The sequence below is a fragment of the Cryptomeria japonica genome, chromosome 1, assembly GCF_030272615.1.
Source record: "Cryptomeria japonica chromosome 1, Sugi_1.0, whole genome shotgun sequence".
In the NCBI taxonomy this organism is placed as follows: Eukaryota; Viridiplantae; Streptophyta; class Pinopsida; order Cupressales; family Cupressaceae; genus Cryptomeria; species Cryptomeria japonica.
In genome coordinates this window covers 165,416,560-165,488,648 of record NC_081405.1, presented here as the reverse complement: position 1 = coordinate 165,488,648, position 72,089 = coordinate 165,416,560, and positions in this window count along the sequence as shown.

Below are 72,089 nucleotides of genomic sequence, written 5' to 3'. Positions count from 1 at the left end.
TCCAACGTTGAAGAAACACCATGAAAGTTTCATTGTTTTTCTGTTTGGTATTGCAGACATATAGCATGGTGATTGCATGTTGAATATTGTAGGAGTATTGAGTGATAAATTTGTTGACTAACTCATCAAAGGATCTGATAGGAGGTGTGAGTTTGGATAACCACTCCATTGTTTTCTCTCCCAAGCTTTTTGGGAATATTTTCATCAAATAGGTGTCATCATGGGCAAATTCAAGGCTCATGGTACAAAACTCCCAAACATAATTGTGAGGATCGCTCTTACCATCATATTTGTCAAATTTGGAAATATCTAAATTCGGGGGAAAAGGTATCATGTTTAACCTTCTGTCAAAAGGGTAAGGAAATATTTCATTTAAGGAATACCATACTGTTGTCCCCTGTTGCATGTCCTGTATTTGTATTTACAACATTTGTATTTTTTGTGTGAGAGCAACCAAGGGTGCATTTGTTTGCCGAGGGAAGAGTTCTTCCCTTTCATTATCCCTAGTTTGGGCATGTGTGTGATTTGGTATGTTTGGCTCAGGTATGTTTTGTTCAGGGTCACATGCTTCCTCTTCTCTTTGTTGTTCTTGATAAGTATAATTTCGAGACCTTGTTCTAAAGATGTCAGTATCGAAGTCTTCAAGGATCCTAACTCCTTTGCTCGTTAGCATGAGCAAGTATTTTTCTTTGTCAACCTTTATGAGGTTTTCCACAAGTTTTTGAAATGAAGCACTTTCTTGACACTCTTGGAGGATCTCCCTAGAAATTTCCTTGTCTTCTAGATTTGGATACTCGAAAGGATTTGATAATCATCGACCCATACTGGACTCTGGTTGTGGTTCTCTTTGCTTGTTTCGTTGAGAGCAAGTGACGACGAGCATCTAGTAGAAACTTTCTATGACAAAGGGGATGAATTATTCTTATGCGTTTTGCTCAGGAGTTGGTGGTTCAAAGTGAGGTATGTTATAAGTGATGCAAACTTCTGGGAAGAAAGCTGGATTGATCTTTCCTCCATGATTTAATCATTGGCTAAATGTTGATTTTTGGAAAAAAGCCCTACTTCTCAATGCCTCTTCATCAAATTCGTTTGACTTGTCTTGAAGATATAAGCGCATATGATGGAGAAATGTGCAATGAGATTTGAAGAGTTGGCGATTGATGTAGAGAAATTTATTTCATTTAGCAAGTTTCTGGGAACTAGGTTGTCATTTCTTCAACTTAGTGTTGAGATGAAGAATTTTTCTTCTCAAAATATGAGTGGTCATACACAGGTGATCAATGGTTTCCTTTGATTTGTTTGGATTATGATACTTTGTTTGAAAACTTAAGCCTACTTTTATCAAATGAAGGTTTAGATGCCCCCTCATGACAAAGTGCGTCAAATGATATGGAATAAGAGCCTTCCCGATATGGAAACTTGATTTGACAACTTAAGTTTAAACTAGGTATGTTTTCATGATGGAATTTGTTTAATTGGCAGACCTTTTGATTAGTGTGATCATGTTACCTGATTTTGATAGGAGAAAGTGTTATCCTTAGCTAGTTTTGGATTTTTGACAACTTTTGTTCTAAGAATGACTTGTTTGATTGTTTGGAATAGTTCTGATGTTCTAACTCAAGTTTTGATTGATGAAGTCAACTGAAGATCAAAAAGGGTGTTTAAAACTAATGTTTAAACTTTTTCAAGAAGGTTCAGTTTTGCTCTCTGTTTTCATAGTTTTATTTCTATGCTAAGACATAGACTGGATGCGCTAAAGTTTGACTCAGATGCACTGTTTAAAACTGTGTATGGTGAAAATGGATAACAATAATAACAATATTGAAAGGCTAAATGAATCCAACCACAAAACCCTAGCCTAACAATCAACAAAGATCCACCATAACATATGAAGATTACCTAAGACAATGCAAATCACATGAAATCACAAAGATTATACCATCACATGTCCAATAGGGTTTTGATCTCCATTCTTCCTATCTCCATTGATCTTGCTTGATATATTTGCTCTCAGATTTTATATGCACAAGAGCTCAACAAAGAACGGAATGTGGTTGCAAGTAGGATCGTAGTGTAGTCAAGTCCTCCAAATTGTCGATTAGGGTTTGATAATGAAGAAGGCATCTCCTTAAATAGAAGACACAATATGAAATGGAGGGATAAGATTGAGAGGTGTAAAAGGAGGTCGGCTATGATTAGAGGGTAGGTAAAAGAAATAATAAAATAATGAGAGGGGTAGGTAGTATATGAATTAAGAGATGAATGACATGTGTCATGTGTAGAAAAGGCTAATGAATTAATTAAATAAATAAAGATTTATTTAATTAATAGAAGAAGTAGGATAATTAAATAAATAAGAATATTTATTTAATTTAGGAAAATGATAATTTAAATAAATAAATGTATTTATTTAAATGAGAAATATGGCTAGAAGAGGATAAATGAATTAATTAAATAAATAAAGATTTATTTAATTAATAGAAGAATTAGACTTAGATAATTAAATAAATAAAATATTTATTTAATTAGACATGACAATTTTAGGTGTCTACATTTTGCCCCTCTTTGAGACAATGCGGCTTGTTGCGTTGTTTCAAAGAAGATAATATGAACTGATACAGAGTTGCCCCAAGATGGGAATGATATGCCCCCTCGAGAGATTGGATGAAAATGTCTGAAAAGATTGCAGACAATCTCTCGATAAGAAAGACGGGATAGAATGGATTGACCGGATTAAGTGACAAAGTCACGGGATAATGAAGACTAACTCGGAAAATGAAGGCAAGGCTAGGGTAGGCTATAAGATAGACCATGGGCAAAAAACATCCTCATTGTCATCTACACCATCACGAGATCAAAGTGCAGAGCAAGAAAAGAACAGGAGCAGTCAGCAGCGATGGCTTTGGTTCACAGATTCGACCGCGTTCGCCGATTCCAGAGGCCAGCAGAGGCAGGAGAGCCGGTAAGTACCACCAAACCTCCTCGTACTTTGACGCATTTAATTTTGTCATTAATGCATGCTAGTTAGAGCAATAAATGCGCTTAGGAATAGGGTACAAAAAAGTCTAAAATCGTGCAACCGCGTCTACGTCGGTGCCAGGCGTGTCTGTGTCCGACAGGCGCATCTGTGTCGGTGCCAGGCGCGTCTGTGTCTGGAACTGCGTCTATGTCAAATGCGGGCACGTTTATGTCATGCAGAGGCGTTTGTGTTTCAAAGTTGCGTTTATGAAAAATATAGGCACGTTTATGTCATACAGGCGCGTCTGTGTTGTTCAGGCGCGTCTGTGTAGTCTGTAGGCACATTTGTGAGTTAAAAGCGCGTTTATGTCCGAAAATGCAAGGTTGCATCTTCTAGGTCAAATCGGCAGTTCTGTGATGAACATACGCTGTCGATTGGATAAGCTGCTAAGAGGATACACTCAAGCAGGTCCTCTAGGAAGACTAGGATAGATCAAGGCACTTTGTGATGAACAGTGAGTACCAAGATAGAGTACTCTGTGATGAACAGGGAGTACCCAAAGTATGAACAACACTTTGTGATGAACAGGGAGTGCAAATGTGAGTAACACTTTGTGATGAACAGTGAGTGTCACACACATAGTACTTTGTGATGAATAGGGAGTACTACTAGGATAGAAGCAACACTTTGTGATGAACAGTGAGTGTCACTAGGATAGATAACCATATGCATTTAGATAAAAAAGTAGCATTTTGTGATGAACAGTGAATGCCACTATAACTGACATGATTGATTTGCTTGACTGCAGGAGTACTTGCCTATGCTGGAGTCACGGGAGAGATTCTCGTCAACGTAGAGATTGCGACCTGAGCTGACCTTCGAGGACAAAGCTGCTATTGAGGCTATGGGTCTGAGACATATTCTGTATGTGCCTGAGTTTCGGGCAAACATGGGACTGTTGACTGCACTTGCCGAGAGATGGCATTCTGAGACATGCACTTTCCATTTGCCGATGGGTGAGATGAAAGTCACCCTTGAGGATGTCTACAGGATTCTGCATATACCGATTGATGGAGATTTGATTCCATATGATCGAGATGGTGACAGAGAGGCATTGAGATGGGTGTTTCAGGATCCCGGCCTAGAGATGAGGGCTGGTCATGTGGCATGGGACACCATGACAGCCACAGGGTTAGTATTGCCAGCTGTGATCGGAGGAGCTATCAGTGGGTTCTTGTGTCTGGATAGGGCGACACGGGGATTGGCAGTGGGCTGGGGCGGAGCATTGGAGACACTGGTGACGCAGCACACCAGATATGCTTGGGGACCATGTGTGTTGGCCCACTTATATTATGAGCTTCACCAGTTTATATACCATGGGTCAGTTGGATTGGGCTGCGGGGTGACACTACTGCAGGTTTGGGCTTACGAGCATCTGCTGATTACCCGACCAATACACTTCAAGGGTAGAGGTCATGGACGCAGCTTTGTTCATTTATATGACATGATCACCTCGCAGCCGCAGATTGGCAGGTTAGAGCATTGGCGGCGAGTGATAGATGACATTGATGTAGTCATTTGGAGACCGTATCTAGGATGCGAGGAGTGGGAGGATGATGTAGTGGAGCTGCCCTACACCTTCCGGAGCAGGTACCTGATTGGGCGGATGCCCTATATACTGGAGAGGTAGCTGGTGGACAGGTTGGCCAATAGTTTGGCCGGATTCAGAGGATGCCCCAGGGATCAGGCACAGTTTGGGCCGCTACTGTCGTATGATCAGGCAGTGACTCAGCTGGTGGAGATGATACCTCTTCCTTGGGACATGTGGCCTGAGATTGAGGATGCCGGGATGGATGCAGAGTATACAGCGTATTGGGCAGAGCATCCATTCCCACGATTGACAGATCCAGGGGAGCTATTGGATGGAGATGGAGGTGGGGATGATGATGATGATGGTGGAGGTGATGGGGGTAGAGGCCGACGGAGGCGGAGGGGAGTAGTGGGAGAGAGGCGAGTTGCACCTCGGAGGGAGGGTGGGGAGGAGAGGCAGGCTCGGGTGGTGAGGGGTCATGGAGGATTGCCCCTACAGGTACCAGCAGCACAGGGTCCCAGGCAGGTACAGAGACAGGGACAGGTACAGGGACAGGTACAGGGATAGGTGCCAGTACGGGTACAGGTACAGGGACAGGCACCCGCAGAGGAGGAGCCACAGGCAGAGGTAGAGGGTGGGGATCCAGAGGAGGATGAGCTGATTGAGCTCAGGGAGATCTGCCAGGGCTAGGAAGATGAGATACAGGAGTTGGAGAGGGAGAGAGACCGACTCAGGAGGAGGCTCAGGGATACTGAGCGGGAGAGAGATTAGGCGATTCAGCGCTACACAGAGGTTGAGACATCGTTGAGGGTAGGGAGGCAGGTGGCGTAGGACACAAGGGTAGGCTATGCATATGTCTTGCGGGTCAGAGAGGAGATAGGGTACTGGAGGGACCTCTACTATGGTGCAGTGCCAGCAGATCAGCGGGCGAGGAGCTTCCATAGACTGTCGCGTACAGCGACAGCTACGGGAGGGAGTCGGAGGAGGCAGGCATCTAGCAGTGGGGTCATGGGTCCTCCACCACCACCAGATAGAGGGGGCAGGCGGGATGATCCTAGGGAAGGTCCTTCAAGGGCTCAAATTCCATCAAGGCCAAGCGGCTCCGAGGGAGGGACTTCATCATAGCCTTAGAGGGCTCCCATTGTATCAGTGTTGTACCATTCTTTTGTATTGTAGACACCTGCGGGTGATTGTAGCCATATGATTTTGACATCATTGTATCATGACACTTTATATATATATGAGATGATTCATCTTTGCGGCAGCTATATGCATGTGTACCTATGTGATGAGATGTTCTTATGTGATGCTTATGATATGGATGCAAATATGTATGTAATGCAATATTTTTGTTCTTTTATGTTTTAAAATGTTATGCCAATGCAAATGTAAATGTATGTAATGCATATGAATATGATAATGCAAATGTAAGTTGTGCTAACAGGTATTATGTGCAGTATGTGATGCAGTTGTGATATCTATATGTATGTATGAAATGCTTATATGTGGTAATGCAGGTGCAACTACATGAAATGCAAATGTTTTTGGCATGTCATTATACTCAGTCATGTGATAGCAGGCTACGCGGACTCGAGAAGGATGATGGAAGTCAATCAAGAAAGGGGGGATGAAAGACAGAAGATATGAAAGTGAAAGAGCTTCTTGTGCATTATCATCATTGAGCTTTATTATGGCAAGTAGGTTATGACAATCGAGGCATATGTTCGACCTAGAAAGTCATTGTACCTGTTTGCATGGATATAAGACAGTCACAAACAAGGAATGCCTCAGTTCACACTAGACTCACAATGTCCTCATATCCTTGGACAAGTCATAGCATTACTAAGAGACAATCCACAGACAACAAATACAAATAGGTGACGATACCCCATCCTCGCCTTTCTAGTCAAAGACATCCTGGAGATAGAATCTCTAGTCAAAGACATCCCGGAAAAGCTAAAAGACATGTCACCAAAAAGGATGAAATCAAAAGAAAACCAAGACTCGACACCAACATCCACTGTAGTCCTCAAGTTTAGTGTCTCTTGTCACTTGTATAAGTCTTATTTGATTGTGGTCACAATGTTCACTTTCACAGAAAGTATAGATAGCATTGAACCATAATGTTGTCTGAGTCTATTGAAATATTTGATTTGTTGAAGCCCATTGTTGCTCCTATGTCTCATCTGAAACTGACTGAATCCATGAAGCTGATACTTTATTGCGGAGAAGATGAAACTTTATTGCGGATTTGTGATGCAAATGTTGCTTTATTGCGGATTGTGCATGAATAGACTGAAGAAAGCTGGAAGAAACTTTACTCCTCGAAACATGTGATGTTCTCAGTTCCACACCCATTACAAGACGTAGGATTTGCCTTAGCCACAGATAGGATCTGATTTATTATGGATGGAAAGGGGTGAAAAGGGATGTTTATTATGAATGGCTAACCAATCTTGGGTAGATCAATTGACAAGCCATGATGGGAATGGGTAAGTTTGTTATGAACGAATAGGTTGTGAGTGTGTGCAAAGTGAAATGATGAAAGAGAATCCTGAAGGAGGGAGGAACAATGTCTCTACGCATGGCGCTGGTGACCCAGTTTTCACCATGGTACTTGCCCAGGGCGCCACCGAAGTGGTTTTCACCGTTGGACGAAATTATTTGTCTTCACTTTTTTCGATTTTTCAATGTTTTTTGTGTCACAAGGCACCTGTTTGCCAGGTTTTCACCAAGTAACGATTTTTTTTGTTTTATAATTTTTTTTGTATTTTTGAATTTTTTGATTTTTTTTTGTATTTTTGAATTAGGATATTCCGACGAGCTATGTGTAGAACCTGCGAAGGTGCATGCTGTTGATAGGATCCTCCAAAGGTTCACCTTCTGTAGTTGAGAGCTGATATGCCCCAGAGCCATATACTGCTGTGATGATGTAAGGACCAAGCCAGTTTGGTTTGAACTTGCCCTTCTTCTCTCTGTCTTGCTGATTCTTGGGGTTTTCTCTGAGAACCAAGTCACCTACCTCAAATGTGTGAGGCTTGACCTTGTGATTGTAGCTACGACTCATTCGTTGTTGGTAAGCCTTGAGATGATTAAAAGCAGTTTGTCTCCATTCATCTAGCAGTTCTAGTTCTTGTAAGCGAGAGACCCTGTAGTCTTCATCAGTGATGATGTTTTGCAAAGAGACCCGTAAAGAGGGTAACTCGACCTCAATAGGCAAGATGGCTTCAGAACCATAAACAAGTGAATAGGGTGTAGCTCCTGTAGGTGTACGGACGCTTGTGCGGTAGGCCCAAAGTGCAGGATTGAGTTGAATATGCCAATTACGACCAGCATCGTCGACTGTCTTCTTGAGGATTTTAAGGATTGTTTTATTAGATGCCTCAGCTTGGCCATTACCTTGGGGGTAATATGGTGTGGAGAAACGATGAGAAATATGGAAGCGATCACAGAGTTCACGAACATCCTGATTTTTGAAGGGACGCCCGTTATCAGTGATAATGGAAACCGGAATACCGTATCGGCAAATGATATAGTTAAGGATGAATGTAGCAATTTGTTTTCCAGTAACTTGTGTGAGAGGCATGGCTTCAATCCATTTTGTAAAATACTCTGTGGCAGTGATAATGAATTTATGACCATTAGAGGAAGGAGGGTGAATCTTGCCTGTGAGATCGAGTCCCCACTGACAAAAGGGCCAAGGAGACGCAAGTGGTTGTAGTTCTTGTGCTGGCGCATGTATGAGGTCTCCATGAATTTGACATTGCTTACATTTCCTGACAAACTGATATGAGTCTTTTTCCATATTGGGCTAGTAATATCCAGTCCTAATGAGTTTCTTGGCCAAGGTAGGACCACTAGCATGTGGACCACATATCCCTTCATGCACTTCCCGTAACGCAATCTGAGCTTCGTCGCTTTCTAAACATCTAAGAAGAGTGCCATCTAGACCTCGCCGGTATAGGATATCATCTAAAATGACATATCGAGAGGATTGGCGAATGAAAGTACGACGTTGGTTATTTGATAGATCAGGAGGTAAAGTATTGTCTCGTAGGTATGTAAAAATGGAACCATATAACTGGGATTTGGGACCGACAACACATATCATCTCAGTAGGAGTGATCTCATATGAAGGGACCAAAAGGTTATCCACCAAGAACTCATAGCGGGTCTCGTTTGGAGGTAAATCAATCAATGAAGCAATTGTAGCCATGGCATCTGCGACGCGATTCTGCTCTCTTGGTATCTGCTCAAAGTCTATCCTTGTAAAGTGTTGTTTTAGATCATCCACCATTTGTTTATAAGGCATTAACTTTTCATCTTTTGTTTGATAATCACCAGTTGCTTGACGGATAACAAGTTGGGAATCTCCAAAAACACGAAGTTCCTGGATCTTCCATTGAACTGCAATTCGTAATCCTGTTGTTAATGCCTCATATTCCGCTATATTGTTAGTGCAAGGAAATGATAAGCGGTATGATTTGGGTATAGAATCCCCTTGAGGAGTTATAAAGAAGATGCCAGCTCCTGCCCCATGCTGTGTGTATGAGCCGTCAAAATATAGTTGCCATGGCCCTGTATGTGATATTGTTAAAATGGATTCATCTGGAAATTCTAAATTTAGAGTAACATCATCAATCATGGGGGCATCTGCTAATTGATCCATGATGGCTTGTCCTTTTATTGCTTTTCTGTCCACATATTCGATGTCGAATTCACCAAGGATCATTACCCATTTGGCTAGTCGCCTAGTAAGTGTTGCTTTATTGAGAAGGTATTTCAACGGATCGATCCTTGCAACTAACTTAGTCTTATGAGTGAGCATGTAATGTCGTAATTTCTGTGAAGCAAAGACCACGGCGAGACATGCGCGCTCAATTGGTGTGTAGTTTAGCTCGTATCCCACCAATGTGCGACTGATATAGTATACTGCTTTTTCCTTGCCCCCAGCAATTTGTTGTGCTAAGAGTGCCCCCAGTGTCGTTGGAGTAGCTAATATGTATAGTAGCAGTGGTTGATCTGGAACTGGTGGCATCAGAACTGGTGGATTTAGGAGATAGTCTTTGAGCGTCTGGAAAGCCTGTTGACAGTTGTCATCCCATTTGAATTTGATGTTTTTATGTAGCAGGTGCTGAAAAGGATTACACTTACATGCCAGTTGTGCTATGAATCTTCGTATGGACTGGAGTCTACCTTGTAAGGATCGAAGTTGACTGATATTTCTTGGTGGTTGCATTTCCAAGATAGCTTTGACTTTTGCTGGATCCGCTTCAATTCCTCTTTTGGATACAATGAATCCTAGGAGCTTCCCGGAGGTTACTCCAAAGACACATTTCTTAGGGTTTAATCTTACTTTGTATTTTTCCAACCGATCAAAGGCAATTGAAAGTATGTCCAAATGTGTATTTCTGTCTATTGATTTGACCAAGAGGTCGTCAACATAATCTTCCACAATTACATGCATGAGATCATGAAAGATAGTAGTCATAGCTCTTTGATATGTAGCACCTGCATTCTTTAACCTGAAAGGCATGACATTCCAGCAGAGAAAGTTCCCCACGGACAAGTAAATGCTGTTTTATGTTGATCCTCGGGTGCAATTCTTATCTGATTATAGCCAGAGAATCCATCCATTAATGATAGCATTTCATGACCTGCTGTGAGATCAACAATCAAGTCAATGTTTGATAATGGGAATTCATCCTTTGGACAAGCTTTGTTGATGTCTCTGAAATCTGTGCAAATTCTGATGCTGCGATCTAGTTTACTGATAGGTACCAAGTTAGAGATCCATTCAGGATAATCAATTGGATGTATGAATCTGACATCGAGTAATTTCTCAAGTTCTGCTTTGACTAGTAATGCCACTTGTGGATGCATTTTTCTCAATTTCTGTTTTACTGGTTTTGCCCCCAGTTTGACTGTGAGATGATGCATTACCAAATCTGGATCCAATCCAGGCATATCAGCGTATGACCAGGCGAAGTTGATTTGTCGCTCTTTGAAGAAACTTATAAATTTTGACCTTTCAGACTCTGTCAGTGATTGAGCTAGGAATACGTTGTGTGGAACCTCTTCTGTACCGATGTTTGTTTTGATAGTCTCCTCTACCAACATGGATGATTTTTCCTCATATGATGCTGGGAGAATGTCGAGCCTTCCATCTTCGGGTGCCTCAGAGAGGTTTTCACCCTCAGATACGTCCTTTCTTTTTACTTTTTTGGAATCAGATAGCGCCACAGTGTGGTTTTTGCCATAAGACCCTTGATTTGTTCTTATTTTCACATTTTTGCGACTGGAAGGTTCGACACCCTCACCAAAATATGCCAAGCTATTGAGTTCTATGGTGTATCCCGCTTTGTGGTCTCTAGGGGGAAGATCATTTTGTATGCCTAGATAATCAATAAAAGCTTCATCGTTTTGGAATGTATCCAGTTGTGGAGGTCCTTCATTATCCCAGTCAATGAGTTGGTGATGAACAAGGGGAAGGTCGTTAATGTCTTCGAAGTTAGCGGGGCTAAGAGTGAAGATGTGGTTATATTCGGGTATGTCAAGATAATTATCGAGGTCATCGATGGCACTCTCCTCATCAGTCTCGATTGCGAGCGAATCGAAATTATCATCACTAGTAGCGCATTCTGGAACAGGTGTTCTCATCCTATGTGATTTCAACCTAGAACCTTGAGGCAAGGATTGTGTAGACTCCTCATGGGTTGTTTCTTGACCAACTCTGAATTTGTTATAAAACTCCTCCTCTTCTGTGGGTTCACCTGGCTCTCTGAATGTCTCGGTGAGCTCATAGTCACTGGAGGATTTGTTTGAACCCCATTCCCATTCGTTGGAGTCTGTGGAATAGCGATCCTCTTGTTGAATTTTGGCAATTTTGATTTGTGATGCCTCTTCTATCCCTTTAGTGTGGATCTTGGAAGTTAGAAAACCAAGTCCCTTCGAGCGTTCCCTTTTTACAGTCAATTCAGGTTGTAAGGGCTCCATAACGCCTTATTTTCGTAACCCAAGAGGGCTTTTTCCATCATACCCAAATTTTTGTAGAATCTTGAAGCCTTTGCCATATTTCTCACAGGGTATATTGATCTGATCTTGTGTGTCATCTTCAATGTCTTTGTAGAGCATTTTGTATAAACCTTCCTCTTCTAGTTCGCCCCATCTTTGAAAGGTAGTAGGGTCCCATTTGAGTGTCATGATTAATGTTTGCTTGTTAGGATGTGGCCTTCCATATTCTTTTGGAGAGCTCATGACTTGTCGTAAATACATGGTCTGATTTAAAGTGTATTCTCCCATGCCTTTGTCCTGAAATCTGCCTTTAAGTTCACCCTGTTTTGATGTCGAAGGTTTTAATGACTCAGGATCAATGTATGCCGAAGAAGAAACAGCTTCACGATTACTGGGAATGATGGTCTTAGTATGCGATCTCAAGTTATTGCAATATATGAACGGATTAGGATCGCCGTTAACTGTTACCTCGACTCCATTATGAGGAAACTTAATGCATTGGTGATATGTGGATGGGACTGCCCTCATTTCATGGATCCAAGGACGTCCTAGCAATATATTATAAGTGAGATCTAAATCCAGGACTTGACAAACCACATCCTTTGTAATTGGCCCAATTCTTAGAGGTAAGGTGATCGTGCCCTTGGATGAGCGTTCTTCATCATCATATGCCTTGATGGTGATTTGATTTTTTGAATTCACAGCTTTATCGGAATATCCCAATTGTTTAATGGTGCTCAATCTGCAAATATTTAGACCAGCTCCTCCATCTATCAGGACTCGTTTTATTCGATGTTTGTGTATGAAGGCTTCAATATGTAATGGTGCATTATGTGGCTGACTTACGGAGGCGTCATCAGCTTCTGTGAATGTAAGGGAATGTGGAATGGAAAGGTATCCCACCATGGCTTGAAACTGGTCCACGTTCAGATCAGTAGGAACGGCGGTGTCTCTCAAGATTTTGTCAAGAATAGCTTTATGAGCGGGGGATATGCGTAAGAGCTCAAGGATGGAGATGAGCGCGGGTGTCTTCCCTAACTGTTCTACAAGGTCATACTCAGGTTTGGTAGATGAAGAAGTGGTGTTTTTAGTTGATGCACCTGGCAAAGTAATTTTACCTCGACGAGTTGTAACATGACATTCAGAGGTAGGTTCAGAAGAAGATCCAACACCTCTTAGGACAATCTTGGGTCGTTGCGGAGGATTCTCAGGGTTTTTGTTCTTGATGGTAATAGTAGAGATATGATTGTCCATCGAGATATGATTGATAGTTGAATCATAGTTGTAAGGTGCTCTAGTATAGTTGGCTTGATCATCTGTGACTTTAGCTTTTCCATTGTCGTGCTTTGGGAATGGTTCCTTAAACATCTCATGTTCTTGATTGGATGAGTGTCCCTCAATCTCAATATCACCTCTATCAATGAGATCTTGCACAATATTCTTCAGTCGATGACAATTACCTATTTTATGACCCTTGCTTTTATGAAATTCACAATACTCATCATCATTCCACCAATTTGGTTTGACCTTTGGTTCATATGGCGGGAAATCTGGAATTGTGATCACCTTGTTTGCCACCAGCTTTTTGAAGACTGACTCAAGTGGTTCTCCCAAAGGAGTGTACTTCCTTCATGACCTGGAAGTTGTTTGAGTATTCACTTGATTGTTTGTAGAACTTGATCCTGAAAAGATGACTTTGGGTCGCACTGTGTTGGCATCAACAACACCATCATTGACTGTGTTCTTGTTTTTATTCCAAAATCTTGGCTTGTCTTTTCCTTCAAAGTCATCTTTGTTTTCCTTGAATATTTTAATGACTCCTTGTTCAATTAGGACCTTTTCTGTTGCTAAGCCTTTTTCGATAACGTCCTTGAAGGTAGACAAACAAGCTTTCCTTAGATCATAGCCAATGTCTTTATTAACATTCTGGGTGAACATCTCTACCATTTGTTTTTGTGGAATTTCACAAGAGCATCTACTAGCTAAATTTCTCCATCTTTGTAAGAACGATGCAAAAGATTCTCCCTCTTTTTGCTTAGTGTTGCACAAAGTAGTGACTGATATGTCTGTCTCATGTTATAGGAGAAATGTTGAATAAATGCCTCTGCTAAGTCACCCCATGACTTAATTCCAGGTGGAAGTTGGGAGAACCATTCCATAGCTTGATCGCCTAAGCTTTGTGGGAATAATCTCATCAAATATGTCTCTTCTGAAGCTACTTCAATGCAAGCTATGAAAAATTGTCTTATGTGTGCCTTAGGATCCCCTTTTCCTCTATACTTGTCAAATTTAGGCGTCACAAAGTGTGTAGGAAATGGAGGCATTGGAATGCTCTTGTCAAATGGATAAGGACATATGTCTCTCATTGTGTATGTTGGCTTTGGTGCATTTATGTCCTCCATTTTCTTTTGTAAGTCCTTGATTTGTTGTTCCAAACTGCTCTTAGGTGGAGATCGACTTCTTGGACCATATCCTATGTTTGAGGTACCCATTGGAGGAGGTAAATGTTGCATATATGGATGATATTGATCATACACATGTTCATATGGAGGAGGTCTATAGTGATGCTGTGTATATGGACCACTTGGTATAGATTCATGTTGAGGAACACCATATCTATTTTGTGCATGTATACCATACTCTACATGCATGTCATGTTCTATTGTATTGCCCCCAAATTTGACATGAGGTTTCCTTGTGTCCAAATTTTGAGCATGCCTTGGAATATCCCATTGCTTTGGTGGTTGATCCTTAGCATTAATATGTGATTGAGCATATTTTTCTCCATAAGACTTCCATAATGGTCTGCGAAGGTGAGTATCATATGTTTGACCATGTGTATGTGGGACCTCTAGTTTTTGAAGCAAAGCTGATGGTGATTTAGGTACCATGTGTGGTCCTCTATTTCCTCCACTATTAGGTCTCCTTTGATCCATGTTGGAGTGAGGTTGTTGCAAAGGTCTATGTTCCATTATTTGAGACATGTCAAAATCGTGAGGTATCTTGGCTCCACTTTGTGCCATCATGTGTAAGAAGTATTGTCTATCTCTCCTCATTATTTCCTCAACCAATCGATTGAAATGGGGATTCATAATGGATTCTTCCACATCTGCTGAATGTATTGAAAAATTGTCCATATTGTCATTGTGTGTAGCATTGTTGTTTGTAGTGTCTGCGTTCTCCACATTTGGAATGTTTCTATAGACATCCATGTCAGGTAATGTAGTGTGATCAGTATTGAAAAATAAATCATTGTCATACTCATAAGAACTCATGTTTGCGGACTCTTGAGCCTCTTTAGTTTCTCTCCTAGATTTTTGAAGTCGGGTTTCAACCATGAACTAGGTATTAACCAAGATGTGTGAGACTAGATGAAAATGGAAAAAGTATGGAAGACCAAGAGTTGGATGAAATGTAAATGAATCTGAGGTGTACTTGCAATGTCCAAAGTGTAAGACCAAGTATGTATGTAGTAGAATAGGCGTGACTTCCAAAGAGAGGATAGTTTCTCTTGATGAGGTAAGCTGACCTTGACCCTAAGTAAGACCAAATGAGACCCAAAGGTAAGAAACCTTGATGAGGGACCACTTAGCAAAGTGTTGTTGTATGCAGTGTGTTGACAAAGTATGATGAGGACAAGCAAGTGACCTTTTGACTCAAGTTTAGACAAGTATGAATGTAAAATGAGATGTGAAGCAATGATGGACTATGTGAGACCCAAGGACAAGTTGAATGCTAGATGAAACCTGAAGAAACAACCTAGGAAGCTCAAGTATTCCGAAACTGATTTCTTTTGTTTGCTGGACTGTGAAATTTTTCTTGCAATTTTGAACACAGACGCGACTGTATACTTCACAGACGCGGTTTCCGGACACAGACGGTACTCTGTTTAACCCAGACGCGCTTCTGCGATTTTCTTGTTTATGTTTGCTGGACTGTAAAGATTTTTGCAATTCTGGACACAGACGCGACTGCATACTGCACAGACGCTGTTATCCGACATAGACGGGTTTATATTCAACACAGACACTGTTATAAACATAGACGCTATTTTTCCCTTCACAGACGCGCTTATATGACCCAGACGCGGTTAAAACAGACACAGACGCGTTTCTATAAAATTTGTGCAATTTTTTCCAATCTGTGAAGTCGTTTTGTTGTGACCAAATCTGACTGTTTGACTATTTTTCGTGACAAGAGGACACAATGTTGATGAGGACCCAATGTTTGCAAGTGTTTAGACTGACAATGACTCCAAGAAAAGTGTGTTGTTTGATGTAAAATGTTTTGCATACACTTGAAGACACAAAAGACACAATGTTTTGCTGTTTGGTCTTGAATGTTTTGAATGTTTAACATAAGTCAAGCACAATTCTTATGGCTGGCCAAGACAATAGTTGTTGATCCCACATGGGGTTTTACCCCCGAGGCTACGCTATTCAGAGCGGATACTTAGATGCTTGACCTCACTGGCTCCACCCTCGGCACTCACTTCTCGGGTGAGCCAAGCATCAGTCCCCATGAAAACTCCCCATGGCGAACTTTGTATCTCTACTAAGAACCGTATGTGTGTGGGCTGCTACCAGAGGTCTGACCTCCTGCCCCAACAACTAGAAGGATTTGGGCCTCTAAAACAAAATGGTGCTAGTAACGGCATCCGCTCGTGTGGCCATACATGCGGCACTTTCAGCTCTGTAAATACAGAAGGCTCCCAGCCGATAGGGGTTATGCCCTACAAATGATCAAATAAATTTGATCAAACGGGTTTATGGGGAGACATAGTGTCGGTATGAACTAATCAGCACACGTTATCCATAGTTTTCACCATGAATACATTTGATTATAGTGGTTCGAATGAGGTGGGTTTTCCTCGCTACCACTTGGGTCGTCCTCTTCTCACTAGTAGTCCTAATGACCACACGGGAAGACAGGCCCTCTAAAGATTAAACAAAAAGAGCCTATTGCTCAAGACACAAAAGACAATGATTCAATTTTAGTGCACCAATGGAAGTGTTTGCTAGTCTATGAAAACAAGGCACACAATAAAAATTCAAAACCCTAGCCAAGAACCTGCAACAAAAGTTGTTAGTAGTTTGGGTTGTTTGACATAATCACCCCTTCCTGCAAACATACAAGTTAGGTACATTTTAAAAACCCAAAAGACTTTGTGACATAGGGGCCTTCAACAAAATGTTTTTCTTCCAAGACAAGCTGCACCAATTTAGTTAGCTAGATCTGAAAGTGTTAGTCTGAAAATAAACCAGATCTGAAACCCTAAGTACAAAATCCGAAAATTGAATCAATGAAAACTTCAAAATTTTGAAATAGTAAATAAACAAACGCTGTTACCCTCAACACAGATGCGTCTGGATAACACAGATGCGGTTCTGTGATGCACAGATGCACCTAAAAATCACAGACGCTCCTTTCTGACACAGATGTGGGTAGAAATAACATAGACGCATTTCTGAAACACAGACGCCCCTTTCTGAAACCTGCAAAATAAAATTTGTTGAAAACACAGACGCGATTCCAGATACCATAAACGCGCCAGAAAATCAAAGACGTGATCCGAAAGTTCACCGACGCGGAAAAAAAAAATTAAAATGCTGTCGAGAAATGTCCGATCTGCAACTTAAAAAAAACGCAAAATCTGCAACAAGGAGGTTAGATGCAAAGGGACAAGAGTCCCACCGGGCATGCCAAAATGTGTATGGTGAAAATGGATAACAATAATAACAATATTGAAAGGCTAAATGAATCCAACCACAAAACCCTAGCCTAACAATCAACAAAGATCCACCATAACATATTAAGATTACCTAAGACAATGCAAATCACATGAAATCACAAAGATTATACCATCACATGTCCAATAGGGTTTTGATCTCCATTCTTCCTATCTCCATTGATCTTGCTTGATATATTTGCTCTCAGATTTTATATGCACAAGAGCTCAACAAAGAACGGAATGTGGTTGCAAGTAGGATCGTAGTGTAGTCAAGTCCTCCAAATTGTCGATTAGGGTTTGATAATGAAGAAGGCATCTCCTTAAATAGAAGACACAATATGAAATGGAGGGATAAGATTGAGAGGTGTAAAAGGAGGTCGGCTATGATTAGAGGGTAGGTAAAAGAAATAATAAAATAATGAGAGGGGTAGGTAGTATATGAATTAAGAGATGAATGACATGTGTCATGTGTAGAAAAGGCTAATGAATTAATTAAATAAATAAAGATTTATTTAATTAATAGAAGAAGTAGGATAATTAAATAAATAAGAATATTTATTTAATTTAGGAAAATGATAATTTAAGTAAATAAATGTATTTATTTAAATGAGAAATAAGGCTAGAAGAGGATAAATGAATTAATTAAATAAATAAAGATTTATTTAATTAATAGAAGAATTAGGCTTAGATAATTAAATAAATAAAATATTTATTTAATTAGACATGACAATTTTAGGTGTCTACAAAAACCACCAATGCGCTAAGCTACCTGCGTCACGTGCTAAACCAATGTTTTGACTTCTATTTTTTTTTAGGAATAGTTATGCACTAATCTATCCTGAGTATGCACTAAAGTTTAGACTCAAAGCGCTACAGTTTGCCCCCAATGCGCTAGGCTGATGTTTCAATGCGCTAATATATCCTTCAGAAGCGCTAATGTTTAGTTGCCAAATTTTCAGACTGTTATGCATTGTTTTTTAGAATGAATACATTAAGTGTCAGCTTCTATGCATTAAAGTTTGCTCTAGATGCACTAGGATGTTGTTCCTATGTGCTAAGCTACCCTGTTTTGTTTTGCTTGTGGGTTTTTCTAGAAATTTTAACACTTTCTTAACTTTGATAGATGATTTTCTGAAGTATAAAATGCAAACACAACACAAAAAAGACAACCATTTTTTTTAATTCTAAACAAAGAGTTTATGTTCTGCGAGGATGTGTTCGAATCCCCAATGTTTTCACAGGTTTGGATACAAATAATACAATTCAGGAAGACTCTTTATTCAAGGGTCATCAACAATATCATAGCCCACTAGTTTCGATACTCTGTAAGCTCAAACAATCGTGTCAACCCTTAGGGGGCGCTCGTTTTTTTTCTTTTTGCTAGAAATTAACCCAAAGTGAATTGCTTCACAATTGAGTAGCTATCTTAGGAGATATATGGTGAGTAATCTTGGGGGCAGATTCTTCCCCACCCTTGTACTATGATATTGAAGATGTCTGGATACTGACTCAGCCTAAGGTTTCTATTTCTAAGGTTCGTAATCAAGCTTCCTGTTCAGCCGTCAGTGATAAACTCCCTCGGGAGGCTTCCCAACCTTTAGAACAAAGGCTTTACATATCGTAAAGATACCGGGGAAAGGCTAATCGCTGCGCAAAACCATTGAAAGGGACTTTCGTCGCCCTCCACTTTTGATTATAGTGGGTTGGAACACTTGGTGATAAAGTCATTTCCCACTTAGGTCATTCCCCTCCCACCGACCATTTAAATGGAGCTCTAAGAGCAACTCGGGAGGACGGGCCTACTAAAGGTTGTAAATGCTTGAAATACTGAAAGCATAAGAGTGGTTTGGCTTTTTGGTCACCTAGTTAAGGGGAGAGCATATACCTTCCACTTTCGAGACAAGGCACAAAATGATTTGTTTTAATCCCACAATTCAGTTATTTGCTAATTCTGGTGGGAGATTTTGCTCCAAAAAGGCATGGTGTTTTTTTAAACTCCCAAATCAATGACTCTTTAAGCTAAGTAATAAAATCCAGGTCAACAAAGCAAATTTTTGAGAAGGTCAACAAAATGAATTTGATAGGGGAAAGATTTCCCTCTTTTGCTTTATCTAGAACTTGAAAATGAGGTTCTTTGACTTTATGCAAGAAATGAAATGGATCCTTTTAAACACCAAAGGATGGTGAGGTTCATTTTTAAACTTTGCACAAATAAAAGTTGTTTTGTTCTTTTTAAAACCCAAAAATGAAGTGTTTTCTCTTCCTATTCAAGTAAAGTAAGGTTTTGTTTGTTGTTCTTTTTAAGTACTACAAAAGAGAATGAGTTCAATTTTACTAATGAGGAAATGAAGAAAACTTTTAAATAACTAACTTAACCAAGTTAGAAATAGAAATATTAGATCACAAACCTAGCTTAGTTAAAGGAAAATCTCTCGATCCTGCAAACAAACGTTAGTCACCTGCAAATAAAAACCAGTTAGAAAACAAAAATTTTAAGGTGGACTTCTACAAGTCTAATTTTTTTGTCTGTGTTACAATTCTGTTTTTCTTTCTGTATCTGTCATGCGCTAATCTACAGACCAGATGTACTACAGAATGGAACTTATGCATTAGCAAAGAGTCCATATGCACTATGTTGTTGTCTAAATGCGCTACATTGGTGTTTTAAAGCAACGAGACCTACAAGAAATAGAAAAAAATGATATGCGCTAAAGTTAAGTCTGAATGCGCTACATAATAGTATCAACGCGCTAAACAGTCATCCAGATGCGCCAAAGTAAAGACCAGATGCGCTATGAAATGGTATCCACGTGCTAATTCAAGTTCTCAGCATACCTACAAAGTTATTCCCGCATCCAAAATGATTTGATAAATGGGGTTATGCCCCATAGTGGGCGCCAGAAATGTATGCGGGAAAAGTGGTTCGATGAAACGAATATTATGAATTCAGGACTAGTCCACACACCAATGGGACTCTTGGTGCAAGTTATGGAGCTGTATGGAATAGCTCAACTTCCCAAGAGATGTTCCATTGTTCTCTATATCACAAGACCCCTTAAGCCAATTCCTTTGCTCTCAGATCATTGAGCAAAGTGACTTAGGGATGACAATCATGAGAGTGAGGGATGTTTTGATCAATCTAACATGAATGCAATCCTAGTGTGCATGATTTTAACAAAATATGAACTAAACTAGCATGCATATGATGATAAGATGGAAGGATTAGTAACAAAACTATCCTAGCATGCTATACTAGTTTGAGATGATTACTATGTGATAATACAAATGCCTATTTTAAGATGCTATGAAGATTATCAAAGAGAGGCTAAATGCTTGATTAAAATGATTTAGATTAGATGCTTAGTAAAATGTCTATAAGTTTGATGCTAAAGACTTGGATGATAAATGGAGGAAAGAGAGCTCTATTTATAGAAAAAATAGGGCAATGAAGGGTCAAGATTGGATGATCCTATCAAGGTCAGGATTGAAAGTTATCAATCCATGTTTACAATTCTTACCAATGAAATGGTGACAATTGTCAACATAAGACTTCTTGAGAGGAGATGCAAGAAGCATTAAATGCTTGAGAAGACCTCATGTTTACCTTAGAAGGTAAGTGATGCTCTGCAAAAAGGATTAGAAAATCTGTTTGATGACAACACACACAAGAGCACAAGAAACAAACGTTAGTGTTAGCAACAAAAGATTATCCTAAACAGGCACATCAAGAGAGATATTAAGCATGAAATAGAAATCATATAAACATAGAATAAAATAGCTAATCAAGATGCTCATAGTTGCTCCTCTCTTGTTCCTCTCCTCTCCAAGCCCCAAATGAGTGTAGCTCTCAGCTTTTAGAACTAGCCATGGATGCCATATGGAGATTCAAGATAGTTGAATATGATAAGCAAATGCTATGTAAGTGTAGATAGTGATGCTATGAGAAAGCTCTATGCTAATGCCAGTATAACAACAATACTCTAATGCTTCCTTTTTGCTTGAGGAGAAGGGTTCTATTTATAGAAGAAATGGGGAAATGAAGGGTTAAGATTGAGTAATCTTAACAAGGGTTAGGATTGAAAGATATTCAATCCATGTGAGACTTTCAACCCAATCCTATGTTGACAAGTGTCACCATGAGGAGGCTTGAGAGGAGTGATAAGGAGAATTAAGTGCTTGAGGGGACATGATGGTTACCCTAGTCAAAGAAATAAATGCTTTGAAGAGACACATGGGTTACATGAGGGTTAAGTTAGGGGTCAAAGTCCTTAACCATGGGTGCAAGTGGAATTAACCATTAATGGTCATGTAAGAGCCATAAGTGGTTTGGAAGACTTTAGAGGTTAATTTGTTGAACACACAAAGCATTAATTGCTTTTCAAAGACTTTGGAGTCTTTGAGAAGTGACTCCAATTTGCTTAGGAATGTGACAATATTTAGGGGATGGATTAGGTTAATTAGGAAGGGTTTAAAAGAATCTAGAAGGGGTCTAGGCATGCAAGTGGGAGAAATTTTGGTATTTTCAATTAAAATAAAATCATTTATTTCAATTAAATGGTGTAATTTGCATTTGGATAAATATTCAAATAACTATTAATTTATTTAAATGAGAAAAAGGAAGATAAAGCATTAAAATGCTTGAAGACTTTGAGGGAAACCATTAAAGGCTTAAAGACTTTAAGGAAAACCATTAATGTCTTAAGAAGACTTTAAGGGAAGCCATTAAGTTTGAAGACTTTAAAGCCATCAAGTTTGAAGACTTTAAGGGAAACCATTAAAAGGCTTAAGAAGACTATAGAAGGAAGCCATCAAGTTTGAAGACTTTAAAGCCATCAAGTTTGAAGACTTTAAGGGAAACCATTAAAGGTTTCAAGTGGGTGAGGATAAATAGGATTTTAAATAAATAATTTTTTTAAAATAGTTGTGCAACTTGCTTTTGTAGGAAAATACAAGTGGGTGGAGGATAAAGGTGATTTAAATAAATTATTTATTTAAAATAATTGTGCAACTTGCATTTGTAGGAAAATGCAAGTGGGTAGAGGATAAAGGTGATTTAAATAAATGTTAATTTATTTAAATGTGAGAGGTGGGATTTTGGGGGATTTAAATAAATATTAATTTATTTAAATGTGAGAGAATATTTAATTAAATAAATATGCTTTATTTATTTAATTAATGGTCTGAATTTGGTTAAGTGAATTAAATCAAATAAATTGAATAATTTATTTAATTAATAAGAGAAGAGGGTTAAGATGAATTAATTAAATATTAATTTAATTAATTATTAATTGATGGTTAAATAATCAAATAAATACTAAGTATTCATTTAATTAAGTGGACAGATTTATGTGACTACATTTGCCCCTCTTTGAGACGGTGCAGTTTATCGCGTTGTTTCAAAGAAAGAAAAATAGGTGTGAAGAAATGCCCCATAAAATGTAAATTTAATGGGTGGTATGCCCCATCGAGAGATGGGCCGAATTTTTTTTTTTTGAAAAATGGGGCGGTCTCTCGAAAAAGAATGAAAAGTGGAGGGGATGTAGAATAGAAGAAATTAGAACTAATGATGAAAGAATGGGAGAAAATGGAGTGAATATGAAGAAACAACAAGCCAACGAGTACCCTGAGGTCATGCAAGAGATACATAGCAGATGTAGTGTGGGGTTTGGATTGATGCTATACAATTGATCAAAATTGGTTGGACAATCTGGTGCAATCGGTTTAATTGCTCTGGTCAAGTCAAAGCGTGACAGTTGATGTCAGTTGGTCGCTTGGACATGATAAAGTCTGAGTAAGTGAATCAAAGTGACCTGATGTGACTTAGACAATTGATATAATTGCCTGATGAAGTCAAGGTATATGAAGCAAAATACTCGTTGAGATGTAGACAATTGATGTAATTGTCCATTGGATTGTGTTTGATTGGTTGATCAATTGATAGTGTGTGCGTGTGATGGATGGTTGCGGAGAATCATGGCAACCCCGTTGAGACTAGGTCATTGTGATAAATGCCTGATGTAGTCTAGGATTACCATAATTGATTACTTGTTGAGACCCGAAGATACTTGATCAGAGTATCTGTTGATAGTCTAGGTGTGTGGGAGTCGATGTATCTGTGTAGACAGAGTAACTGACTTAATTTTGTGGATGAGTGAGGATGGGAAGCGATGAAGGGATTAGGATGATGTTGATGATCAAGATAGGGAGGGTGAGGGGGGATTTGATGTTAGATAGAAGATATGGAGGACTAGGACCGAGTCCTATGGAAGAAGATGAGTAAAATAGAGTATGCATTATTATGACTATGAATGCATGATATGCAGCTATTATGAATGTATGGATGGGTGGAATGCAACGAAATGCAATATATACAGATGAGATGGAATGACGATCCATGGTGCTTTATTTTTCATCATTGAGCTTTAAAATGTTGTAAGAAAATACAAGCAACTTGACATAAAGATTCAAGATGACCAGAGTATTTCTTACATGGATTTTATATAGCAAGTTAATACAAGCAACTTGATATAATGGATCAAGTTGACCTGAGTCTTGCTTGCGGAATAGACAAGGATTATCTCCTTTCATGCATGACTTGGATCGTCCTCCTTGATCTTAGGCTGATCATATCCTGAGACAAGTGCATACTGTAATAAGAGATAAAACCTTTATCCAGTTTGGATGAGGTAGGAGGAACCAAAGAAAGAGAATTGTACCTACAAACAAACAATATATACATAAAGAATAAAGAATATGGATCCTTGGTAATGGTTCATGCTCATATGGTCAAGGTATACGCTGTAGTCAGCAAGTCATAGTGATCTATGACTGTATTTTTGCCTATGATCACATAGCTTAGTGAACTTCCCATGTAGACACCATTAGTACATGCCCTAGAACTTCATCGAATAATGTGTCGAAGATACACAAACAATGCCGTAGGAACCTGATATAAATTACTAGACCATAAATCAACCAAGTATTTGATAGCGTAAACAGAATTTTCTTGTCAAAGAAAATGTCATCTTGTCTTTGTTTTGGTAAGGAAGGATGCATCCTTGTTGAAGACAGTTTTGAGTGTTGATGTTGATTGTGTGGTCGATTGATAAGTGGTCATTTTGTGGAGTATATCACAATGTTTGTTTGGTATCTGTGCGGATGAGTATGTACAATGTGTTGCCATGTTTTTGTTTTATTTTTGATGTTTTTTGATGTTTTTGGATTTTGTGAGACGTTTTTTGAATATTTTTGGATTTTGTGAGACCTTTTTGAATGTTTTTGTCAATGAATTACCAGTAATGTAGAATCCACTTCCATCATCTAGATTTTTTAAGGGTATTGCCCCCAAGTGTAGACATGACTATGAAAAAGTGGGATGCAAGATGCATGAAGTACTATCTTTGATTACAGATCAAATAACAAGCCATGGTTTGGATGGATGGATGTGTGTATGTATGAATGTGATCGCAACGAGCCTGAAAGATACTGGAGCCATTGTCTTTACGAGTGGTGCCTGTTTGCTAGGTTTTCACCATCGCACTTACCCAAGGTGCCACCGGAGTGGTTGTTCACCATTTGGATGTATGATTTTTCTTTACTTTTTGAATGTTTTTGTATTTCTTTAGGACATTTTTTGAATGTTTTTGGTATTTTCTGATATGCAGGGGAGCCTGATGCTCTGTACAGCTTAGGTATAAAATTGTTTGAGGTGCATGCTGTTAATTGGATCTACGAGTGGTTCTCCTTCTGAAGTAGCCAACTAATATGCCCCGGACCCGAATACAACAATGACAACATATGGGCCCAGCCAGTTTGATTCAAACTTGCCCTGATGTTCTCTGTTTGGTTGGTTGCGAGGATTCTCTCGAAGAACAAGATCACCTACCTCAAATGTACGAGGTCTAACTCGGTGATTGTAGCTTCTACTCATGCGCTACTGATAGGCTTTGAGATGATTGTATGTAGCTTGTCGCTTCTCATCAAGTAATTCTAAGTCTTGGAGGCATGAGACTTTGTACGCTTCATCATCTATTAGATTATGCAAGGAAACCCGTAATGATGGTATCCCGACCTCAATAGGCAAGATAGCTTCTGCACCATAGACCAACGAATAAGGAGTTGCACCTGTAGGGGTTCTAATGCTAGTTCGATATGCCCATAGCGCTGGATTTAGTTGAACATGCCAATCACGACCGACATCATTGGCTGTCTTCTTGAGGATTCTTAATATGTTTTTATTTGATGCTTCGGCCTGACCATTGCCTTGTGGGTAATAGGGGGTGGAAAAACGATGTTGGATGTGAAATTTCTCACAAAGTTCACGGACATCCTGATTTTTGAAAGGAAGACCATTATCTATGATGATGGACATGGGCACACCATACCGACAGATGATGTAGTTGAGGATGAATGAGGCGATCTGCTTGCCAGTGACTTGGGTAAGTGGAACAACTTCGATCCACTTTGTGAAATATTCGGTGGCGGTAATAATGAATTTATGGCCATTGGATGAAGATGGATGGATTTTACCCACAAGGTCAAGACCCCATTGACAAAAAGGCCATGGTGTTGTGATTGGTTGCAGTTCCTGGGCTAGTGCATGTATCAGGTCACCATGAACTTGACATTTCTTGCATTTTCTGACAAAGTAGTAGGAATCCTTTTCCATAGATGGCCAATAGTATCCATTGCGTAGGAGTTTCTTGGCTAGTGATGGACCACTTGCATGGGTTCCACAAATTCCTTCATGTACCTCTTCCAAAGCCTTTGTTATCTCACCTTGTTCTAGACATCGAAGGAGAGTACCATCAAGACTGTGACGGTATAGGGTTTCAGCAATAATGGTATATTGAGCAGTTTGGCGAATGAAGGTTTTACGTTGGTTATTCGAATGGTTGGGAGGAAGGGTGTGATCGCGGAGGTAGGTGTAGAATTCATCGTACCATGGGGATTCAAAACTGACAAGGCAACATATCATTTCAAATTCGGGGATATCATAAGCGGGAATCCAAAGTTGTTCTACCAAGAACTCATAGCGTGTTGAATTCTGTGGAAGATCTAGGAGAGATGCGATGGTAGCCATAGCGTCAGCAACTCGATTCTGATCTCTTGGTATCTGCTCAAAAGTGATAGTAGTAAATGATGCTTTTAGTTTGTCCACCATTTGCTTATATGGCATGAGTTTATCATCCTTGGTCTGATATTCATCTATTGCTTGTCGAATGACCAGTTGGGAGTCGCCATATACTTGTAGTTCTTGTAATTTCCATTGTACGGCTAGCCTGAGTCCTGTGATCAAGGCCTCATATTTTGCTATGTTGTTTGTGCATGGAAATGTGAGCCTGTAAGACTTCGGGATGCTGTCACCTTGAGGTGTGATAAACAAAATGCCTACCCCCGTGCCATGCTTAGTGTATGAACCATCAAAGTATAGTTTCCATGGTTGTGCTGTTGTGATCATGAATATCTCTTCATCTGGAAAATTGGAAATGAGAGGATGATCACCTATGAGAGGTGCATCGGCCAACTGATCTGCAATAACTTGACCTTTGATAGCTTTACGGTCCACATACTCGATGTCAAATTCACTTAGAATCATTACCCATTTGGCCAAGCGACCTATCAATGCTGCTTTGCTGAGTAAATACTTGAGTGGATCAATCTTTGCAATGAGTTGTACTTTGTGTGTTAACAGATAGTGCCTCAGTTTAGTGGCTGCCAGGATTACTGCTAGGCAAGCTCGCTCAATAGGTGTGTAATTGAGTTCATAGCCCACCAGTGTTCGAGAGATGTAGTAAACAACATACTCTTTTCCTTCTACATTATGTTGTGCCAGTAGGACACCCAATGCTATACTTGTTGCTGAGATATAGAGTAACAACGGTCTACTTAGATCTGGTGGGATCATCAATGGTGGATTCATGAGATAGTCTTTAAGTGTCTGAAATGCTTGTTGGCATCGGGCATCCCATTGAAAGCGGATGTTCTTGTGTAGCAGGTGTGTGAATGGGTGACACTTATTAGCCAGTTGTACGATGAATCTGTGGATAGATTGGAGCCGTCCTTGTAGTGTCCTTAGCTGGCTGATATTCTTTGGAGGTGGCATGTCCATGATTGCCTTAATCTTTGCTGGATCGACTTCAATGCCTTTGCTTGAGACAATGTATCCTAGAAGTTTCCCAGAGGTTACTCCAAAGACACATTTCTTTGGGTTGAGTCGAACATGATATTGTTCCAGTCTATCAAAGATTCTCTCTAATATGTCCAAATGACCTTCTCTAGTGAGTGATTTTGCTAGTAAGTCATCCACATAATCTTCCATCATAGTATGCATCATATCATGAAAGATAGTAGTCATTGCTTGTTGATAGGTCGCTCCTGCATTCTTTAGACCAAAAGGCATTACATTCCAGCAATATGTGCCCCATGGACATGTGAAGGCTGTCTTATGTTGGTCCTCTAGTGCGATCTTTATTTGATTGTATCCTGAAAAGCCATCCATGAGTGAAAGCATGGCATGTCCTGCTGTCAAATCCACTATGATGTCGATATTTGGTAGGGGGAAGTCATCCTTAGGACATGCCTTATTCAGATCTCTAAAGTCAGTACAAATGTGGATGCCCCCTTTTGGTTTGCTGACAGGCACAATGTTGGAGATCCATTCTACATAATCAATTGGCCTAATGAAACCAACATCTAGGAGTTTCTTGAGTTTTGTTTTGACTAGCACTGCAATCTGGGGATGCATCTTACGAAGCTTCTGCTTGACAGGTTTGGTTCCTTCTGCTACGGTGAGGTGATGCATGACTAAATCAGGATCAAGCCCAGGCATGTCTGCATATGACCATGCAAAGTTGATCTGACGCTTCTAGAAGAACTCTATAAATTTAGGCTGTTCCTCTAGAGTGAGAAGAGATGCCAGATGTATGAGATGAGGATTTTCAGGAGTCCCCACATTGTATTCTTTGGTTTCCTCGATGAGAATTGTTGATTGTTCCTGTTGTACATTAGCAGGGAGAATGTCAAACCCTTCATCCTCAGGTGCCTCAGAGAGGTTTTCACCGTTGGATACACTCTTTCTTTTTACTTTTGTTGGATCAAACAGTGCCATAGTGTGGTTTTCACTAGAAGATCCATGTTTTATTGTTATATTTTTGCAGCTGAAAGGTTTGGCATCCGCCCCGAAGTATGTCGTGCTATTAAGTTCAATGGCGAATCCAACTTTGTGATCCCTGCTTGGTAGTTTATCCCTTAATTCCAAAAGTCAATGATGGCCTCATCGTTTTGGAAGAAGTCAAGACATGGAGGATTTGGTTGGTTCCATTCAATGAGTTTAGGGTGGATAATGGGCATTACTTCATCGATTAGGTTAAGTGTGTTAGATGTATCAGTGAGGGTCAAGACATTATGGTGAAGGTCGTTAATGGTACTCTCCCTATCAGAATTAGGCGTAGGATGAGACATAGGGTTTGTGGAAGATGTTTCCAGTTCAGGAACCCAAGTGGTCTTTATCTGTGCTTCTCCGTAAACAGGGATTTCTTTGCGTGGTGGAGGTGGTGATGTGTCTTCCTCATCTGAAGTATTAAGTTGTACCGAATCAAATTCCCATTCATGTGAGTCGGTCTTTGAATCACTTTCCAGCATCTGATTGCTATACCATACTGGGACGTCTTTTGAGTTAAACACTGCAGGGGTGATTGGTTGATGTACCTTTGTAGTGATTAGTGCTACAGGAAGTTTGATGGGGATAAAAGAATCTGGCATAGGAAGTATCGGCAGTGTTGACTCAGTGGCTTCTGTGGGAACTGTTGGTACCATAGATGCTGCTGCGGGTTCTGATATAGTTGCTGCTGCGGGTGGTACTATGGATGTAATGGTTGTTGCGAATGGGATTACTGGTTTGATTGGTGGGATGATTGGTATTGTAGATGGTTGTGTTGGGGTTTTGAGCCTCGGTGGGGCAGTTGTGATGGTGCTCGAGGCTGCTTTGATAATGAAAGGTGTCCTCTTTGCAATAGGCTGACATAATGGTTTGCTGGGTTTTCCTTTGAATTTGAGTTTAGGAAAGATCTCTTTTTCAAAGCCTAGGCTTGTATTACCTTTGGGCTTTAATTCCAGCAGCAGAGGTTCATGTCGTCCTTGTTTGCAACATCCCAAAGCACTCTGACCATCATACCCCATTCTTTGCATAATGAGGAGACCTTTGCCATACTGATTTGTAGGAAGTTTAACTTGCGGTATATCAATGGTGATGGGATCTTTATAGATCCAGTCTGCTAAGTCCTCATCTTGGGTTTCTTCTTCTTGACTCTTTCCAAGGATGAAAGGCGTCAAAGCACATGCTGGCATGATTAGTGATTGCTGGAGTAACTGCTGTGGTTTACCATGTGTTCTAGGAGAAGTGGGCATTTGTTCCACACAAAAGAGTTGACTCAAGTTGTATTCCCCAGGGCCTTCCTCTGCTACTTTCATCTTAAGCTTTTCTTGCTTTGGTATAGTGGTGTTCGAACTAGCAAGAGAGGCGGGACTTATATATGATGTGGAGAGAATGGCTTCTCTATTATTAGGAACGGTAATCTCTGGTTGATGGCTGATATTATGGCAATACGAAAAGGGATTTGCATCGCCCAGGATTGTGATCTCTACACCGTTATGTGGGAACTTGATACATTGATGGTAGGTAGATGGAACGGTTTGCATGGCATGTATCCAAGGTCTCCCTAATAATAGATTGTATGGCAGAGGAAGGTCCAGAACCTGATAGATGATGTGCTTTACCACAGGGCCCACGCGGATTGGTAGTACCATAGCTCCTTTGGATGAACGCTCCGCATCATCATAGGCTTTGATTGTGATCTTCTTACGAGGATCCACTGATTCTACCACATAGCCCAATGCTGTGACCAACTATAGTGTACAAATGTTCAGGCCTGCTCCATTATCGATCAAAACTCGCTTGATCCTGTGTTGGTTGATAAAGCCTTCAATGTGTAGCGAAGCGTTATGAGGTTGTTGGAAGGAAGAGTTGTCACTTTCGGAAAAAGTGAGACAAGGTGATGACTTTAGACTTCCAACCATTGCTTGAAATTGGTCTATATTCAGGTTTGCAGGGACTGACGCCTCTTGGAGTGCTTGATCCAAGATAGTTTTATGAGATGGCGATAGACGCAAGAGCTCTAAAATGGATATAAGCGCAAGGGTTTTGTCTAATTGTTCCACAAGATTGTACTGCTTTGGGATGGAGGTGGTGCCTTGTGGAGCTGCCTTTATGGTAACTTTGCCGCGACGCGTAACAACATTGCAATTTGAGTTGGGATTTTTGAAGGTTATAGTTGCAACTTGTTCATTGGCATCATACAGATGATTTACAGTGTAATTATACGCAGCCTGTGTATAATCAGTGGTATCAGTGCCTCGCCTAGAAGTGGAAGGACCCCTTTGATCTTGTGATGGAAGTGGATTTTTGAACATCAGATGATCATTATTTGTTGTTTTTGGGTCATGTCCTTCAATTTCAATTTCTCCTCGATCAATAAGATCCTGAATGAGATCTTTCAATCGGTGACAATTACTTGTCTTGTGCCCTCTTCCTTGATGGAATTCACAGTGTTCAATATCTCTCCACCATGCTGGTTTGACTTGAGGCTCATAGTTTGATAGTTTAGGTAGAGTGACCAAATTTTGGGAAATGAGTTGTCGCAAGACTGTTTCAATGGGTTCCCCTAAGGGAGTGTATGTGCGTTTCTATTTTTGCTGACGAGGTCTAGGTTCATCGTGAGATGTGATGCTACCTTGATTAGAAGGAACATTTGTGTTGTTTCGAGGTGGAGGATTTTGTCCTGCAAATCGAACCACAGGTTGTGCGTTTTGGATAGTCCGGGCATCCACAACCCCATCGTTGACGATATTCTTGTTTTTATTCCAGAAGCTTGGTTTATCACTATTGAAGCGTGGGTGAGGACCATCTTTTGGTTCATTAAAGATTTTGATGAGTCCTTTCTTGATGAGTGCCCGTTCACATTTTAAACCCTTGGTGATCATATCATTAAAAGAGTCTATGTCTTTGACATCCAGGTGAAATCCCATTTATTCATTTAAGTTGGAAATGAATATTTCCACTAGTTCTCGTTCAGGTAACTGAAGAGAACATCTACTAGACATTTGGCACCATCATTGCAGGAATACTGAGAATAGTTCACCTAGTTTTTGTTTGGTGTTGCACAGATCAGCCATGGTGATATCATGTTCAATGTTATGAGAGTAATGTGCTAGGAACTTCTGGATGAGTTCCTCAAATGTTCTAATGCCACCTGGTAGTCAAGAAAACCATGATGTGGTTGTTCCTCCCAAGCTTTGGGGAAAAAGGTGCATTAGGTATGTGTCTTCATATGCTACTTTGAGACAAGCGGAATGAAATTCTCTGACATGATCACGGGGATCTCCCTTTCCTCTATATTTTTCAAATTTGGGTGTTTCGAATCCTCGTGGAAATGGTGGCATGTAAAGATTCCTATCAAAAGGATAGGGACAGATGTCATTGAGTGAGAATTGGTTAGTCTTGACACCACTATGAAGCTGTTGGGCGAGATTCTTGACTTGTTGCCGCAACATCTCCATTTCATTTGGAGGAAGAGGTGGTGGGTTACCTCGAGGAATGTTATATCTGATGGGATCTCTACCTCTTTCCTCTTCATGGCGACTTTGTCTTTCTGATGCTTGTCTTAATTGGGAAAGATCAAAGTTAGAGGGGAGTTTTGCTCCTTCTTGAGTGAGTCTTAAGAAGTGAGCATCCACATTGCTCCTGAGTATTTCGTCAAAAAGTCTGTTAAAGAGAGGGTTATGCTGAGCCCTTTCTATTGTTGCAAGAGTGGGAGTACTTGGGTTTTCATCATCTACATTTCCTCCAAGTGCTTCTTGAAATTCATTGAGATTTTCCTCTTCTTCTTCCCTTTCTATTTCTCGTTGCCTGGACTGTGATCGGGTTTGGGCCATTTTGTTTATAAGCTTTGTGTTGAAGTTGTGTGAAAATGATGATGAGTTTTTGTTGAAATGAGAGATTGATGGTTGGTGAATTGTGTTGCACATGGATCTCTAGTACCTTTAAGGTGGATGTAACCAAAATTCCTTCTTTGAATTGCTTGTTTGTTTGATAAGTTTTGATGTGATAAGGTGTAGAGAAATCTGAGATGTGTTACAGATTTATCTACCTAGTAATGAGAGGATTCACTCATGAACTAGTTTTAACCTGCGTAGATGTGTCTCTTAGGATGAGCTTATCCTAGATGTAGAAACAATCTAAAAAGTGATGTGATGTGTTTGATTTCAAACAATATCTAAAAGAGAACTTGGGACAAGAACCTCTTAATGTTTTGAGAGTTGGGACGGATTGATGATGAAGTGATGATGTATGAGTGAGATGATGGATGAAAATGTTTTCAACTTCAATAAAAACTTTGTGTTACAAATGGGACAAACTCTATCTCTTCCCTTTCGGGTGTTGGTGGTATTTCTCGAGTTGTGTTGTATGTGATACAGACGTTTGGGAAGAAGTTGGGATTAATCTTTCCTCCTTGGTTTTTGCGATAACTCAGAGCTCTATATTGCATAAAAGCTCTGCGGTTCAATGATTCAGAATCAAATTCATTTGTTTTTCCTTGAAGGTAGAGATGCATGTGACGTAGAAAGACTCTATGTGAGACAAAGATTTGTCTATTTATATAGAAGAATTTCCTCCTTTTGATCAAAGCCTTTGAGTTCAATGGTCTTCTTTTCAAGTTGATATTCTGATGACGCTTCTTCTTTCGCAAGATGTGAAGAATGGTCATAAAATTTGACTCTTTGTTGTTTGTAGCTTGTTTTTGATGTTTTTGGTTGTTTTGACAGATGTTTGGTTGGATGAATACTTTGTTTTTGGGAAGTGATTTTCTAATTTTTCTTTGACAAGAAAACAAAGCAAGCACACAAACACAAGAATGTTGCCCCAAAGGCACAAATGAGTATGGGTCTAGATCAACCCAATCCTTGGACTTTTATATAAACCTTCCTTTAGATGTATTTTAAGGTGTATTTCCAAAGCCTGAAGTCGGCTCAATTTGCACTTGGTCTTGACTAAAACGAACACACTTCAAACACTTTTTATCCCTAAGGTCAAATGGCCAGTTGTGATAAATTTAGCCCACGTCTTGATATTTCTTCGACTTTGGTACTACATACCTTATGAATCCCGCCTTGGCAGGTAAGGATGTGATATACTAAGTCTTGCACGAGCATAACAAATAGATGATCCCTATGATGGGGGAGTCACCACTTTTATCAAGCCACAAGTGACTTTTCAAAAAGCTATGTTTCTACTCAAGGAAATATGTATGGTGAGTATCTTGGGAGCAAAACCATCTATGCTCTTGCACTAAATTATATCGCAAATATCCTCAATCAATAGAACGGGTGGGCTACTACTTAAAGGTGTTTAGTCATGTTCGATGTTTTTGGACATAAGTTCATTCTGCAGTGACTCACTTAAGAGCCTTGTAACCAGTGGTGGGGCCCATTTGTCCTTTCGGCCAGTTACACTGTAGGAACAACTATACCCAAGGCTACAGCTTTCGCTCACACCTGATTTCTATAGCGGCTCGAAGGATTTACCGCTCGAGGTCGTTCCCAAGAGTATCGATCCCTTGGCAGGCCTCTTTTAAAAAGATAAAATTTGAGTGTTACTAACACTTTTCTCTTGCACCTAGGACCACGAGAGCCAAGGGAGAGGATAGTGTGTGTTAGAAGTAGGACTACTCGACCAACTCTTTTGCACAAGTGTACCAAACACAAAATTCACTCGTTCCTTTTAACTTGTCATCGCAATGATTTTCTATCTATTTGGAGATGTTGCTCCAACAATCATGGTGTTCTTTTTAATTTTCAAAGGCAATTGTTTGAGTAAACTAGAATTTGAAAATCCTAGTTAACTTAATGAAAAACACGTTTGTATGAAGTAAAATTGCTGTAAAAATGAGACAAGTTGATTGTGAATTTTATTTGCACCAAAAATGGAAGTGTGGATTGTGAGTTTTAGCTTGATGCAAGAAATAAAATTTGCCTTGTTGATTTTAAGCACCAAAAGAATTTGTTCCTAACTTTGCAAAAAAATAAATTTGCATGTTTGTTTTTGTGATTCTTTTTAACTTTGAACAAATGTGATTCTTTTTAGAGCTCTAAACGAAAGATGTGGTTCTTTTTAAAACTCCAAATGAATGTGTAGTTGATTTTAACCCAAAAGGAAAATGAATTTATTTTATCCTAACTTGAAAGATGAAGTTAGAAATATGAACAAATTTATTTCCTAAGCTAAAATTGCTAAAAAATCCTATTGTAGGGGTTAGTTAAAATTTGCACAAAAGATAATTAGTTAGAAAAATCCGCATGTTTTGGTGGGCTTCTACAAGCCTAAAATTTTTGGTTTTCGGTTACAAGGAATTTTCTTACAACTCTCTGTTACAATAGCTCTACTCTGTGTGAAAATAGAAGTGCTATTTAACACGAAAGAGCAATAATATAGACAATAGCGCTAAAGTATCAATTTGCGAAGGTGCTAAATTGAGAACAAAAATGCAAGAGAATGACCTGTGTGTCAATTAAAACATTCAAAAGTTAGTAGTCTTCAAAATGATTGCTCTTTGATTCACGTCGGGTTCACCAAATGATGCTCTGCAAAAAGGATTAGAAAATCTGTTTGATGGCAACACACACAAGAGCACAAGAAACAAACGTTAGTGTTAGCAACAAAAGATTATCCTAAACAGGCATATCAAGAGAGATATTAAGCATGAAATAGAAAGCATATAAACATAGAATAAAATAGCTAATCAAGATGCTCATAGTTGCTCCTCCCTTGTTCCTCTCCTCTCCAAGTCCCAAATGAGTGTAGCTCTCAGCTTTTAGCACTAGCCATGGATGCCATATGGAGATTCAAGATAGTTGAATATGATAAGCAAATGCTATGCAAGTGTAGATAGTGATGCTATGAGAAAGCTCTATGCTAATGCCAGTATAACAACAATACTCTAATGCTTCCTTTTTGCTTGAGGAGAAGGGTTCTATTTATAGAAGAAATGGGGAAATGAAGGGTTAAGATTGAGTAATCTTAACAAGGGTTAGGATTGAAAGATATTCAATCCATTTGAGACTTTCAACCCAATCCCATGTTGACAAGTGTCACCATGAGGAGGCTTGAGAGGAGTGATAAGGAGCATTAAATGCTTGAGGGGACATGATGGTTACCCTAGTCAAAGAAATAAATGCTTTGAAGAGACACATGGGTTACATGAGGGTTAAGTTAGGGGTCAAAGTCCTTAACCATGGGTGCAAGTGGAATTAACCATTAATGGTCATGTAAGAGCCATAAGTGGTTTGGAAGACTTTAGAGGTTAATTTGTTGAACACACAAAGCATTAATTGCTTTTCAAAGACTTTGGAGTCTTTGAGAAGTGACTCCAATTTGCTTAGGAATGTGACAATATTTAGGGGATGGATTAGGTTAATTAGGAAGGGTTTAGAAGAATCTAGAAGGGGTTTAGGCATGCAAGTGGGAGAAATTTTGGTATTTTCAATTAAAATAAAATCATTTATTTCAATTAAATGGTGTAATTTGCATTTGGATAAATATTCAAATAAATATTAATTTATTTAAATGAGAAAAAGGAAGATAAAGCATTAAAATGCTTGAAGACTTTGAGGGAAACCATTAAAGGCTTGAAGACTTTAAGGAAAACCATTAAAGTCTTAAGAAGACTTTAAGGGAAGCCATTAAGTTTGAAGGCTTTAAAGCCATCAAGTTTGAAGACTTTAAGGGAAACCATTAAAGGCTTAAGAAGACTATAGAAGGAAGCCATCAAGTTTGAAGACTTTAAGGGAAACCATTAAAGGTTTCAAGTGGGTGAGGATAAATAGGATTTTAATTAAATAATTTTTTTAAAATAGTTGTGCAACTTGCTTTTGTAGGAAAATACAAGTGGGTGGAGGATAAAGGTGATTTAAATAAATTATTTATTTAAAATAATTGTGCAACTTGCATTTGTAGGAAAATGCAAGTGGGTAGAGGATAAAGGTGATTTAAATAAATGTTAATTTATTTAAATGTGAGAGGTGGGATTTTGGGGGATTTAAATAAATATTAATTTATTTAAATGTGAGAGAATATTTAATTAAATAAATATGATTTATTTATTTAATTAATGGTCTGAATTTGGTTAAGTGAATTAAATCAAATAAATTGAATAATTTATTTAATTAATAGGAGAAGAGGGTTAAGATGAATTAATTAAATATTAATTTAATTAATTATTAATTGATGGTTAAATAATCAAATAAATACTAAGTATTCATTTAATTAAGTGGACAGATTTATGTTACTACAGTAAGGGTTAATGTTAGGTTAAGATTACCCATTGAATAAAGCTTTTACCCAAAGGATAAACTCTTGTGCAAGGGTTAAAGGAATAACCATGGTCAAAGCAATGAATGCTTGATGAGACCCTATGATTAGATGAGGGTTGAGTTAGGCAAAAAGTCTCCAACCATGTAAAAAGATTGAGTTAACCATTAATGGTTATGTAAGAGACTTAAATGGTTAAGTTGTTGAGGACATAAAGCCTTTAATGGTTATTGAAGACTTTAAGGGTTTGATAAGTGAATTCCCTTTGTTTAGGGATGTGACAATATTTAGTAGATGGGTTAGGTTAATTTAGAAGGGATTAGAAGAATTTAGAAGGGGTTTAGAGAGGCAAGTGGGAGATGTAGGAGAATGCAAGTGGATGGAGGGTAATTTTAATTAAAATAAATTGCTCTATATCAACAAAATAGATGCAAGTGGAGAATTTAAATAAATTAAATTTATTTATTAGAAGTGATCAATTTAATTAAATGTAAATTTAATTAAAAAGAGTAGAAGGGGGATTTAATTAAATAAAGTGATTTATTGAATTAAATGATTTGAAGGGCCTATGTGAATTTAATTAAATAAATTGAATTACTTATTTAATCAAATAGATGAATGTGAATAATTTAATTAAATAGAGGAATGAGAATAAAATGAACATTAAATATTCATTTAGGAAAGTGGTCATTTTTATACGTCTACAGTTTGATTTATATTCATCAATGCATTCTACGATGTATATGATATTGAAATTATGTTGATTAAACTAGCATAAAGATGATAATAAGATTAGCAAACTATCATAGCAATGATATACTAGTCTAACATGGATATCTTATGATATTAAAATGCTTCTAAATGCTATTATGATGATTTATCAAAGAGTGACTACAATGCTTAGTAAAATGACTATAAGTTTGATGCACAAAGACTTGGATATCTCAAAATGAGAGAATCAGAGCTCTATTTATAGGGAAAATAGGGCAATGGATTGTCATGATTGAATAATCTTAGCAAGGGCCAGGATTGAAAGTTAATCAATCCATGTTTACAATTCTCACCAATGAAATGGTGACAATTGTCAACAAGAGGTTGCTTGAGAGGAGATGAAAGAAGCATTAAATTATTGAGAAGACATGGAGGTTACCTTAGGAGGTAAGGGTTAAGGTTAGGTTAGGGTTATCCAATGGATAAAGCTTTTACCCAAGGGGTAAAATCTTTTGAAAGGGTTAGAGGGATAACCAAGGTTAAAGCTATGAATGCTTGATGAGACCCTTGGGTTAGATGAGGGTTGAGTTAGAGAAAAAGTCTCTAATCATGCAAGAAGGTTGAGTTAACCATTAGTGGCTATGTAAGAGCCTTAAATGGTTTGGAAGACTTTGGAGGCTTAACTTGTTGTGGACATAAAGCCTTTAATGGTTATTGAAGACTTTGGAGGTTTTGAGAAGTGACTTCTCTTTGCTTAGGATTGTGACAATAATTAGGAGATGAATTAGGCTAATTTGGAAGTGATTAGAAGAATCTAGAATGGGTTTAGGAGGCAAGTGGGAGATGTAGGAAAATGCAAGTGGAGGAAAAAGGATTTTAATTAAAATAAAATTACTTTATTTTAACCAAATAGATGCAACTTGCATAAATACAAGTGGGAGATTTAAATAAATAAATTATATTTATTTATTTGCAAGGATTAATTTAATTAAATGTAAATTTAATTAAAAAGGGAGAAAGGAGAATTAATTAAATAAAGTGATTTATTTAATAAAATGCTAGAAAAGGTTTAGGTGAACTTAATTAAACAAATTGAGTAATTCATTTAATCAAATAGATGAATGTGAAGAAATTAATTAAATAGAATTTCATTAATAAGGAGAATGGGGTTGAAATAAATATTAAATATTCATTTAGGAAAGTGGTCAGACTTATACGTCTACATTTTGCCCCTCTTTGAAGTAACGTGTGTGAACATGTTGATTCAAAGAAAATTTGTCGGTTATGTTGTCAAAATTGTCGATATGATGCCCCAGATTTGGTGAACGATATTGATGATGCCCCCTCGGGAGATGAATCAAGGATTTAGTGAAAAATTGTCAAGTTGATGAGTGTTTTTGGATTAATTGTAATTTGAGAATATTGACTGAGTTGAATGTATTTGTATTGATTCATCTCCCAAAAATGATGTTGATAAGATTTAAAAATGGAAAAGTGAGAAAAATACATGCCCCACTTATTAACCTTTTTTATTTTACCCTATAAAAGGGTAAAAAGTGATTTTGAAAAATTATTTGCACACTTGTCTCTTTGTGCTTGTAACATTTGGAGTTTTGACAATGATGTCGATTCCATACTCCTCACACCGATATGAGCGCGTCAGGCGATACTAGAGACCCGCCGCCTATGGCCCACCAGTAAGTGGTGGAAATCTCTCTGCATTTTTTATTGATTTTATCTATTTTGATCACGTTTTGCAATTTTGGGTTGGATTTTGCCAGGTTAGCACGTTAGGTAATTTTCTTAGCACATATGATAGGAGTGTTAGTGCATAGAAAAACCTTAGGTGTTTTAGCATCTGGGGACCTCATTGTAGTGCGGTTAGGGGGTAGGTTAGCGCATAGGATGTTTTAGCACATTAGATCTTCATAGAAGTGCAAAGGATAGGTTGGGTAGCGCATAGGGTTAACAGGGTAGCGTAATGGGAATTCTAGTTAGCGCGTAGGGTTGAAAGTTGATGAAAAAGTGATTACAAAGAATGTATCAGGAATTGAATAGAGTAGATAGATGGCGTAGACGTCGATATGTGTCTGTTGATTGTTCTATTATGGTTCTTGATCCAATGTGAGTCTTGTTTTGTGATGATGTCCGATTTTGATGTGCTAGTGTAGGATGATCTGAGTCTGCTACTGTCGATATGAATTGCTTTCGATATGGAGTGCCAAGCTGGTTGATTTTTGATGTGGATCCTGATTTTGAGTTTGATATGGATCTTGATGTTGCTTTTCGATATGAGTCTTTGATTTGATGCTTGCGATATTGATCATGATTGATTTATCGATATGGGTCTTTGATTCTTCTTTTGATATGGGTCTTGATTGATTTTTTGATATGGGTCTTTGATTCTGCTTTCGATATGGGTCTTGATTGATTTTTTGATATGGTTCATTGATTTTCGATATGGGTCTTTGATTCTGCTTTTGATATGGGTCTTGATTAATTTTTTGATATCTTTGATTGATTCTCGATATGGGTCTTTGATTCTGCTTTTGATATGGGTCTTGATTGATTTTTATATATGGTTCATTGATTCTCGATATGAGTCTTTGATTCTGCTTTCGATATGGGTCTTGATTGATTTTTCGATATGGTTCATTTATTCTCGATATGGGTCTTTGATTCTGCTTTCAATATGGATCTTGATTGATTCACAGATTGATGTGAATATGTTTATGATGTGTTCTTTGAGATGCTTCATTGTTTCAAGTTGATTGTGCTTTGCTTTGATATATCGAATGAATTTGGGAACTGATGATGGATACTTATTATTTTACAGGAAGATCTTGGTGTACTCCAGTCTTGAGAGAGATTTCCAAGGCCATGGACACTGATTCCACGTTTGTCACAGGCTGATAGAGATGTGATCGAGAGATGTGGGTTGTCCTCTTTATTAGACATGCCTTGGTATGTCATTAACCGAGGTTTATTGACAGCATTGGACGAGAGGTGGCACAGTGATACAAACACCTTTCACTTGGCTACGTGTGAGATGACAATCACACCAGAGGGTTGTTATTGGATTCTACGGATTCCTATAGTTGGGGCTCTGTTACCTTATGAGAAGACTAAGGAGGGTGGGACAGAGGCTCTCCATCGCATCTTCCAGGATGATCAGATTAGTGGGTATGAGATCCCATGGAAGGAGTTTTTGGATTTTGGTTACGCTCCGCTGCCATCTGTATTAGTAGGTTTCATTGGTGGGTTTCTATGTCTCGACCGTAGGTCAAAGGGACTAGCCGTGGGATGGGGATTGGTGCTAGAGGACATCGTGATGCAGGGATGTAGGTTTGCATGGGGGTCCTGTATGTTAGCCCATCTATACAAAGAGCTTCACCAGGTGGTATATCTAGGATATACTAGTTTATCTGTTGGGGTGACATTGTTATAGGTGTGATCCTGGGAGCACATTCTTGTGTCAAGATCGCTTGCAGATAGGGATAGGCCAGTTGGGCGAGCTTATGTTTATGGGTACAGAGGTGTAGTTGTCCAGTGTAAGCTAGGAAAACTAGAGCATTGGCGGAGGGCATTGGATGATAATGATATGGTCATTTGGAGACCATATATGGATTGCAAGGTGTGGGAAGAGGATGGGCTAGAGATGCCCTATGTATATATGTCAAAGTATTTGATTGGGCAGGCGCCCTTTATTATTGAGCGATTCTTACACAACCGTGTTCAGTGGTAGTATGGTAGATAGCAGGGGATACCACATGGAGCTTATTTGTATGCTCATCGATGATAGGATGTGCCGAAGTGCGGAACCACTTTAGATAGCGTAGTATTGGTTGAGGAGTATATGATGTTGACAGGATAGATATGAGATTATGGGGATAGGGTTGTGGATGCTAGGATGATAGAGGAGTTTTTAGCATGCTTCATGGCACATGCAATGGCACATATATCTGATCCAGCAAATATGCTACCTACTTTTGATGATGATGAGGATGAGTAGCCATAGAAGCGAGGGGGAGCCAGATGTAGAGATGAGGAGGGAGAGGAGGTAGGAAAGGAAAGCAGAGATGATGGAGGAGGTGGTGAAGGAGGAGTTAGAGGTGGTTTTGATAGAGGGAGAGGGGGTGGAGATAGGGGAAGAGGAGATGGAGGAGATAGAGGAGGTGGAGGAGATAGAGGAGGTAGAGGAGATAGAGGACTAGGGATTGTTCTTAGTGCTGGTGGGGTTGGTAGGGTAGGCATGGTGCTAGAGGTAGTGGGTGGTATAGAGGATGATAGGCGACCTGCCCAGAGGAGGAGATCTGATGTTCTACCTCCATCGGTGCCTGGGATAGGGATAGGTGTTGGTGGTACTACTACATAGTTACCCATTCAGATTAGGGTACCCACCCATCAATAGGATTCATAGATTAAAGCACTACAGGTCATGGTGCAGGAGTTGTAGGCATAGGTGTTAGTGCAGTAGCGTCAAATTATGCAAATCATTGCAAAGCGGGATACAGAGAGAGAGCATCGGGGTCGGGCAGAGGACCTTGCTGATAAGTTGGAGAGAGCGATGACTGGTGTCCCAGTTCGGGACACATTGAGAGAGATACAGTACTCGCCCAAGGAGGTTGAGTATTACAGGTGTCTATAATAGGAGGTAGTCTCACGAGGTCATAAAGCTCCTAGCTATGATGCAGTGGCATCTAGTCGATCTAGCCGTAGTCATATGAGGATAGAGAGCAGAGGTGTTACAGGGCTTGCCCGACATGATCCACCTGGTGAAGATCCAGGAGCTGGGACATCTAATGCCAGACTGTCAGCCTCAAGAGATAGTCATACTTGAGAGACCTTTCCTGTTGTATTTTGAGCACTTTGTTGTATTTTGATAGACATGATATCCCTTGTATATGGTACCGATTTTCTCTGATTCACATGTGATGTGTTATTGATGATGATTGATGATATGCATTATGTTTTGATATGAGATTGATGCTTAGATAATAATGCTCTTGATTTTGATGATGATGTATGATTCATGATGAGATGATTGAGAATGTGATGATGCATTGCATTGATTACTTTGATTTATGAGATGTATTGTAAAAATGAGATGTATCTTGAAAATGAGATGTATGATAATGATAGTGATGTGAGATTAAAATGATATGAAACTAAATGCAAGTTTGATATGCAGCTAAATGTATGATTTAATTTTGTCATTGTCATTCCTATTTAATCACTTGTTTGTGATCTGTTTTGTTTGTCATCATTGAGCTTTTGATATGTTTGAAGTTAATACAAGCATCATGGTATAATTGAACCATCACAACTTGAGTATGACTTACAAGGATTTTGATATTGCAAGGTGGCACAAGCATCGAGGTATATTTTAACCAAGATGACCTGAGTGTTTCTTGTGTAAAACAAACAAGAGTTAACCATTTGCATGTACAAAGCGGAAAAATTCTTCAATGATATGTTTCCAATCATGTCTTGAGACAAATTTGCACCATACGAATGATCGCCTCACAAACAGAAAACCAACAAAATATGAAATTCCTTCATTGCTTCTCTAGCTCAATATGTGATCGAGTAGCTAAGGAGATCTAATGATTAAAAAATTAAGATACAAAATAGTCAAAACTTCATGCCATATGTAAATAAATCACAATTTAGAAAATCATCCATCATGTGTGTGTTAAATTTGTAGTTGTATAATGGTCTCGTTTTCTAGCCTGATGAGCAATTGTTGACATTAGTTCTCTTAGCATGCTGCGATCCTTGTCGTTTGTTGCCGGATTGCTGAAAGTGAGAGGAATGCTGCCCCTAATCATAGATATGTATCAATGTGGATATACACGTTGATCACCAAGCTGGTGGGATATGATATGGGAACTATGTTTGGATAATCAAGGATAGTGACTATGCTAAGTATGTTCGAAATAATGCTGCGTGAATAAGTGTTAGGTGATGGCTTTTAGCTGAGACTAGATGGATCAAAAGATATGAATACTGGTAGATAGAGGATTTTTTCTCTCACAAATAGTGCCCATTGTCAAGTTTTCACTACTTTTTTTATTGCACTTTTTTTGTTTTTGATTTTTTTGTATTTTTTTAATTTTTTTATTTTGATTTTTTTTCGCTTTTTCCGTGTATTGGACGACTCAAGTGTAGAATTTATTTAGATGGATTTTGTTGGTTGGTTCGTCAAGCACGTCTCCTTCTGAAGTTGTTAATTGATAGGATATTGATCCATAGGCTGATATGATGACAAAGGGACACAACCAGTTAGGTTCAAACTTCCCCTTCTTTTCTTGATCTTGTTGATTTCTCGTATTTTCCTTTAGTATGAGATCACCGACTTTGAAAGCCCTTGGGATGAATTTGTGATTATAGCTTCTGCACATTCAATGCTGGTATGCCCTGAGATGGTCATAGGCATGTTGTCATTTTTCATCAAGAAGCTCTAGTTCATGCAACCTGTTTACTCGATATTCCTCATCTGGTATGAGGCCCTTCACATATACTCGGAGAGATGGGATTTATACCTCAAGAGGTAGCATTGCTTCTGAACCATACACCAATGAATATGGCGTAGCCCCTATAGGTCTAGATACTATTCTTGTATGCCCAAAGTGTCAGATTGAGTTGTACATGCCAATCCTTACCCGCATCATTTACTGTTTTCTTGAGGATTTCCATGATTGTTTTATTTGATGCCTCCACTTGACCATTTCCTTGTGGGTAGTATGGTGTGGAGAAGCGATGTTGGATTTTGAATCATTCACATAGCTCTCGCACATCTTGATTTTTGGATGGATGCCCATTGGGAATACCATATCTGCAAATTAGATAATTGAGAATAAATAAGGAGATTTGTTTTCCAGTTACAATGGTCATCGAGACTGTGTCAATCCACTTTGTGAAATACTCTATTGCAATGATAATGAGCTTATGTCCATTTGAAGAAGAAGGAAGAATTTTCCCTACTAAATCCAGTCCCCATTGATAGAAAGGCCAAGATGTGGTGAATGGTTGTAGCTCATGTGCTGGTGCATGGATAAGATTGCCATGAATTTGGCATTGAGGACATTTCTTTGCAAATTGATAGGACTCTCTCTCCATTGTTGGCCAATAATATCCCATTCTCAAAAGTTTCTTAGCGAGAATAGGACCACTTGAATGTGTACCACAGATACCCTCTTGAAGCTCGTGTAAGGCAAAGTTAGATTCATTACGATCAAGGCATCGAAGAAGAGTACCATCTAGACCTTGATGGTAAAGTGTGTCAGCGGTTAAGGTATAGCAAGAGGCTTGCTTGATGAAGCTGGATTTTTGGTTGTGAGAGGGGTTGGGTGGAAGAGTATTTTTTTTGAGATAATCATGGATTATCCCATATAGAGGTGAATCTGAACCAGTTAGGGCATAGATGACTTGGGATGCAAAATTTTCATAGGCCGGGGAAAACAATTTCTCTACCAGGAACTTGTAATGACTCTTCTTATCTGGAATTTACAGTAGTGAAGCGATAATGGCCATTGCATCGACATCTCTATTGTCCAATCTTGGTATTTTCTCAAAGGTGATATGTACAAAGTACTATTTGAAATCATCTAGCATTCTCTTGTAGGGCATTAGTTTATCATCCTTTGTCTGATATTCATCATTGATCTGATTGATAACTAATTAAGAATCCCCATAGACTCTCAATTTCACGATTCTCTATTCCACTACCATTTTGATTCATGTTACCAGAGCTTCATATTCAATGATATTGTTGGTGCATGAAAACATCAGTCTATAAGATTGTGGAATTGCGTGTCCTTCTGGAGTGATAAATAGGACGTTGACACCCGATCCATGTTGTGTATAAGTTCCATCAAAGTACATGGTCCATTGCTTGGGTGTGATAGTGAGTACATCCATGTCTAGAAATTCCACATGTAGTGGTTGTTGATATGGTAGTGGTGCTTTAGCCAGTTGATCTGCAATTACCTATCCTTTGATAGCCCGACATTCTATGTACTGGATATCAAACTCATTGAGAATCATGATCCACTTAGCCAATCATCCTGTAAGAGCTGCCTTGCTGAGTAAATACTTGAGGGGATCAATTTTTCCTACCAGCTTGATTATGCGAGCTAGCATGTAGTGGTGGAACTTTTGAGAGGTTAACACCACTGCTAAGCAAGCATTCTCAATGAATGTATAATTTATCTATATCCATTTAAAGTTTTGTTGATGTAATAAATAGCTCATTCCTTTCCTTCTGGATCTTCTTGTGCTAGCAGTGCCCCTAATGATACTTTTGTTGCTGATATGTAGAGAATGAGTAGCTTGCCTTCTATCGGTGATACCAAAACTAGTGGATCCATGAGATATTGTTTGAGCTGGTAAAATGACTCCGCACACTTGTCTTCCCATCTAAAAGGTATATTCTTATGAAGAAGATGATTATATGGTAGACATTTATCTACTAGTTGAGCTATAAATCACCTGATGGATTGCATCCATCCCTACGGAGATCTAAGTTGGCTAATGTCCCTAGGAGGTGGCATTTACATGATGGCCTGTACCTTTGCTGGATCTACTTCAATGCCCTTTTTTGACACAATGTAGCCTAACAGTTTTCCTGATGTGACCCTAAAGACACACTTCTTAGGGTTTAGTATGATCTTGAATTGCTCCAATATTTGAAAGATTTTATCTAATATGCCCAGATGTTCTGCTCGGGTGAATGATTTAGCCAGTAAATCATCCATATAGTCCTCCATGAAGGTATGCATCATATCGTGGAAGATTGTCGTCATGGCCCTTTGATAAGTTGCCCCTATATTTTTCAAGCCGAAAGGCATGGTGTTCCAACAATACATTCCTCATGGATAGGTGAACACAATTTTATCTTGATCCTCTAGAGCAATCTTGATTTGATTATAGCCAAAGAAACCATCCATTAATGATAACATTGTGTGGCCTGTTATTAGATCCACAATTATGTCAATTCTTGGTAAAGGAAAGTCATCCTTTGGACATGCTTTGTTGACATCTCTAAAATCTGTGCATATTTTAATGCTTCCATCTAGTTTTGAAACTGGTACAATGTTTGAGATCCATTCAGCATAGTCTATAGGTCGGATGAATCCGATGTCTAATAACTTCTTTAGTTATGCTTTGACCAATAATGCCACATGTAGATTCATCTTTCTTAATTTTTTCTTGACCAACTTAGCTCCTGGAGCGATGGATAATTGATGCATGATCAGGTTTGGATCTATTCTGAGCATATCTGCATAAGACCAAGCAAAATTGATTTGCTTTTCCTAGAAGAATTTGATAAAATTTGGTTGTTCCTCTTTTGTCAGTGATTCTGCTAGGTGTATGGTTTTGACTGTTGCTTTAGTACTGATGTTTATTGATTGAGTTGGCTCAATCAATATGGGTGACCTTTCTTGATAATGTTCAGGAAGAGTGTCAAGTCTCCCATTGTTAGGTGCCTTAAAAAGGTTTTCACCTACAAATGCATCCTGTATTTTTATTATTTTGTGATCTAATACTGCCATTGACTGGTTTTCAACATTAGATCCTTTGTTTCTTTCATTTTTGAGACTGAGAGACCTGACACTCCCCTGGTTTTAGATATTGTTATTTTGTTCACTGGTACAACATGTTTCTAGATTGACTGAATATAGATACTAGACAATGGATTCATCATCTGGGAATATTAGTATATCATGGTGTTCAGGTTCTTCCTAGTCTATGAGGTCAGGATATATGAGCGGTAAGGAGTCATTTGGTGGGTTGAGATCACCTACGGTAAGTGTCATGATAGAGTCATAGTTACAGTTGTTTGGGATACTAGTTAGGTCTATAATATTGTCAAGGTCTTCAATGGTATTATCTTTGATGTAGCCTTGTTCATATTGCCACTACTCATTCTCACTAGCTTTGTAGATATGTCGTGGTCCAAATTCAAGTGGTTGAGATTTTGAGCCTTGTCCCTCCTGAGAAAGGGATGTGTATGAGTGGATGGTATCTACCTCAATATCTTCAGTAACATCTGAACAACTAACTCACTCATATTCATTAGAATCGGTCTCTGAATTATTGTCCCATATTATCTCACTGCTTCTAATAGGTATGTTATATGGTGAGAAAATATCTTCGACAATTGATACTAGTTTTGTAACTTTTTCTGATTTAGAATTGGAGCCTGCTTGTACTCTTTGCATTTGTTCATACACTATTTCCCTTTGGTGAGTAGTAATTTCTTCGGGTGGTGGCTCTACCTCAGTTTGATCATGTTCTTGCACATGATGCACTTTCTTATAAGAGGCTTCTTCCCTTTGAATGACCATTTCTTCTTGTCATTTCTCTTCTTTCTGATGTTCTTTCTCTTTCCTTGTTGTTTCTGCAGCTTGGTGTAGTGCTTCTTGCCATGATCATTATATTTTTTCTTTTCTCTCCACTAAGGTTTCTGATAGTTATTTTGCTTCTGCCTAGGTGGTATATTTTGTCCATACCCCAGTCCTATTTTGTCTCTTGCAAATTGTGAAGGAAGTTGTAGGGGTTCTATAATGCCTTCTTGGTGTTTTCCAATAGTTCCTTTGCCATTGTATCCCATTTGTTGCATGATCCGGAACCCTTTTCCATATTGTTGTGTTGCTATGGCCACTTTTATGGCAACAACTTTGACTTCTTCTTCATCCTTGTATAGCCAACTAAGGATGTCTTTCTCTTCCGACTCATTAGCCAATGTGCCCAATTGGATAATTTTACCATCAAACTTGGTGATGGGATGTGTTGCTTGATGTGCTAATGTAGAAGGTTGTCCATAAGATTTTGGCGATGTTGGCAATGCCAATAGACATAAGGGTTCAAAAGAGTACTCCCCCATGCCTTGATCCTTTATTTTCATCTTTTGCTTGAAATCTATGGATACAGACTTGAGTTCTTCTTGATGATGATTAGATGTTGAGGAAGCTTGGGCCTCCCTATTGTGTGGAATGAAGTTGTCTTGAGCTGCCCCATAGCATTGCAATGCTAAAAAGGATCATTATTTGCAAATATGGAAATTTCTTGTCTATTGTACATTGATGATATTTCGAAGGTACTGCTTGCATTTCATGGATCCATGGACGGTCCAATAGAATATTGTACGCCAAATTTATGTCCAAGACTTGGCACATGGTGTCCTTTTGTATTGGTCCTACTTGAATAGGTAGTATTACCGTTCCTTTGGATGACATTTCTTCATCATCATAGGTTTTGATGGTGATCTTCTTGTTTAGATCAATAGACTGCTCAGAGAAGCCCAATGCATAGATAAGCTTTAAAGTACAAATACTAAGACCGACTCCTCCATCTATTAACACTCTTTTTACTTGATGTTTATAGACTAAGACTTCAATATGGAACAGAGTGTTATGAGGATGATTCAAGGAGACATCATCGTGTTCAGAAAAAGATAGGTTATGCGGCCATGTCATATGAGCCACCATGACTTGGAATAGATCAATGTCTAGATCATTTGGAACGTTTGTTTCGACAAGTACTTGTTCCAAGATATCTTTGTGTTTTGGCGAGAGTTTGAGCAACTCAAGTATAGATATTTGAGCGGGAGTTATCTTTAGTTGATCAACCAAGTTATATTGAGTCTTGGGGAGAGTTGTGGATGTTGATGTGTTCCCTTTCAAGATGTATTTTTGCACTTTGGTTGTCACATTGATCGACGCATGTTCTTGATTTTTATGACATTTACTTGGTTGTCGCATCTCAATATGTGATTGATGGTGTTTTGGTATAGGTGATTTATGCGAGCTCCTTTGGTATCGTTTGATGTTGAAGCTCCTCCCTTGTTGTAATTTGGAAGAGGATTTTTAAGGGCTTCATGGTCACCATTCATTTTGTGACTATCAACTATTAAATTGCCGCTATCAATCATGTCCTGAATGATGTTCTTCAACCTCATGCAATCATTTGTGTGATGTCCTTTGTTTCGATGAAAATCACAAAAATGCGAGTTATTCCATAAAGGTGGCTTGATCTAGGGTTCAAAGTTGTTCATGGCTGGTAATGTGACGATCTTATTCACCAAGAGTTCCCAAAATGCTGATTCTAAGGTTTGTACTAATGGTGTGTAGATGCGTCGATATCAGAAAGTGTTGGTGTTGCCTCTCTGGTTTGTATTATTCCCTCGGTTAATGTTGTTGCCTTGGTTAGTGTTGTTGCCTTGGTTATTTTTATTGGTGTTTGATTTTTAAGTTCCTTGATTCATATTTTGCGGATAAGTGCTAGTGCCTTGATTAACACTTTTTTTTATTTTTGTTGGATGGTGGGTTACTTGATAAAGCTAACACCGGTTGTTTAGACTTCACATTGTTGGCATCAACTACCCCATCATTAACAACGTTTTTGTTCCTTGTCCAAAATCTGGATTTGTCTAAAGTGTTGTTATTATTTTGATTGTTAAAGGGATTAGTGATTGATGAATTAACACCTTCCTTAAAGAACTTCAACATTCCTTTCTTGATGCAAGCTTCCTCCACTTGGATTCTGTTTTCTATCAATTTGGCAAAAGATGGTATGCATTGGAGTTTGAGTTGATAAGTCATCTCACTATTTAGATTATCGATAAAGATTTCCATCTTTTCCTTTTCAGGTACGTCTCAAGGATACCTTGAAACCATGCATCTCCACCGCTGAAGAAACACCATGAATGTTTCATTTCTCTTTTGTTTTGTGTTACACACATCCAACATGGTAATTGCGTGTTGAATGTTAAAGGAGTATTGTGTTATGAATTTTTTTACCAACTCATCAAATGATTTGATGGGAGGCATAAGTCTAGACAATGACTACATTGTTTTCCCTCCCAAACTTCTGGAGAATAATCTCATTAAGTGTCATCGTGAGCAAACTCTAGGATCATGGTACAAAATTCCCGAACGTGACCACGGGGATCACTTTTACCATTGTATTTGTCATACTTTGGTATATCTTGTAGACACCTAAAAATGTCTCACTGATCATGTACTAATTATTCCTCTAATTGATTAAATAATTCCTTAATTATTTAATTAAGTTAATAAATCTTATTCTTCTAATTCTTCTATTTCTTCTATTTTCTTCTAATTTCATATTTCCTCATCATCTTATTAATTATTCTATTTTATCATCATTTAATCATTTTAATTATTTCCTAAATATTAATTAGATATTCATTATTTAATTAATTATGGTTAATTCCTCAATTTAAATAATCTTCATTATTTAAATAAATAAACTAATTATTCTCAATTTCAATCTCTAAACATCTAATCATTAACTCTTTTCTAAATATTAATTAAATATTTATTATTTAATTAATTGTGATTTAATCCTTCAAACTAAATAATCTTTATTATTTAATAAAATTCTATTTCTAAAATAATTAAATAATTTTTTTAAAATTATTTAATTAACTAATTAATTCTTCTAATTTCATTTAATTTCGTATTCTTCTTATTTCTTCCATTTCAAATACATGTGCATGATTTCAAAAACCGAATTGAAAATCAAAGTCAAGTTCTAAATATATTCAAATACTAAATTGAATTAAAATAAATTCAATTATTTGAATTAAAATCTCATGCAAAGATTAAATTGAAAATCTAAGTTAAAATGCAAGCACATGCTAAATTAATTAATTTAATCAATTAATTAATTAAATCAATTAATTAATTAAATCATTTCTCTCCAAACTTCTATTTCCATCTTTTAGTTAGCTTTTTCTAAATTAAGCTTTCTTTGTCATCCTCTTTATTTTCACCAATCATTCTTTTTCTTCTTCAATCAACTTTTTCTAAATCAGTTGACTCAATTAATCTATTCAATCTATTGAGTTTCACTCCTACAATCAATAGTTCAACTATCAATTTTCATGTGAGCTCACCTGAGTTCCACCTCTTGATCAATCTGTTCCATCTTTCAATCAATCCTCTTCAATTTTCTATAAATTGAACATCCAATCTCCATTTTCAATAATCACGAACTTTGAATCTTTGTGTCACTTGCAGGTTACCGACGCAATATCTGAGAGCCATCATACCACAGAGAAGAGAAGAGCAATGGAAGCAATATGCAATCTTGGGATAGGGAGTTTTGATTTGATTTGATTATTTTAATTCCTATTTGCTTGATTGTGTTATTCCATTGTCTTATTTGTTAAATTCTTTGGTTAGATAGGGATTTGTGATTTCCCTTTTGCTTCTAATTGATTACTTGTCTTTAAAGATGAATTTTACATATTACATTTTGGTGAACCCGACGTGAACTAACAACAATTTAACCTTCTTTATTTTTTCTGTGTGATTTTTGCAGATTGTGCGGATTTTTCATTTTTTTGCAGGTTGCATGAATTTCGAGAAAAGAATTTTCCATCACGCAATCGAGCATTCATCATCACGCAATTGCATAGATAGAATTATGCATTCGACCCTTCATGGTCATGCATTCGTTCTGACAAGGTCACGCAATCGCCCTGTCTAGATCGCACAATCGCCTTTTCTGCATCACGCATTCGCAGGAAGCTTTGTTGTTTAATTTTTTCTTCCATCTGTTATTTGTTCTGTTTAATTCTGCCTCAAATTTGGTTAATTCGGGATCAACTTGCTTTTATTTTACGATTTGATTAATACAGTTTATGGCAAGAAAAGTACAGTTCAGGATTTCAGGTGCAAGAAGGACGAAACAACAAAGAAGAGAAGCTAAATGCTACCAAAAGGTTCTCCAGGTAGAAAAATTGATACAGGATTCGGAAGAGCAACTAGCCTTAGATAGATATAATGGCCTAGTTCTTTCTTATACAGTTAAATATGATCTAATCAATATTGAATGGATGATGAGGGATTCGGCTAGGGCTTCACAATTGGTTTTGTAGGTTCCTGATCGGGTTTAGTTCTCTTATTTTTTTTTAGTTTTTAACTTTTGTTGTTGTCTGCCTTTTGTCATGCAATCGACCTATTAGTGCTACACAATCGACTAGATATCATCACGCATTCGGTCTATCAGGTTTACACATTCACTCTGTCAGATTTACGCATTCAGTTTGTAAGTATCACACAATCTCACTGGTAAAATTACACAATCGCCTCTGTCAAATTTTGAGTTTTCATTTTCTGTTAGTTTGCTTTTACTACTAATCTTCTGTTTACAGCTTGTGGTGGATTTTTAGAGAGGGTTAGATTAGTATTTTTGCATGCACACTTTACACTTCATTTTTTAGTGCTTAAAATCAACAACAGTTAAAATTGACATGCATGGATAATCTCACACTTTGTTGTTGGTGCTTAAAATGAACAAGGCTAAAATTCACATGCATGGATAATCTCACACTTCGTTGTTGGTGATTAAAATGAACATGGGCTAAAATTGACATGCATGTATCTTACACTTGGTTTTTGGTGCTTAAAATCAACAAATGGTTAAAATTGACATGTATGCCTTCATACTTGGATTTGGTGTTTAAAATAGACATGCACATGCGTATCTAACACCTAAATTTGGGCTATACAATGAACGTGAATCAGGCTACATTAGATTAAATCATTTTTCTTTTTCTTAAAGTAAAGAACTTTTATTGTGTCTGGGGTGGACCTACTGTTGCACTAACTGAATTTCTACCTGCCATCGGGCTCTTGGGAGAAAGAAGGAAGGTGACAACGACATCCAAATTCTCTTTTATTCTATGTAGTGAGGGGTATCTTTGACTGGGGATTTCATTACCCCATAGAGGTACTTCGAATTGGGATGTGTTGGGGATATCATCTCTCCTAGCATACTCTCGAGTGGGTTTTTTGAGCCGTTATATAAATATACTCGTCAGGCAGCTAGAGTGTTGAGTGAATTCGACGTATGTGGGGGCCTTCCCTACACTGATAAGCTCAACTAAAGCCTTAAGTGGCTTGCTCTGAGAATCCGTTGTTGGATCAGGGCCCCTCGAAACCTAATACTAAGAACCAATCTAGTTGCCAAAAAACCCTACATTCAGTGATTCCGAGAGTGCGGATTGTACCCCATAGATACCCTTCATGTACCTTACACTATGATACAGGAATCCCTTGGTGATAAGATCTTCAGATCTTTGGGGTAAGAGAGACTGGCATGCCCGAGAAGTGTGTGCTATGGAGTGGAGCCAGTGCTACCAGACTCTCTATTTGTCCATCTTGTTTCGGTATTTTGCTATGGGGGCCTCACTAAATGGTGTCCACTATCCAGCCTAAGATTATATTCCATTCTTTTTTATGTATCGTTGTGCTAGACCAGTATTGAGTCAGTCCGTTGGGCTATTTCAGGCCCTATCCCACGTATCTCCGAATTTTTCGAGATTGTATGAAAAATTGAGTCAGTCAGCTATACATACCTACCAACAATTGTTCTCAGATTTGGAAAAAACTTGTCATATACACGAAGTTGCCAAAAAAAAAGTTCATTTTGAAACCAAAAACTTAAAGTCCTTACATACTTGTGACCCTAGGCAGTCTTTTACATAGTCCCACTTATGTCCTCATTATCATCCTATGCCTTTTGCATAGTCCCACTTACATCCTCATTATCATCCTACATCTTTTGCATAGTCCCACTTATGTCCTCATTATCGTCCTAAGTCCTTGCATAGTCCTCACTTACATCCTCATTATCATCCTAAAGTCCTTGCATAGTCCTCATTCACATCTTCATTATCGTCCATAGTCCTTGCATAGTCCTTATATAGTCCCCATTATCATCCTCATATACGTCCTTATCTAGACCTCATATACGTTTGCCTTAGTTATCATCATTTGCATAATCATCCTAGAAAGTCATACCCCAAATGTCCAAAGCACAAGAGGATCAGTCAAACTCAACCTCAACTCAAACAAATTGGTCAAGTTCAATCAAACATTGTCACATTCAGAGAAATGGAGAAAATATCTTACATTTTGTGATCCTAGGTCAAAACCAAACAAACAAACATCATGGATTGGAATTATACATTTCATTGGGAAGGTGGAGGATTCATCCCTTCCATTCCTATTCCATCGCCATCAATAGAAATATTAGCTCAACAAATCAAGACTTTGCAACAACAAGTGACAGACATGGCTAGTCCTGACAATCATAGGGGCTGGTTAGAAAACATGATGAGAGAAGTGATGACCACGAGGGGATCAGTATCAGGCCAACCTTCTTCTTCTTGTGAGACCATTCAAACATGCCAACCTTCATTCTTCAATAAAATCATTCCTACCTTAGTTCAACCAACATTAGAGTCATGTAAACCTTCTTTTTCTTTCAATCCACTATATCAATCATACCAATCACATCAACCCAACATTCAAAATACCTCTTTCAACCAAAATCAAACCCATTTCAACCAAATTCCAAATCAAAATTCATATCAACCCAACATTCAAACCTCGTTCAACCAAAATCAAACCCCATTCAACCAAATTCCAAATCAAAATTCATATCAACCCAACATTCAAACCTTGTTCAACCAAAATTACACCCCTTTCAACCAAAGTCCAGATCAAAATTCATTCAACCAAAATCATACTCCTTTCAACCAAAATCAAATCCCTTTCAACCAAATCCTAAATCAACCACATCTATCCACCATTTCATCAACCCCTGAAGTCACACAAGACCAATCCATTCCATCTCTATCTAATAACACAACCTCCCAATCATTATTCATCATACAAATCTAATCTAATTCAAGTCATGATTTAAAGGATCTCATTCAAAATCCTTCTTCATCATGCCAAAATGTTGAAACATTCCAACAATCTCCCATGCATTTCAAAACTCCTTCCCCGTGTGAAGAGGATCATCCAAAATCATAAAAAATGAGTCCTAAAACAAATAAAGATCAAGAGCAACCACTTCCATCCTACCCAATTTTTGATCAAGATCCCACTGACCAAGAATCTTACGATGATCCCCTCACTCTTTTCTATTCTATTCATAATGACACCCTTCCATCTCAAGAACATAGTGTCCTTTCAAGTCCCATCCAACATCCACCTCCTAGGCAAGATCAAGACATCCCTTCTATCCTTCATAATAATCCCTTTACAAACCAAGATCAAATCATACCTTTACCTTCATGTCTTGAACAAGATCCTATTATTTCTCCAAATCCTAATCAAGGTCCCTCCATCCCTTCATCTCCATGTTCTTCACAAGATTCCCTCTCAAACAAACTTGTCATTTCTCCTAGTCTCTCTCATGATTCCTCTACACAAGTTGTTCATGAACCCCTTATCAATGAAATCACCAATCTAGATTATACTACACAGAGCATCTTGTCAACAATTGTATGTGAGCCATCATCACATGCCAAAGTGGTGACAAAAACAAGCATAACACCAACTTATGAGATCAACGTCTGGTTGACTTCATCATCCTCTTCAAGTGCATCAATAAAAATAGGCATAACACCCGCTCATGTCACAACTTTAAAACCAAAAACAATTTGTCTCATACACTCACACTTGATAGATTGGGGGCAAGAGAATCTGCCACGGTTGGATTGCTTTAAAAATGATAACACTATAGCTAAACTCAAGGGTTCTAGAGCTGGATTTCCCTCTGATGATCCACAAAATCCAAAAACTAATAAAATCAATATTGGAGATGTTGAACACGTACACCCAGCTGAGTCCTTATATCCTATTGAAAAATACATCTTTATCCGACTCTTCAAACAAAGAACAATGAACTACCTACACGATATTATACCTAAGGGTTGGGTTTAGGTTTTACTTTCCGTATTGCATATCATTTTATTCAAAGCACTGCATTGCATACAGTTTCTTTCCAAGCACCATCATATTCAAAAGTCACATTTGCAAAAGTTTCGGCAATTACGTATAGCAACATAAATAAAACAAGGCAACTGTCCAAGTTTATCATCTGTTTGCATCTAAGGAAAACAAGGGTCATCTCCTTTCTTAGATATTCAGACATGAAGTCTTTGAGGTTCTAAGGTCATTCATTCTCAACATTACCCTGTGACGACACTTTACTTATGGTTGGGTAGCAATTTCACTATTTGAGACTTGTTAACCCACAATCTATCAATTGTTATATCTCACACATTAAGAAGATCTCTAATTCATTCTAGACACCTAGTTGATCATATGACTAGTGAAAAATCTAAAATTCTACTTCAGAGTCATTGTAATTGTCACACCCAAGTAGGTTTCATTACTTATAAGTCAAGGCAAGAAAATAAAAAAAGAAAAAGAGCTATGCCAAATATCCATCTCGAGGCAAAAGAGCAATGATATATAATTGAAATATCACACATACAAATACAATAAAAAGCTTGACTATGGGAACATGCAAGTAACTCCATCAGGGGTATGAACGCCTACTGGCAATGGAGCAATATTTGAGAAATTGCAGTCTATAACCTCGTTGGAGCTCTCAAGGCTTGCTGGCAGCGAGGCTCTATTCGGGATGCTTTTGAAGTTAGGATAAACCATGTAGCTATTCATATAGGATGCTAAGGATCTTTAGTGAACACAAGAGCAAGAATTAACTCATTTGCACACACATGGGCAAAAGAAGATCAAAGTTTCAAGAACCAATGGGGAAGTTTTCCGCGTCTCCATTTGTAAATCCTAGTCACTAAGTGTGTTGAGATGAATGTTCCTAGGAACCTTAGGGATCGATTGATCGCTTATCTATGAAATGTTTTGCACCTCCATTTCAATTGGTGTAATCAAATGATAAAACAAACACAGTCAACCTTGTTCGATTAGGAAATGCATCTTCATTCAGCACGTTGCATTCACATAGGTCATGTCAAAAATTCATTTGTCTCCATATGCATTCTGCAGATCATCATGTCATACAAGTTTGCACATTGGGGGCATAACTGAAAAAATCCTAAAAAATCAGATAAAGTCCTGAAAAAATCCAAAAAAATTGAAAACCATAAAATACCAAAAACATCCAGTTACGATCCTTCAAAAATACCAAAAATATCCAATTACGATCCTTCAAAAATACCAAAAACATCTAGTTATGATCCTTCAAAATTACCAAAAACATCCATATACGATCCTTCAAAAATACCAAAAACATCCACATACGATCCTTCAAAAATCCAAAAAAATCATATAAAGTCCTAAAAAAATCCAAAAAAAGCATATAAGTCTTGAAAAAATCCAAAAAATCATATAAAGTCCTGAAAAAATCCAAAAAATCGGATAAAGTCCTTAAAAAATCCAAAAAATCATACAAAGTCCTGAAAAAATCCAAAAAAAATCATACAAAGTCCTGAAAAAATCCAAAAAAATCATACAAAGTCTTGCAAAAATACCAAAAACATCTGCAAAACAATCCTTCAAAAATAAAAAAACATCTGCAAAATGTCCTGAAAAAATCATTCAAAAAAATTCAAATATCGATCTACATAATCCAAAAACATCGAAAAAGGTCTTGGAAAAGAACTAAAAATAAAAAATCAATCAATCAAAAAACTTGCAATAAAATGTCTTATAAGAAACAAATACCCTAGCAGATATCCAACAAACATGTTGCACGAAGTTAACAAAGGGTACGACTATCCAGTCAAACATCTGCAATCAACTGATCAAACTGTCTTATCAATCCTATCATATCCATATCAAAGTGATAATTATCTTGTCTTAAACAGAAGAGGATACACTCGAAATCAGACAGGTCAGTCTTAAATGGGGTCCACAACTTTATGAGATTAGACATTATCAAACATCACATCAAGCATCTAAGAACGAAGGCACAAGGTTAGTATAGCTACTGAATTTTGTCTAGGTCAGTCTTTATCTTTTATCATTTGGCGACAGATATTGTTCCTATGCTACTCAAGGATGTCCACAAGTGACTAGAGGAGCTATGATGGGCATTATCTTTTTCTTTGTTTGCTATTTGTGGTGTGAACTGATGAAATTCTAGGAAAATTTCTCTAGTGGGTGTCTGTGATAAGAACCTTCACATCAAGGTGAAATTGCCACACATACCTCAACCCCTAGCATAATTCCCAGAATGGAGGGTTCACTCCTTGTCTGCTACGTGTTTGTTTCTACAATGAGATATCTTTGCATCTTGGTTGCTTATACCCTGATGTGCTAAGCTTCATTGTTCAATAATAAGGCTCAGTGATGAATATATATTAACGTAATAAAATATGTGACACAGGTTTGTGATTCATTCAATTTCATTCTCATCTCATTTTCTTATTGATAGTTTGTTGAATTCTCACCTTCTGTCTAAATCACATTCTTTCTAACATTCCTTCTATCATCAATTTCTCTGTCTATCATTTTACTAACATTTCTTTAAGGTGTATCTGAGTTAAAATTGGTTAAACCATTGCCATACAAAAACATTCATTATAGATTCATTAACATTCATTATAGATTCATTTGCATTCATTATATCATTTATTATAGATTCCATTTGCATTCATTTTAAAATCCATTACCATCATTAATACATACATGAACTACCATTGCATTCATAATCATATAGAATCAAATAGAAATACATCATAAAACTCATAGCATCATATAAGCATACACGAGAAGCAAAACATACATAGATCACTATCAAAACCCGCATGTCATATATATATAACTCAAAAATGATAATGTGTGTGAATACAATAAATAAGCCCGAAGGCTCACATAACATGATCAACCAACACTGCCTTTGTCAGCAGGTGGATCCTATCCACTAGATCCTGCCCCAGGATGTCGAGGTGGTCCCATAACGCCACCACTGCTAGTCCATCGTGAAGTAGATCTACTCGATCTCCTCCCTCATCTCCTCCCTCATCTCCACCACCTCCTCCCTCAGCTCCACCCTCTCCTCCTCCTCTGGCTCTCTCCCCTGCGTCTATCCTCAATCGCTGTCTACGATGTCGTATCTATTGTGTTGTAATTGGAACAACAGGATCAGTCAAAGGCACTGGCCTATGCCTAGAAAATCATGCATCATACTCCACTGTCATCCTTGCATCCGCTGCACCTCTAAGTAATGGCTGCAGAGAATCAAACTTAGCAGAAGCAACATGTGGTTATATGCACACACCCCAATCAGATACCTCTCGCCATACACAAGCAAAATAAGCAGTAACCACAGGTGTCACCTGTACCTCTCTGAACTATCTCAAAGCCTGCCTTGGAAGATACATGTCGATAATCCGCTAGTTCTCAAAGGTCCTACCAATAAGATATCTCTATTGTTGGCAGAAAGGCAAGTGTACTGCATCATCCTCCCAACTGGGGCAATCTAAGTATGGTCTCCAAATAAAATGTTGTGTACAAGATGTCTCTAGTACAAGATGTCTCCAGTACAAGGTGTTCCCCAAACCCCTGTGTCTGATACCTGCTGTGTACTTGTAAGCATAAGGCTCACCAGGCTGCAAATCTACATGAATGACATGCCTCGAAATAGAAATGTGCTCCCATGCCCATGTCTACAAAAGAGTAACACCACAATTGATAGAATGGTATCCAAGATACACAATACCATGCAACTGATAGTATAACATGGCAAGTAGACAAGGACCCCAAGCATACAGTCGACAATGAACAATCATATCATGGAGCACTTTGCCCCATCCAATTGGAAACCCATGACCTCGTCTATCAGGTATCAGTAAACCATTGACAACACCGCATAATACAATAGTCAGGTCATCATAGTCTAATCGGGCCCAAGGGATGTCATAACGACCACTGATCTGCAAGTCCTGAATCTCACACTCGAAAAGTACACATAGTCTAGCAATGCCATCATCATGGTCATATAAAACTCTCTCACCATGAATGGGAATCCGTAGTATACACCATACATCCTCAAACGTAATCGATGCCTCACCAATCGGAAGATGAAAAGAATAGGTCTCAGAATGCCACCACTCTATCAAAGCTGTAATCATGGCCTTGTTGGCCGTAACCTCTGGCAAATGTAAAACATGATATAGACCAAGTTGTCAGATATGCTCGATCTCCTCATCCGACAAGTCAACTCGAAGATCAAGTCCACTAGGTCTACTCTGTCGGCAGTATAACACTCCAATGTTCTCCTGGAATGAGAAAATGTTCAAAATATCAGATATCGGATCCTAAGAAACTTAAAAAAATTTTAAACGCATGACAAAAAATTACACATACAACAAATGCGTGATAGTTATGGCTAATGCAGAATAGTTATGACTCTTGCGTGATGTTTAAAGCTAATGTGTAATGAAATGAACTCTTGCGTAATAATAAACACTTATGCGTAAAGAAATGAGTGAATGCAACATGATAACACTAATGCATAACACTTACAACACATGCGTAACATTTAGAACGTTTTTGGTACAGTTAATACTAATGCGTAAACATTGACAAGCGATTGCGTGACACAATGCAAAAATTGATCATGATTTTTTTTTGGAAAAATAGCATAAAACAGGCATAAATCAGGAAAAAAATTGGAAAAATACCATGTCGCTAGTCCCAAGAGGTCTCTGATATGAACGTACTCGGTCCAAAAGGTGCAATCGAGCTCTCTAACCACCATGATGATCAAATACTTAGACAAAAAGCACACAAATTGCAAAGAAAACCAAGGAATTACCAAAGTGCAAATGAACAAATGAAAACCTAAAAATCTCTATTTATAGCTCAAAATTAGGGTTTTTTGACACCTCGACGCCCGTGGTCCCTGCCAGCTTCAAACACCTCATAGCTTACTCAAACGATTTCAAAATCGCATGAAATTTCACACGCTTTCTCATTACACTGATATCGAAAACATGGTCTCAATTTTGGAATTTTCCGACCACCTTTTCCGAGGGGGCATATTTACACTATACAATAGTATCACCAAGGAATACTGGGGCAAAATTCTTCATTTTCTTTGAAACAATGTTGTTCTGACTTTGTCTCAAAGAGGGGCAAATGTAGACACCTAAAAATGTCTCACTGATCATGTACTAATTATTCCTCTAATTGATTAAATAATTCCTTAATTATTTAATTAAGTTAATTAATCTCATTCTTCTTTTTCTTCTATTTCTTCTATTTTCTTCTAATTTCATATTTCCCCATCATCTTATTAATTATTCTATTTTATCATCATTTAATCATTTTAATCATTTCCTAAATATTAATTAAATATTCATTATTTAATTAATTATGGTTAATTCCTCAATTTAAATAATCTTCATTCTTTAAATAAATAAACTAATTATTCTCAATTTCAATCTCTAAACATCTAATCATTAACTCTTTTCTAAATATTAATTATTTAATTATTTGTGATTTAATCCTTCAAATTAAATAATCTTTATTATTTAATTAAATTCTATTTCTAAAATAATTAAATAGTCTCTTTAAATTATTTAATCAACTAATTAATTCTTCTAATTTCATTTAATTTCATATTCTTCTTATTTCTTCCATTTCAAATACATGTGCATGATTTCAAAAACCAAATTGAAAATCAAAGTCAAGTTCTAAATATATTCAAATACTAAATTGAATTAAAATAAATTCAATTATTTGAATTAAAATCTCATGCAAAGATTAAATTGAAAATCTAAGTTAAAATGCAAGCACATGCTAAATTAATTAATTTAATAAATTAATTAATTAAATCATTTCTCTCCAAACTTCTATTTCCATCTTTTAGTTAGCTTTTTCTAAATTAAGCTTTCTTTGTCATCCTCTTTATTTCCACCAATCATTCCTTTTCTTCCTTCAATCAACTTTTTCTCAATCAGTTGACTCAATTAATCTATTCAATCTATTGAGTTTCACTCCTACAATCAACAGTTCAACTATCAATTTTCACGTGATCTCACCTGAGTTCCACCTCTTGATCAATCTGTTCCATCTTTCAATCAATCCTCTTCAATTTTCTATAAATTGAGCATCCAATCTCCATTTTCAATAATTACGAACTTCGAATCTTTGTGTCACTTGTAGGTTATCAGCGCAATATCTGAGAGCCATCATACCATAGAGAAGAGAAGAGCAATGGAAGCAATATGCAATCTTGGGATAGGGAGTTTTGTTTTGATTTGATTATTTTAATTCCTATTTTCTTGATTGTGTTATTCCATTGTCTTATTTGTTAAATTCTTTGGTTAGATAGGGATTCGTGATTTCCCTTTTGCTTCTAATTGATTACTTGTCTTTAAAGATGAATTTTACATTTTACATATCTGAATTTGGGGGAAAAGGTACCATGTTTAATCTCCTATCGAAAGGATAAAGACAAATCTCATCCAATGAGTATTGTACCGTAGTTCTTTGTTGCATGTCCTGCATTTGCCTTTGTAGCATTTGGATTTGTTGTGTAAGAGCAACCATGGCCGCATTCATCCTCTGAAGGAGAGTTTCCCCTCTTTCATTAATATTGTTTTGGTTGTGAGTATGGTCTTGTTCTTGTTCGCATGTGTTTTCCGGACAATGTGTCTCTTCCTCTCTTTGTTGTTCTTGATAGGCATAATTTCTAGACATTGTTCTTGAAATTCTCTCATCTATATTCCTTAATTTTTTTGTATCGAAATTTTCAGGAATGTTAACTCCTTTGCTAGTTAGCATGAGTAGATATTTTTGTTTGTCTGCTTCGATAAGTATTTCCATGAGATTTTGGAATGCTGTGTTTTCTTGAAATTATTGGAGAAGTTCCTCGGTGACCTCTGTTTCACCCATATCGGCATACTCATCAAAAGGATTGGATAATCTACGACCCATACTCAATTCTGGTTGTGATTCCTTTTTTTTGTTTCTCTGAGATTGAGTGACAACGGTCATTTAGTATATTTCTACCATGATGATTTCTTCTTCTTCTATTGGAGTTCTGGGTGGTGTTGGCACTTTAGGTCCAGCTTCATTATATGTCATACAGAACTGTGGGAACAAAGCGAGGTTAATCCTTCCTCCATGATTTAGGCATTGGTTGAATGCGACTTTCTAAATGTAAGTCCTACTTCTCAAAGGTTCCTTGTCAAACTCGTTTATTTTCCCTTGGATATACAATCGTATGTGATGCAAGAATGCATGATGTGATGCAAAGAGTTGATGATTTATATAGATAAATTTATTCCTTTTAGCAAGTGCCTTAGAACTAGGGTGTTTCTTCTTCAAATTAGTTTTGTGATGAAGACTTGTTCTTCTCAAAATATGAGGAGTGGTCATACACAAATGATCAAAGGTTGGCATTGATGTTAGATTTGTATACTTCGTTTGAATACTCAAGTTTACTTTATCAAGTAGAGTTTTAGTTAGATTCACCTCCTTGACAAAGTGTGTCAAATAATATGGATAAAGTCTCTTGATATGGAAACTTGATTTTACAACTTAAGGATTAAACTATTAGTCCCAACCGGTACTGAGAGGGGAGGGGTGAATCAACAATCAATAAAATTTTCACAAGTAAGCTTTTATCTTAAATTTTCATTCATCTAAGATCCAACAATATACTTAATTACTGAAGTAAAATATGCAGGCATGAAAAGTTGATAGTGACACCAAGGAGTTATCTCATGGAAACCCAATAGGGAGAAAACCACGGTGTGAGTAGGAACTCACAAAATTTGCACTCTTTTGGAGTATGTCCGGTTAAGAGCCATCCTTGTTAGGAGATTACAAGGACACTGTTAGGTGCCACTCGATTAAGGGATTTTGATCAAGGCTGGTTAGTGCCTTTACCCTGTTAAAGGTAGCCTAGTTAGAGGACTTAGAACATCAGTTAAGATGTTACCTAGTTAAGGGATTTTACAATAGGGGCTTATTAAAGTCCACCTAGTTAAGGGATTTATGTTGCAGTTGTTAGAAAGCAACAGATGGATGATCTATTGAATTAGCTACTGATAGCTTGATCAGATCTCAATATGCATCCCACTCAATACACATCGGTTGTGTCTTCTTTGCAAAACACTAGTTTCCTTCTTACACCTTCGGCTATTCACTCAACCGGTCACCTTTCCCTTGACACTGCACTCTACCAGTCCTCTGACCTTTGGCTTTGCACTCTGTCAGTCCTCTATCCTTCAGCTCTACACTTTGTCAGTCCTCTATCCTTCGGCTCTGCCCTCAGCCAGTTCTTTGTCCTTCAGCTCTCCACTCAGCCCGTTCTCCATCTATCGACTCTGCTCTTTGTTGATCTACCTCACACATACACTCAACTGTGCTAACACCTCTTAGCACTTTCTCTCACTCTGCTCTTCACCTTGGATTGCCTTCAATAGGATTTCCTTGTTTCAAATTTGTCATGCCCAAAATTTAGGGCAAAAATGGAATAATTTTTTTTTTTAATTTATTTAAATACTAATTAATTAACAAAGTTCGCTAACTCGACATGCATTATCATGTTTGCCATATCAATATTCGAACTAACATCTGATACTAAACTAAGTAACGAAATTAATTAAAAAGTTATTTGCGGGAACTAAAAGATTTAATTTATTTTCTCATCAAACATAGTCAATAATTTAATTTGAACAAACTCATTAAAAATAGAAGATGTAGATAAATTTAGTCTCCAATAAGACTATATTGTCTAAAATCCATTTTTAAATCAATAATTAAAACAATCATTTAAAGTGTTGTTTAATTTAGATAATTTAATTTACATGACAAAATTAATTACGGGTAGCTATTAATCGACTTAGAAAGCTAATTAATTTTTTATTTTTTTTGCATCCATTCTAACCTCAACTGAAAAGTGCTTAAATTTAATCCCTTTAAAATCCAACTTAAAAGTAATTACTCTAATTAAAATCCCAACTTAAAATATAAGGTTAGGCTTTTATCCTTTAAATTTTCCCCAACTTCCTATTAAAAATCATATATGGGTATTTAAATAATTGCATCTACCTAAATATACTTCCCAAATATATATATATATATATATATATATATATATATATATATATATATATATATATATATATATATATATATATATATATATATATATATATATATATATATATATATATAAGCCTTCATAAAGGATTTCCCAACTTAATAGCAATTAAGCCCTTCAAACCCTAATTAGGATTCTCAAATTATAAAATGGGCCCTATCTAAATGAGCTACTATTTTATTGGATTTATTTATTACCCTAGCCCTACCCGGGCTAGGGTTTAATATATATATTTTTGATTAACTCTCTTTGATGCAAGGCCGAAACCCATCGGCGGTGGCCATGGTAATTTTTTTTTTCATAGGTTTTCAGGGGGCGACGGGGGCGCCACTGTGTGCCCACACAGTGGCGGCACGGCACCACTGTGTGTCCACACAGTGGGAGTCGCAGCCCACACTGTGTGTTCACACAGTGGAAGCCACGAGGCCCACACTGCGTGTACACACAGTGGGGTCCACGGCCATACAAGAAAAAACAACCCCTTTTTTTAAAAAAAGTTATAAATTTTTTTATTTTTATGTATTATATATATATATATGTGTGTATATATATATATATATACATCTCTTTTTTTTTTATATTTAGATGTATTCATATATATATATATATGTATATATGTATATACAAAGCATTTTATTTTATTTTATTTAAAAAAAAAAAAACATAGTTATAATGATATACATGCAAACTGCCTTAATACTACATTTGTATGAATTTATAAATTTCATGAGGCATCCAATTAAAATAAATAGGCTCTAGTATTTTGATTTAGATGAAGAGGATATAGATGGGATAATGATTTTTTTCAAAACTTCATTCTACTATATTGTTTTTACAGAAAACAGAAATAATTAGTTTATTTATTTTTTGTTATAAAATATGCATGCAAATCTAACTTATGCCTTTTCTATTTAATTTCATTTTGAATGCCTAAGAATAAAATAATTTTCCTACTAATCTATTCATCATAGCACATCGTATAAACTTTATTTCTGAACTTAGGGAATCCTAATTTAGGAATACATTATTCTTTTCTGCAAAAATACATTTACTGATTTTGCAATTTCTACTATAACTAAATAGATATTTTTATTTAAAATCTAACAACAACTACAACTCAACTTTCTGCAATTAAATGAATACAATTTCACAGCTAAAGCAAAACACAGAATTAAATAAAACTGATTTTTCATATTACAATGACTATTGCGTGAAATGCAAAAGTAATTCTTTTCAAATAGAAAATAGAAATATATCTAGCTTTTTACAACACTAAAGATATTTTGCAAAATTTACAGGATGTTTCTTTATTTAAATACAATAACAAATCTCATGTCTATATTTCAAATTTACAACTTGCCTCTGATTTCAACAAATGAGGGTGTATTTCTCCTATTAAAACTAATAACTACAATGAAATTAGATTTCTTCAACAATAATCTTCTACAACTTTTCACTTGTCCTATTCTTTACTCCCGACATGCTGCATAATAATTCACAAATATGACCATGGAGTGTTCACCTCCCAGCCTAGGCTAACTGGTACCCACCCTCGAGCTCGGAGAACCAGGCCCTATACGGGTAACAAACATGCAAACACATAGAAGACAGGAAACACACAGATTTCAAACACACTCCCAACTTGGCTACACTGCACCACACTATGGTGATGACCTTTTCAAGGGTGGTAGTGGACCAATACCCTGAGGAGAACTGCAAGTATGGAAAACATGTAGCCACCTCATGGCACAACAAATACATCAAGAATTTCAACCCCTTATTCCTTATGCCCCCAAGGCATTCTAGCCTTATATCCCTCCTTATGACCCCCATTGCACAAACATGTCGTGCAACAAGGGTCACACAAAAATCCCTTGTGATCGCTCTCAAAACGAGAGTCTCTCACTCGAGGGTTGTCACTGCTACCACCCACAAGATCCTCCTCTCTCCCAAGAGTAAGAGGTCTTGAAAAACTCCCAAAAACACTTACAAAATAATATACAAAAATACCAAGTGAAATTTCAAAAAAGACATACAAGAAAACAGATTTCTTACACCAGCATACTTTCAAACAAATGTAAAAAGAAGTCATTTTAAGAATAATGAAACCAACCTTAATCTGCCCAAAGGTAGGATAGTATTTGAGGAAGAGCTGCCCAATTCCACGGATCTTTTTCTTCTACCCTTAGCCAAATTTTTTACTTTTCAAATCTATTCTATTCTTTTTTAGAAGAAATTCTCTTGTCTCCAAAAATGGAGAGTGGGTGATTACCCTCAAATTTTCAAATTCTTGCTTAAGAAGCTCATTCTCTCAGTTCTCACAAGTTTCTAAAAACTAAAGAGGAAGGTAAGACAGAATGGAAAAGAGAACTCTTATTTGAATAGGAAAGTTTACAACTAGGTTCAAACTTCTAATTTCAATTTTCGCACAACTTAGAAAAGCCAAATTTTATAATGTCAAAAAGGTCATTTAGGAGTAGAAACTTGCCTAAAATTACCCCTAACCCTTAGGTATACCTTATGGGCTTTAGGAAACCCTATTAAACTACCCCTAGGTGTTCATTTAACCCATTTTAAACCCCTCTGAAGTTTATTTTCGGGTCAAACATATGTTCACCTCTCCAAAGATTCTTTTCCCAAGGTATTTGTGACATCACGTTACATTATTTGAAAAAGCTATAGTTGAACACTTTCCCACCAAGAGACAAAAATAAAACATTTAAACTTAAATCCACACATGTCAAGTGACACAAATAAAACACTTTTACAATTTAAAACATGAAATCGTCTCTTGTGGATTTTACACAATAAATTTAAATAACACTTAACACACATGCAACATATACTGTTACGAATAAAATACAACACAAACGGGGTGTTGTCTCTCCAAATAGACAACCCCTGGCTTACGAACATACATAAGTCTAGGTTTGGTTCTCCGTAAATTTCCATGGTCACATGGATAACTTCCTGCACATCTCAATTTACACATTAGTACTTTCAAATATCCACATATAATATAATTCAAAGGAATAACAATACACATCATCACTTGCATACAATTTACATCTGAACAGATTAAATACATCTTTTATCAAGCAATTTCATATAAGCAATTTCATCCTAATTCACATAAACTAAACTATACATCATAGTTCTATTATCATAGTAAAGTCCTGCAAATTCAATAACGACATCTATCATCGCAATATCATCTTATCTAACAATCATGTAGTGTTCTAACTCATAAAGCATATAAGTAAATCATCAAAATATAGCAATGTTATCCAAATCCTGAAATCATATAAGTTCTAAATTCCAAAATGCATCAAAATAAATTATCCATAATAGTCAATATATAAAAATCACTGAAATGTCAGACCGAGTCGAGGTGAGGCCTCACACCCTCCCCCTCTAGGCATGAACTTCCTCCTGGAGTTCATCAAAGAGGTGGGGGTACTCTAATCTCATGCGTGCTGCGTCCTCCCATGAAGCCGTGACCTCATCATAACAAGCCCACTGGACCCTAACTTGGTCCAGCTCTCGACCTCAAAGGGACAACGTCTGGCATGCCAAAATGCGAATGGGCTCCAAAGCTAGCTGCCCGTCCAACTCCACCTGCAAAGCATCCCAATCTAAAATGTGAGACTCATCATAGATATATTTTCTCAAAACGGATACATGAAACACATCGTGGATGCGTGATAGGCTAGGTGGCAATGCTAAATGCTAGGCAACTGGGCCTATCCTCTCAAGAATCTCAAAAGGTCCTACAAAGCAAGGTACGAGCTTAGAACCCTTTCCATAATGGATTGGACTCTTATGCGGTCGCACTCTCAAGAAAACTCTGTCTCCAACCAAGTAGCTACAATCTATCCTCTTTGCATCAACATATTTCTTCTGTCTATCCTGAGCCTCTCTGAGACGCCGCCTAATCAAATCCACCTGCTGTTCCATATCCTGAACTATCTCAGGACCAATAGCAACTCTATCCTCTATGCGATCCCAACTCAATGGCGTCCTACAAGGCCTACCGTATAATGCCTGATAGGGTGGCATCCCCAAAGAAGTGTGATGCCCATTGTTATAGGCAAACTCCACTAAGGGAGGATACTCTTCCCACCGGGTCTGATGATCCATAACGTACATGCGAAGCATATCCTCTAACACTTGATTGACCCTCTCTGTCTGACCATCTGTTTCCGGGTGATAGGCTATACTGAAATTGAGCTTAGTGCCCATAGCTGCCTGTAATGACTTCCAAAAGGAAGAAGTGAAAAGAGAATCCCTATCAAAAATAATCTTGCGGGGCATGCCATGAAGTCTAACAATGTCTCGCAAGAACACCTGTGCTACTGCTGGAGCTATGAATGTAGTACGGACTGGTGAAAAGTGAGCTACTTTGGTCAACTTGTCAACTGTCACCAAGATAGCATCATGGCGATGAGAAGACATAGGAAGACCAATGATGAAATCCATGGATATAGTATCCCACTTCCACTCTAGTATAGCATGAGACTGGAGCAACCCACCTGGATGGCGGTGCTCCGCCTTTACTCTCTGACACTCGAGGCATCGAGCTACTATCTCAGCAATGAGCTGCCACATTCCCGGCCAATGATATAACTGCCTCAAGTCAGCATGCAACTTTTTAACCCCGAGATGCACTGCATAAGGAGGTCTATGAGCCTCCATGACAATGAACTCTCACAACCCTCTGGAGGAAGGTACATAAATGTGCCCTCTGTGGTGTAACAGTCCATCAGACTCCAAAGAATAATCCACATATTTCCCTTCTAGAGTAACTTGAGATCGTATTACTTGACCAACCTCTGCATACCATCCATCCTCTGGTAAGTGCTATAGTATACAGTCTCTCAAATCCGTGCCCATAGATATGGTGTAAACCTCATGACGTCTCCTACTCAAAGCATCTGCAACTACGTTTTCCTTTCTTTTGATGTAGTGAATGTCAAAATCATATTCGCACAAGAACTCCATCCATCTTCTCTGATGTGCATTGAGGTTCGGCTGAGTGAAGATGTACTGAAGACTCTGATGATCTGAATGCAACTCGAAGTGATGACCTAAAAGGAAGTGTCTCCACCTCACAAGTGTATGCACTATTGTTGCGAGCTCAAGGTCGTGAGTGGGATAATTAAGTTCATGAGTCTTAAGTTTCCTAGACTCGAAAGCTATGGCCCTACCATCCTGCATAAGAACTGCTCCTAAACCCTCTAGTGAAGCATCTGTACAAACCATGAAATCAGCTGTGGGATCTGGTACAACAAGGATAGGAGTGCTAGTATGTGCCTTTTTGAGTTCCTGAAAGGCCTTCTCGCACTTCTCTGTCCACTCAAATTTCTCCCCTTTACGCTAAAGAGATGTAATAGGGTGTGTGACTCTGGAGAATCCCTCGACAAAACGTCGGTAATACCCTACTAAGCCCATGAAACTCCTGACCTCTGTCACACTGGTTGGCATTGGCCAATCCATAATAGCCCTAATCTTTGATGGGTCAACTGAGATCCCATCACCAGAAATAACGTGCCCAAGGTACTTGACCTTTGACTGAAAGAAGGCACACTTCGACAAACTACCAAACAACTGGTTATCCCACAAACACTGCAATACCTGTTTCAGGTGCTCCTCATGCTCCTTCTCATTCCGAGAATATATCAGTATATCATCAAGAAACACAATAACAAAATGGTCCAGAAATGTATGGAACACCCCATTCATGAGGCTCATAAAAACTACTGGGGCATTCGTAAGTCCGAATGGGACTACGGTGAACTCATAGTGACCATATCTAGTGCAAAATGTGGTCTTGTGGATATCACTCTCCACTATTCTCAGCTGATGGTATCTTGACTTCATATCTATTTTGGAAAAGACTTTGGCACCCTGAAGCTGGTCGAATAAATCATCAATTCTGGGCAAAGGATATCGGTTCTTGATGGTTACTTTATTTAGCTGCCGATAATCCATACATAATCGGAGAGATCCGTCCTTCTTCTTAATGAAGATGACTGGTGCACCCCAAAGGGATACGCTAGGATGAATATGACCCTTCTCAAGGAGTTCCTCAAGCTGTATTTTGAGTTCATTTAGCTCATTTGTGGTCATCCTATAAGGTTCTCTGGAAACTGGCTCGACTCTTGGTACTAGGTCTATATGAAAATCAATCTCTCTACGGGGCGACATTCCCGGTGACTCTAAAGGAAATACATCTGAATATCCCTTAAGGATAGGATGGTCGTCAAGCGATGTTTCTTTTTCTCCCTCTTCTCCTCTGTCACTGATAGTGATAGCAAAAAGCTGACATCCCTTTCGCATGCTCCGCTTAAGCTGCATTGCGGAGATCATACGAAGAGACACGGGCCTCTGGATCCCGGTAATAATTATGGTGAACCATGATCATCCTCACAATCGATCCTTTTCAGGCGGCAATCCATCCTAGCTCTGTGGGCATAAAGCCAATCCATGCCAAGTACGATTCCGTAAGATCCAAGTGGAGTCACTCTAAGGTCTACTAAAGTGGTGGTCTTGCCAATCTGCAGCTGACATGCCCTAACCTCTGATTCCACTGACGCTCTAGCCCCTGAAGCTAATTCCACTTCCCAATTGACACCCTGTCTAGTTGCCACTAGCCCACAACGCTCCACAACCAATGGAGATATAAAGGAGTCAGTAGCTCCTGAATCAAACAAAATAG